Genomic DNA, 72,089 nt, shown 5'->3' with positions numbered 1-72,089 from the left:
ATCTTCACTGTATGATCAACTTTCTTTTCCACATTATATACTTTGTCTTTATTTTCTGAGGTTCTTCCTTCCAAGTGATCTAGTGTTGGTTATACTTTCTATTGAGTTTTTTATTTGATTTATTGTATCCTTCATTTCAAGGATTTCTGACTGTTTTTTTTTTCAGAGTCTCTAAGTCTTTCTTGAAGTAATCTTTTGCTACCTGTATTTGCTCTTTTATCTCATTGTTGGAGTGACCAATTTTTTGCCTGTATTTGCTCATTTAGGTCATTCTTTACTTCATAGATCATTTTAATTATGAACCTTCTGAACTCCTTCTCTGACATTTCATCAGATTCGCTGTCGGTGGGTATTGTTATTGTAGTGTCCTGGTTTGTTTGGGGCACTTTCCTCCCTTGTTTTTTTTTGTTTTTTTTTTTCATGTTGTCTATGTGTCTTCCTTTCTTGCACTGTGGATCTGAGATATTACAGTTTCTTCCCTATATTCTTGTAGTGCCCGTGCAGATTGTCTGTACCTCACCTTGATGTAGGGATTCCAGTCCCTGCTGGTGTCCTTCAATGAATGCTAGTGCATCCTGGATCTGGGCCCTGTGTAAGTTGGAGTGGGTGGATCTGGGCCTCTGGGCTTGACTTCTCGCGGTAGTCTGCTGGTTGGAAGGGGCGGTCCTGTGCCAGAAGATATGCTCTGGTGGTGTCTGCCCTGCTGGGGGAGGGGTGGACTGGGCCTACTGAGAGCCTGGGTCTCTAGTGGGCTGGTGTGGGCAGTTAGGATGGGATCTTGTCTCCTGAGCTGAAATGAAATTTTGAAAGAATAAAACTTTGGGAGATTAAGAAGGTCCAGAGAAAATATGATATGTTAAACAACAATATTATCCAGTGTTTTAATAAGAAAAAATCAGACTCTTCTCTCATTAGAAAAGATTTATTCTAAGGATGTGCCAAAAATTGTGTGTTCTCCTGATCTCCAAGAGGAAAGCAATTGACTACATCTGATTGGATGTAGAAATCAAGAATAATATAATGACGAGAATTCATTATTTTAGAAAACAACAACAAAAAAACCTCTGAGCATATTCACTGAGCTCTTGTTCTGCAGAAGTGAACTGAACTGTCCAGATGGAGGGCTGGACTGAACACCAGACAAAAGATGCTGATGCTTTGTGATGACAGTAAATGGGTGGTACCAAAGGTGATGATGTAGAAAGACCCCCTCTTTCCCAGTGTGCTGGCCCTGCCCTTCCTCCAACTGCACTAGCCTCATGTTTGACAGTGGGTGAATACTTTATCCCAAGAAGCAGGGCCAAACATTTGATGTGAATAATCCCATGGCCATTACCTCACTTTAATATCCATGATTGACTTGTTTGTATTTTCTATTTCTTGCCCTATGTGAAAATGTTCATTAAAAACAGTTGGAGGGCTGGGTTTGTGGCTCAGAGGTACAGCGCTTGCCTAGCAAGTGTAAGGCACTGGGTTCGATTCAATTCTCAGCACCACATATAAGTAAGTGACTAAAATAAAGGTTCATCAGTATCTAATAAAATAAAATAAAAAAACAAAAACAAACAAACAATTGGAACTTTGAATGGGTTATTAGGTTCCAAGGGAAGGGAATTGAGAATTCCTTGCCTGGGCATATTCACAGGTAAAAATTGTAAAAGTACATTTCTTTCAGTTTAAAAAAAAATAGGACCTTTTAGAGAAAATTAAACTTAGAGAATGATTGTCTTATTTGTGCTTTGGAGTTGTGGACCATCTCTTAAATTTTTCACAGATGTCACATTGACAGAATCTGTCAGGCATTAGATGAGGCTGTGGTTTTTATTCAGTTTCAATTCATTACATTTTTGTGTGTGTGGCTAATGTTGCAGATTATTCTTGTCTTTTGTATTGACTACAATCTTCTAATTTGTGGTGAAATAATTTACTATAATGCATTTGGGCTATATTATATCTGCTTAGAGAAAGCTGTGGTAAGAACTTAATGATTGATATCATAAGAAGGATGGCAAACAAATTCAGAAACAAGCTTTCTGAATACATGCACATCTGTGCTCCTGAAAAACCTTCATCCATTTATTCAACATGCTTTATTTAGCTCATATTTTCTTTTCTGTGGATGTAACAGGGAATACAGAGCAAGTCCATTTTTCAAGAGACAGTAAAGTAGAAAGAGTAGAGACTACCTATTTTTCACTTCTCTATAAAAATTTTAACTCAAAAATAAAAAAAATGTTTAAATAGTATTTACGTTATCATACAATTTATACAATACATAGATATAAGAACAGTAATATAAGACTTCATACCAAAAAAATCATGAGTTGTTATTAGTAAAAATATTTAAATAATAGGAGAGAATTGTAATATGTTCATGGATTGGAAAATATATATTGTAAGACTTAAGTTCTTCTCAAGTTTACCTATAGAATCATTGCATGCTATATCAAGATCTCTGCATTTACCCAAATTCCCAGTCATACCACTCTTGATATATGTTCCAGAAACACCTGTGAGTGGTCTTCAGGGAAAGAGTATCAAGATATTTATAACAACAATATTTGGGGTAGTACATATTTGGAGTAACTTAGGTGCCTACTACAAAGGGAATTAATATGTGAAAATAGGTAGATGAATTCTTTATAAAAAGTATGAATCATTTGGGAATAATGAATCTGAAGTATACTCTACAACAAGGATCGATCTTAAATTCAAATGTTGGGAGAAAAATTATCATAATGAAAACTACAGATGAATTCACAGCATGATGAAATTTATGTATTTCTAAGGAGTATACAGAAAACCACCATACATTTCTGAAAATTATATGCATAACCTAGGGTATATGGACATATACTAGAGTGTGTATCATTTGAGAAATGAGAATAGGAATGGGTTCATTATGAAGTTGAAAATAAATTGAAATAAAACAAGAAAAGAGCTTTGCACATAATGAGGGTAATCATGTGCCATTAAAAGAAAAATAAATTCTCTTTATGGTACACCATTCTCTTAAACTCTGATCATCGGATAAGTATATGTAAATAAATATAAGTTTTGAATAGATGTAGGACATCATAGATGAAGTCCACTGCTCCTGAGAACTTGAAATACATCAGAGGGAAAAAAAAATGTTTGTTGGCTTTGGAAAATAGTTCTTTAATGATCTCAGCGTGAATTTCAATTGAGCAGCACAAATATTGCTGTTCAATTCTGTATATCTGTCCTCTGGCCCCCGAATTACATCTGCTCCATATGAAGAGGATATTCACCCCATCCCAACATCCCCAAATATCTGAATCCATTATGTTATGAACAATAAGTTCAAATCTCATCTAGATTTCAATCATCAGCTCAACATTCTCAACCCTCATATTCTGAACTCATCTCAATTAGGTTTGGGGGAGATTCTAAGTAGGATGCATCCTGGGGCAAAATCATTCTCCATTTCCAGACTTCCAAATAATCAGTTTTCAAAATGTCACAGTGGAAAAAACAGGATAGTCATTCCCATTTTAAAAGAAAAAAAAAATGGAAAGGATACGGAGTGGTTAAGCAAGTTCAAAATCTAACAGGGAAAATTCTGTAAGGTTTCAAGTCATAATAGTCTTCTGTGGCTCAAGGCTCTGCCTTCTGGGCCCATGACTGCTCCGTCCTCTGGGTTTTTGCCCATCTCTGTATCGATACCTCTGTGCTCTGCCCCATACCACCAACCTTGGCCTCAGCCTTCCTTCCACATCTGCCTTGACAGCCCATATGGCTTCTACTTATAGTAATTCCATCATTGGGGACTTTTCTTTTTTTTAAGAACAGCATATATACCATGAATCTCTCTTGTTCCATTTTCTACTTGAGAAATCCCAGGAAGCTGAAAGCCTGCCTCAATTTCAACCAGTCTTAGCCCCTTCACTTGAAGCTATTAGAGATACTGTTTTTAAATTTTTTTTAATTGGTGCATTATAATTATACACAATAGCAGGATTCATTGTAATATATCTGTATATGCACACAACACAAATTTCATTCCCCAGTACCTTCCTTTTGTCTCTCCTCCTCTCACCCCCAGATACTCTGTTCTACTAGTCTCTATTCTATTTTCATGAAGCCTTTTATTTATTTTTTTTATTTTTTTGATACTCGCAGTATTTTCTGCTGACACAGCATTCTCAAAACCCTTCTGAATCCCCTCTGTGTATCGGAGATCCATGCCTTTAAGCAAAAAGGCTCATCACAGAACTTTTCTGGATCATCCTTCTCTATTCTGGACTTCCACTGAGATGGGTGAGTGGACAAGCGAGTTCCATCCAAATCCTTCAGCAAATGCCTTCCATCTGTACTCTTGGCCATGTCTCTAGAACATACTTTCCAAGTGAATAGTTTAAATTTAGCACCCTTTGCGATCTGGACAGTAGAAGATCTGCCTATGTCACCCAGTGTGCTCTCTCCTTCTTCCCTGCACCTTTACAATCTCTCAACATCATCTTCTTCATTTCCTCCCTTTTCTCTCCCATGTTGCTATATAAATAGCAAGAAGGAAGCAGGTTGTGTTTTCATATTCCACATTTGGCTTGACTCTCCCTGTTAAATTTTAAGTTTATTGATTATAAGTTCTGTTTTACACACTATAGCAGAGAACAACTGACCCAAGTTTTCTTCTACTATGTAGAAAAGACCACCTTTCCTCTAGTTTCCAATATGTGTTCCTTGTTTTCTTATAAGACCTCCCCGGCAATATCTTTAAAATCAACATTTGTACCAATAAGCTGTTAACAATCTAGGCTTTCTCTACTACGTGCCTCAAAATCTTTCAGCTTTCATACATCATCCAGTTCCAAAGTGACTTCCATATTTTTTGATATTTATTACATCAACATGCCTCCTCCTTGTTAGAAGATCTGTATTAGTTTCCACAGGCTGCTGTAACAAGCTGCCATATAATTAATGAATTAAAAAAATACTTCTGGAGAAGAAGTTGAAATCAAGGTGTTGGCAGGGCCATGTTGCCTCTGAATATTTTAGGGAAGACTCTCTACCTTACCTTCTTCAGCTTCTGGTCACTCCAAGAGTGGTGTGACTTGGGACTGCATAAAAGCTGCTTTTGCTTCCCTAGTCATGCTGACTTCTACCTGGTGCATTCCATTTTTTTTCTCTGTAAAGAACATGCCATTGGATTAAAGGTCCACCCCATCCTAGGATGTTCATCTTAAAATCCTTCATTTACAGGAAAAGTTTCTCCATTCACAGATTTGAAGACATGGATATGGTATGTGTTTATCAGTAGGACACACTTAATTGGGAGTCAGGGAGTCATAGTGAGGGCAAAGATAAACCCTTCTTCATGTTATGGCATATTTTGAAGCATATCTGCACCTGATAATTATTGCAAAAATCAGAAACATATCTTTACAATTAATGGAAGTTTTTCCTGGAAGTTTGTTCAATAACCATGTTAAGCCAATTTAAAAAAATAAAAACAATATCAGTAAAACATCATGGTTTCACAGCATGAAAATATGAACCCAGATTGTTAGCAAGGACAATTGCTAACAATTGTTCTTGTTAGCAAAATTCTAATTACATGAAAAAGAAATGGGCATATATATGATGTGAAATATATGAATATAATTCAAAAATTGGCTCTAACTATTGGAAATTGCAGAGAAATATTGCTTTTTTATAAGCCTGTATTGGCATTAGCTCAATTCACCACCATGGTCAATTACATAGCCAAATACATTCTTGATGGGACTTGTGTAATGGGCCATCATTCTTTCAAGAACAAAATTGTTTCCTATTCCTCTGATTTGATAATCGGTAATAAACATGTAATATATCAATTTACAAAGTCAATTACATAATCAAGAAGAGTGCCAACAGCAATAACCAAAGTACTCTGTACTGTATTTACTTTCATATTCTCCACCTTCCCTAAGGCACCAGGGCTGGCATTTTTCCTACTTTCTCAATTTTCCTTGCATAATTTTCCACTTGGTGGACCGCCATTGTCAACAGCAACACTCTTCAACTTCTGGAGGCCTGATAAGAGCAGTTGAGGAGATGAGAACTGAGTTTAATTAAGTCCTGGTTGCTGAACGTAAATGTGAAAGTGCTTAATTATTCAACATTGGTGGTGATGAAAGTCACAGAAGAGGCTCCAGAAGAAACGTGTATCTTGTGATCTTTGAGATGCAAGCCTGAAAAATATCAATTTCCTCCTTACCTCCTTTAAATTAAAACAATGTTTTAGAGGAATGTTGATGAAAGTATGCATAACTAATAAAATACCTTGCTGAATAATTCCAGCTGCAGAAAAGATCCATTTAGAAGTAGATAATGTGGTATAATTATGTGTAAGATATGCTCCATGAAAATATCTACCAGCTTTGTGTCCATGTATATTTAAGGAAAATTTTTAAGTAAAAGCAAAATATTGTTTTGAATTTGGCAATAAAAAGACGATTCCAATTTAAAATTCAATTTTGTTTTTTTCAAAACTCTTTTTAGTTTTTCTAAATTTATTTTTTATTCTAATTTGTTATATATGGTAGCAGAATTCACTACAATTCATTTACACATATAGAGCATAGTTTTTCATATCTCTGGTTGTATATAAAGTATACTCACACCATTCGTGTCTTCATACATGTACTTTAGTTTTCAGGGTATCACTTAAATATAGACTACAAAATGTTTGGTGTTATTTCAATAAAAATAATGTAATTTTAATCACTATTGTGATTCCTAAAGTGTTTTTCTAGTAAACATGAGTTAACATCTATTTATAATATCAGCTACCAAGTTATTTGTTCAGTGTAAGCACAGATACATTGGGCCTGCATTATAGTTCTTAAATATGCATGCCAATATAGAAGAGAGAGAATTCTTTGGGTAAATTTCATGGTTTGCACAACGTCACATATGAACTCTTTGTTTCTTTAAATGATGATTTAGTTTTTCCTGACAATATTCCTGGCAACATTTGGATAAGGTGGCATTTTAAGTTTTTCTGTAGAATAGCTAACCAGAAAAAGATTAAATTTTATACAGATGGGTCTATCCCCAGATGTGAATATAGGAAAAACTTAGTTTTGTCTCAGGGTATTTATTCACCATATAAATCTACTAGCACATTCTTATCTGTTATGTAAATAAGATGTGGAATTCCAATAGTGTATCAGTGTTCCATAGCAGATGGTACACTGAGATTTACCACACCATTACATTTAATGGGTTTGAATTCATTTGGATTTCTTGATGTTCTCTCTGTCCTTCTCATAGCAGCAATGTTGCCAATGTTCCTGATTATATATGATTTGAGAGAGTGCTTAAAGAAGAAAAACTCCTTTATCCTAGAAATATGAGTATTTTATGTCAAAGTTTAAAGTGTGTATGTATTGCATTTTGGAGAATTTATAAGCCCTGAAAGAAAAGGCTAGTTAATGAATATTCAACAAAGTACTTGCAGTCATTACACTCAAAGATATTTTATAAAATGGAAATACTCAATTTATTGTAGTGCTAGTCGGGAGTATTCATTTGAAAAACAAAAAGAAAGTTTTCACTTAGATAATCATGGATGAAGTTATATAAAAAACTGAATATGAGAATACGTAGACTCAGGAAGGCATGCATCTTAGTCATAGCAAGCAAAGATACTCGTGACTATTTGTCAACAAACATTTATGTAATATTGGGCTCATTGATTGCTCTAGATTAATAAAAAAAATACTCCCTTGTTTTATGGAGGAAGGATCAGACCTCAGTGATAACTGGAAATGACAACATGAACCATGTGGCTATTTTCATTTGTGAAGCCCCTTTACTTCGGAGCACAGAGAGTGCTGGTGCAGTTTTGATCGGATAGTCACAGGAATCACTGTGGATGAACACAGAATACAAAAAGAATAAGAAATCTAATGTTATAAATAGATCCTATATTTCTAAATCAATTTTGTTCAAGGAGTAGCTGTAGCAGCAAAATCACCTACAAAATCGTGTTAAAATGGAGAAGCATCCCAGATACTCTAAATCAAAAATCTATGATGAAACTTGCTCATTAAGACATTAAAAACAAGTAAACAACAAAACCTTAAATCTCTGGTGATTATCATGCACATACAGATGGGTATGGTTATATATATATACTGTATATGTGTTTGCATGTGTGTGTTCACACATGTATATTTGTATATTTGCATGTATGTGTGTATACATATACTCACAGTCCTGGCAAGTCAACCCTCACACTCAGTATCTAAAGCCGACTGTCTGGGGTTTAAATTAGGCTCCTCACCTGCTAGTTCTGGACCACAGGCTCATCATGACTTGCCCTCTCCCTGCCTAGGTTGCTTCTGCTCTCAATGGGGTTAGCATAACCACATCCCAGGATTGTTAGCCGAACTGAGTGAGGCAATATGTGTAACACACTCAGTACCTGACACATGAAATTCACTAATGAAATGAAACTTTCTAAAAAATTTAAAGATGGAAATGTTTATTAGAATTTTGAGACACCAGGTTAATTTCCAAGACTTCCATTAGAAAGAAAGAAACAGCAACTCCCTAGGAAATAGCCAAGCACTGATTGTCACATAAAATATTATTTCCTGTTTGGAAACCAAAGTGCATTCAGATCTTTTTTGGTTTCTTCCTTGTTTCCACTTTCTGATCATTATTTTTAATACTGTCAGAATCAGTTTCAGGAGCAACTCTGAATTAAACATCCTCTCAGGTTTTCCCAGTCACACCCTATGTGCTTTCTGGTGACACTCATTCTCATGAATAGTAAGGATGTATTTTTTTCCACTGGTGTAAAATGAGGCTTAAATACAGAATCTTGGTACATATATGTGCATGCTATTTCCAGCAAATCACTTCAGTGATACAGCACAGCAGTCACCTAAAAGTGACACTACAGGCACAGTACTCTGGCACAGTTCATTTGTGGGATGTGGGGCTCATTTGGCAGCAGTGCTGAAGTCACATTCATTTATAGGCACTTCAGAGGCAGCCTTACGCCCTTCCCTAATTACATCACCACTGCCGGCCTTGCCATGTGTTTATCCATTTTCAGGTCTTAGAAGCCTTTTCCATTATTATCTGCAACTCCCTTAGATCTGCAGTCACGGATCACGATTTAGAAGAAGAAAAACGGAATGCCAAAGACAGGTAGAACATGATTATGTTTCATTGGTCTCATACTTAGCTTTTCACCTAGTGATGATGAATTCCAGAATGAGCCAGAGTGTTTCATCCATCACGATGCCACCACCTCGCACCGGCACTAGTACCAAGACCCTGGGTTTCACATGCCTCCCGTCAGAATCAGCCGTCTAGGGCTTCTGTCGAGAGCACTATTTCTGGGCACCTCGTAATTGTACTTCCCGCATTATTCACACAAGCTTCCAGTAAGTCTAATTACTTCTCCAAATTGGCCTGAAAAGCATTTAGACAGTGGGGCTTTCCATTGGCCCTGAAGTCATTTGATCTCTTTATGACTTCCCTGAGCTAGCAGCAGCCATTTCAGATTGGCTCTGACTGTGAGACAGGCAATGGTGCATCTGTTTTCTGGTTTGTGTTTTAATGGGAAAAACACTTTCGAAGAAGGCAAACTTCATATCCTTACTTATGTAAGAGTTATGTGTAACCCTTTGAAATATGCAAATGAGTGTACCTCTCGGGTGGGAAAAAAAAAGTTTATCTGAACCTAATTTGGAAACTAGGAAAATGTTCCCAGATCAATTTTAATATCATGAGGATTTTTTTTTTTTTTTTGGCATAGGTATGTCTGTGTGAGTGTGCAAAATAATAAGAATGCTGCTAATTTGGTTCGGGCTGACTTATAATATCCTGAATATAAAATCTAACGTTAATTTTGAAAGTTACAAATCATATGATTTAAGTAGTAATAAATAAAACTGAAATTTGTGCTGCATGATATGATTTTTGCCTTTTTTAAAACTTTCCAACATCCTTTTTTTAAAATTAGCAAATCAGTATTTTAATATCCTTAGATATTGAAATGTTTATGGATTATAGCTACTTGGAAAAACCTCTAAAATTACTTTATACTATATTTTAATTTCAGGAAAAATTTAAAAACATTCTTAAGAAGTTGAAAGTATAGTAGTTAATAAATCCTAAACATTTACAAATATCTGAATGTAAAAATGTAAATGTTACCAGTTTCACCATTTTAGAAAAATTTCAATTTATGAAATTTGTGCAAAATATTTAAATGGGGGTTAACAGTATCCACTGTTTAACCATATTCTAATTGGGATTTTTATAATAATTCCAAAACTTCCTTTGATACTTTGAAATTATTCCTGAACCAATTATAAAGAATCCATCAATTTGATTGTTGAATGTAATTATTTTCCTTGTCTATTTATGAGATTTACTGATAGTATAAAAATGGTAATTTAGATTTTATATTATTTGAGTAAGTATTACATGAGATCTGGGATTGAATCTTCATTTATTTATATAACATTTGAAGTCTGATAGATACATTAAGTATCAATGATTCAGTGAATAAATGTCTGTGTGTTTTTATGAAAGTGCTAAAGAGTTCAGCATTTTTAATATTACAAAGTTTATGTGTTATGGTATAGATATGAGGAGTCCCCCAAAAGCTCATGTGTGAGACAATACAATAAAGGTCAGAGGTGAAATGATGGGTTATGGGAGCCTTAACCCAATTGGTGAATTAATCCCTTGACAGGGAATAACTGGGTGGTGACTGCAGGCAAGTGGGGTGTGGCTGGAGGAGGTGGGTCGCTGGAGGGCATTCCTTTGGGGTATATATTATGTACATTGTGAGTACAGACTCTCTCTTTCTACTTCCTGGTGTGATTTCTTGAGCTGCTTTCCTCTGCCGTGCTCTTCTACCATGATCTGCTTTACCCCCTGCCCTGAGGAATGGAGCCCACCATCTAGGGACTGAGACCTCAGAAACTGTGAGCCCCCAGATAAATGTTTCCTCCTCCAAAATTGCTCTGGTTAGGTATTTCAGTCACAGAAAAAAAAAAACAAAAACAAACTAACACATTATGATAAACATCAAAATATCTCATATAATACCAATTATAACTCAGTGTCAGCATAAAAGATTTCTGAAATCTTTTATGAAATTTATCATTTTCTCTATATTTATGATTGAAGAAGCAAAATCTTTCATTTAATACAGAGCAGGGGAGGGTTATGCACACAAACGTTCTATTCCTTACATTTCTCCATATTTGCATTCAAATGCAAAATTGTGTCAATAATGTTTTATTTATTTAACAGGTAGTCATTTAGCTCATACCATATTCTAGGCAATTTAATAAGATACTATTACTACAATAATAAACATCTATATAGGTCTTATTCCTATCCTCACAGAAGTTATAAAGGAGTCAGGAAAGAAAGTAAGAAATTCCAAAAATCTAAATAGAACCTGCGTGGTGTGCTGTGAAGAGAAGTTACAGTAATCTATAATAGAGTTCAATGGCTTTAAAAATTTTTCCTCAAGAAATTATATTCTTGGGGCTGGGGCTGGGGCTCAGTGGTAAAGCACTTGCCTTGTATGTGTGAGGCACTGGGTTCGATCCTGAGCACCACATAAAAATAAATAAATAAAGACATTGTGTTCACCTACAACCAAAAACATTATTTTAAAAAAATAGAAAATTATATTCTCGCTCTGTTCTGAAATATGAGCCATACAGCATCAGTAACAGTGAAGGAAATCATTTGAAGCTTCAAAGCCCTGAGGTCAAAAGTGTGGGGGAAGCAGTTAATGGAGATCATTGCAGAGAGAAAAGGGAGAAAGTGTGAGATGAGACTGATGTTAGGTGAGGTGACATCATAGAGCAGTAGGTTTTTTAAAAGCACTCCAGTTGCTCCGTGCAGAATGAACGAGTGGCAGACAAAAGCATACTCAGGAATGATAGCTGGTATACTACTACTGCAATCCTCCAGGCAGAAAGGGATTATGATATGGAAGTAGCAGCCCAGGGAAGGCAGTGGAAATAGAGAAGTGCACAGAACTAGAAGCTTGGGAGAAAGAATGCAATTTGGTAGAGTGAAGTGTGAGAAAAATCCATTTCAAGGATGATCTATGCATTTCTGAATGTTTATTTAATTGTATAGTGCTGACCACTCCTTAAAATACAGAGATCAAGAGTAGGCCCCCTACAGGGAGGGCTAAATTATTTCAGTCATGAGCAAAGTAAATTTAAGACTTTAAAAAAATAATCCACTGGGAAAGGCAGCGAAGCACAACAGACACTAGTATGGCAATATGTAAATCAATGGATGTGTAACTGATGTGATTCTGCAATCTGTGTATGGGGTGAAGGTGGGAGTTCATAACCCACTTGAATCAAAGTGTGGAATATGATATGTCAAGAAATTTGTAATAGTTTGAACAACCCACAATAAAAAATTTAAAAAAAAGAAAATTAAAAAAAAATAATAATCCACATAGAGATGTCAAGGAAAAAAATGAAAATTAGAGGTAAAACCCAGGATTGTATTTTAATACCACCAATCAAGAGACAGTATAGAAATCAAGGAACTGAATGGTATTCCATATGAGCATCTTGAAAGGGTTTGTTAGAGTACACTGTTTTATGTATGGGGAAAAAAAAGAGATGAAGAAAATCAAACATTTATTATGATAATTCCCGCAGAATATTCAGTAGAATTACCGAATTACTGATCCAAAAAGAGAACTCAAATTACCAACTGTGATGTTGATATACATTTTTTATATAAAATAAAAATTATTTTGATAATTACTTTTTATAAATAATTTATACAGAATAAAGAGGAAGACACAGTGATCTGTGGTATTTATAGGAATTCTCAAATTTTAGTTATGGTTCTCTGAACAAGGTGGTTCCTTTCTGCATTACTTTACATGTATAACTGGAATAACACTGTATAACCACTTCCCAGTTCAATCACTTCCATAAGCCAATCTCTTGGTCTCATGTAATATCTCTCGTTGAGTTTTAGACTTATGGTTCAAAGAGTTCGGATGATTTTACATAGAGCAAGTAAAAGAGAGTCATCCTTTCATACTAAAAAAATCTCAGGAACAGGAAGCACAAGAGACACAGGTGTGGAAGAGATTGTAGATAGATTACAACTTCCCTTTATGGGTTTTTTTCCTAGAGAAGAAGAAAAGGTATATTCTCAAGTTGAGAAAACAAAAAGGGAAAGAGACTTTTGCTCAATACGTTTTAAGATTCGGGGACATTTCCTTCACTGTTAGCTTCTCCTTTTCTTTAATTCTTGTTTTGCAATACCAGCCCCTGCACACATTTGGAGAGCAATCCACAGCATGTTGATTTGGCCTCTTGATACACTAAAGGAAGCCAAGGGCCAACAGGAAACTGGGCTCCTTGAGCCTCATTCCTGTGCTGTATGAATGAAACCCAGAGGTCTCGGAAAGGTCTTTGGAGGCAGGCTGTCCGTCAGGGAACTGGCAAGCCCTGGGGCACTGGGGAGCCTGAGGAGTCAACCTTTGGGTAGAGTCTAGATGGGGAGATGTGACAGAGGCCGTCACCTGCTCTTGCTGAGACAAGGCTGAACTACCTGTGCACACCCACCAAGCTCTGACAAAGCCTGCAAGGGCCAGAACATGCCTTCACTCTGGAGCTAAAAATAGCAGCCAAGTGAGTGGAAGTCAGAAAATGCCAGTAATCAACAAGGGCAAGATCTTTCTTCACTAGTACAAAATCCTTCTCATACATCTGTTGCCATCTTGCATAAGAAAAAGGAGAGAAAAACAAAATGAGAAAATTGGACATTTTATTTCTAAGGAAAATTTTATGACTGTCATTGATTTAAGATTTTGTGATATTCTGAATATGACTTTTCCCTCTCCTGAGGTTCAGAAGGCTCAAAGGGAAGTCAGTAAAATTAAAGGTGTAATAAAGTTACTTTTTCTTTATATGTGAGCATGTTGCCTTCATAAAAAAAAAGTTCATGCAACCTCTATTTTCTTGCAGAAAAGTATATTCCCTTTATTTCCAATAGCAGAGTTGGTACTAGGGATTGAAGTCAGGGGCTTGTGGCCAGTAAGCCACATCCCTAGCCCTATTTTGTATTTTGTATTCCTTTTTTTTTTTTAAAAGAGCGTCTTGCTGAGTTGCTTAGTGCTTTGCTTTTGCTGAAGCTGGCTTTGAACTTGCAATCCTCCTGTCTCAGCCTCCTGAGGTGCTGGGATTACAGGCATGCTCCACTGCACCTGGCCACTTGATTATATATTCTCAGTTCTGTAGTTTGGATCCTAAAGTCCCCAGAAAGTCCATGGGGTAAAGGCTTAGTCCCCAGTGTGAACTCTTGGAGGTGGGGGAACTTTTAAGAAGTGGGATCTACTGGGAGGACTTTAGGTCACTGGGGGTGTGTCTTGAAGGGAATAAGGAGACCCCAGCTCTTTCCTCTATTTCTCTTTTGCTTTTGGGCTATGAAGTGAGCAGTTTTACCCCACCAAGAGCTCCTGACATGAAGCTCTGCCTTGCCAAAAGCAATCAGGCCCACCAGTCATAGATTCTATGTCTGTGAGACAAAATAACCCTTTATTTTTAATAAGTTGATCATCTCAGGTATTTGTTATTTATATAATAAATTTTTATTAAGTGAATTTGAAATTGAACAGTATCATGTATTATAAAGTAACATGTATTATATTAAGATGGAATAACACTAAAATATTGTAACATTAAAAGAATAGTGCATTAGAATATTCATGGAACTAGTTATTTGTATTGACTTAAATTTTCTTATCTGGATTAAAATTGAAAAAAAAGTTAAAAAAATCTACAACTAGGGTGGGAAAAGTTGTACCTATTGAAGAAAATATGATACAGATTTTTAATCTCTTTTAATTTGAGATAAAATCAAGTTTACATTCTTATCAATGTATAGAATTATGAGATTTTTTTATACTTGTAACATCAGTGACTTGTGAAAATTAGTATATACAATTTAAAGTAAATTCCACAGATGAATGTACAGAACTAGATACTATTATACAAAATGTATTTTTTTTCTGAGCATTATAGGCTGAATTTAGTCCATTTAATAAATATGATTTCAGAATAAAACCTTATTTAATAGCTGCTAAGAATACAAAGGTAAAGAACCAAATGTAGCCCCTTTTAATAAAATAGTTAATGGTATCACCATATGCTAAGCTCTTATTAGAGTCTACTCTGGATCTGAATAAAGGAAATGTTCAAAAATAAAATGCTTTGAGGGTGATTAGCTGCAGTAGTGTCCTAGAGACAGGACATCTTGTTCCTTTGGCTTAGCAGGTGTGTGCATGCCTTAGGCAAGTGTAAGACAATTTAGCTGTGGTTGTGTTTGATTAGCTTGATCAAATATACATTTTACACTATAAAGAATGTTTTTTTCTTTTATATTAGCTGAATACCTGTTTCTAAAAACTCCTGAGCCTTCCTTTATTTTATGTCATCTGCTCATGTCTACTATGGTTTAAATGAGAAAACCAGGTGGCTTCCCAAAGTCATGAATATATTACAAAAAAAATGTATTCTCTGGGTCACTGATGATAAATAAAATCGTATTTCGTACCATTGTAGTCACGCATTGCCCATTTCATTGCGAGTTGAAAATTATTGCTTATGTTCACCGTTTGGCTGGAAAACACCATTTCAAGGGGTATTGGTTTGTATTTGTTTTTAAATTAGGGAAAGAATAAGTTCTTTTGAAATAATAGTAACTCCTAGGAAAACTTAGAGCCAGGGATTTCTTGAATGGCTTTGTATATGATAATATATTTAATATTCACAGAATATGAGATCATGGGATAATTATTATTATCTGTGTTTTATAGCTAAAGAAATGTGGCTGTGCAGAGGCTGAGCTGCTGGACCCATGCATAGAACTATGGAAGAGAGAGTCTGAGTCAGATCTTCTGTGCTCTGAACTGCTAGGCCACATGTTTCTGGTGTGTGTGCTGTTGTATTTCAGTTCCCACAGGCACTGGGACTCTGTCCTGGACGTCCTCAGCCATGTCAGCCCCATTCAGCTCTCCCACTTGCACCTCCTCAGTGTCTATCTCACCTAGAGTGATGCTTCATTTTTTTCTCTTATTTATGCAGTCGTCACATTTTGCTGTGATTTTTGCATGACATCTTCAATGTCTTCCTTTTCCAGTTCCTTACATATAGACATTAGAATACCCTTGCTGACATCCTTTTATGATAACAACACTCATCAAAGTAGGACTAGAAGAGAACTTCACCACACTTGTAAATGGCATCAAAACACCAACATCTGGCATGGTACATAGTGGTGACACAGGACCAGAGTGTTCTGCCCTGCCACTTCTTTCTCTGTTTGATTAGAAGTTTAGCCTGCACTATTAAACAAGAAAGTGAAATAAAAGAGCCAGGTGTGGTGGCGCACACCTGTAATCCCACCAACTCGGAAGGCTGAGACAGGAGGATCACTAGTTTAAAGCCAGCCCCAGCAATTTATCGAGACCCTAAGCAACTTGAGACCCTGTCTCAAAATAAAAATAAAAAGGGTTGGGGATATGTAGTTTAGTGGTTAAGTACCCCGGAACTCAGTTCCTAGTACCAATCAATCAATATTGGTTGAAAAAAAAAGAAAATAAAATAAAAGCCATCTATATTAAAAAGAAAAATGATGTCAAATTAAAAATATATTTGCAGATGACGTGAACTTGTGTAGATAAAATCTTGAGGAAAACACTAAAGAATAGCTCTTTCATGTGTCACAGCTATAACACATGAGCCCAGCAAGGTTTCAAGACACAAGGTCAATGAATAAAAATCCATTGCATTTTTATACATTTGTAATGAAAAACTTAAGAATAGGGTTAAGAAGACAATTTCCTTAACAATACCATCAAGAAGAGTAAAATGCATAAGGAAATTTTCACACAAAAAGTGCAAAAATTATAGTCTTAAAGCTGCAATGCATTGTTTTTTAATACTAGAAACTGAACCCAGGGATGCTTAATCCCTGAGCCACATCCTCATCTCTTTTTAAATTATTTTTCTTTTTTTTTATTGGTTGCTCAAGACAATACAATGATCTTAACATATCATACATTCAAATGGGGTATGAATTCTCTTTTTAAATTTTGAAACAGGATTTCATCCAGGTGTTTAGAGCCTTGCTTAGCTGCCAAGGTTGACCTCAAACTTGTAATCCTCCTGCCTCAGACTTCCAAACCTCTGGGATTACAAGCATGCAAAGCCATGCTCAGCTTTAGCCGGGTTTATGACTCTTTCATCAGGATTCTTAGTTACAAATAGAAGCATCTATTTTGATTAGTTTAAGCTAAAAAGGAATTTTCAAAAGTGCTTTATCTTATGGAATTTCCATAAGTGCCAGAGAGCCATTTTTAGCTCTCCTGTCAGATAAAAAGCCCAAACAAACTGCAGATATTTATATAGAGAAAACACCACCAGTCCCCTCCACATGCTCAGCACTTACCAGACACAAGACTGGATCACCAAACTTGTTATTGTCACTACCTGCAGAACTGGGCACAAGTGTTTGCTAGATTCTGCAGAATTAATATGTGCATCTTCCTATCAACCTCCGTGGATACCTCTTCCTTCAGAATCTGTTTCACATGAAAGCCAAATACGTTTAGCAAAGCATGAAACAACTACAAGCAGTCATCAGTGGTCACAGAGTCACATTTTAGCACGACTTCAAAGGTGTCATAGACCTCCTATTTATTTTTCTGAATAAATATTGATCTCATGAAGAGTGAAGTACTCAAGGATGCGGGCCGATAATGACCCACCAGCTAGGTACACTGTCATTAGCCATGATGAAAATGCCTCTGGATTTCCATGTCACTGCATATTGCCTGCCTTGCAAGGTATTACTCCACAGAAAAGAGAATTCAACCTCCATGTCTTGATCGGCCCAATCTCTATCAAGCAGACGGGAAGCCTGCTGAGCCAGCCTTGGGTTTCAATGCTGGCTTGGCAAGGGGGTGGACTCATTGGGATAACAATTCAAGTTAAAGATGAGTGCAGTGTACTTTAAGCAATAGCACCTGTCAGTCATAGAATGAGGATAAAAATAGTGTGACAAGAATGACCTTCAGAAGAAGATCCAGAGCACTTGATTTTAATGTCACTAGTCTTACAGAAAGTCCCCAGTTAGTTTTCTTTCCATGATTGTGTGATGTAAATTCATACAGTTACTCCCTGCAGGAAAACAAGTCAGATGGCTATGCCAGGCTTTTACTCAAAAAAAAAAAAAAAGGCAAAACCTGGAAAACCCCAAGAACATGGGTTAACAAACCCCCAAGAACATGGATTAACAAACCCTGAGTGTGGAGGAAGTGGAATTGTGGGAAAATCATTTATCCTCTCTTGAGCCTCATTTTCCTCAACATTAAAAGAAAGAAACTGTGAAATATGCCATATGGTTGTTGTGAGGACTAAACTGAATGAATACATTCAGAGGACATAAGACTGGCCCATCGTAGGCAATAAATTATGGATAGCTAGAATTATTAACTGTAAGCGTGAGATATTTTTCAAATTAGTTTATATTTCTAATGACCTTAATTTGTTCTGTGTACTAGTTTTCTATGCATTCTCCACAGAGGTAGCATAGGCATTATTCCAGTCATTTAACAGGTATGAAAACTCAGAAAAAAATAAATCATTTGATTTAACTAAGAGGAGTAAAAAAGGAGCTTCCGTTCTATGTTACATTTATACTCTTTCTTCTAATGGAGGGTAGTGGTGGCCTGCATGAAGGACAAGAGTTGTATGGTAAATGACATGAAGTAAACTTACAGGGGAAAGAAGGTAATTTTTAAACCCAGAGTCTTTCAGATGCATGATTCTTCTTTATAAAATCTTAGAGTATTAAAAGTATCCATTTTGGCTACCTATGGCATTCCTTTATCAAATGAGATAAAGCATTTCAAAGTCTTTTTTGAATTGTTCATGATGTCAATCTATAACAGATGTCATTTGTCCCTTATAACCATGCTTATCTTTTTTTTTTTTTTAATGCAATAGAATTTCTGGCTAATCACGTGGCCACACAGAGACAGGTTTCATATCCCAGTTTTGCCTGAAATCAGGTAAACCTTGTGATAGAGGTCTGCCCGTGCACCCGATAAGAAAAGGCCTGTGTCTTCAGAGGAGGGAGTCAGCCTCCTGTTTTCTCTATCACCCGTCAGTAGAGCAGAATCAGCCTTTGGACCATCAGAAGAAAGATGCCCTTGAGGATGGCTGAGCAATAGCATAGGCAGGCTGCCTAGGTCTCTAGGAGGGTTGAAGCCAAATAAACTTAGATCTCTATATGAAAGGAAAACAAACTTGTATCCCATTCAGATCATTTTAGCAGCTAAAATGATCCCTTAATGAAGCACGATGCAGCTTGCTTTTTCTCCCTACTACTCCTCTGTGCACAGCTGTATTATAGAATCCGAGAATATTGTCCGGGGTGGATAACTAGCCAGGTCGCAGGCTTTTCACCTCCACCCCACGTTGGTCAAGTGGAGAAGCTGAGACCATGGCCTAGCAGATGTCAGCATTTAAAAATAAATGTCCTAGTTTACAATTTAACATGACATAAATTTCACCTGAAATGTGCTTAGGTTTCTGTTTTTGCTTGCCTCTCCATTAAGTAACTAAGGAAATATCAATATAAACATATATTATTGATAATATGAATGTTTTATCTCTATTACTTATTTTATTTACAATTTTCTTCTAAGAATTTAATTTTAAAATTATTTAAGGACGTGGGTATCCATGAAAACTTATTTGACTCTAGTTTTAGGAGAGCATGTGTCCTATGTTCTAATTATTGTTTTGATAAATGCACATGCACATGTTTATCCATATTTGTAGAGATATGTGTGTATCTATTCAAAAATATATGGAAGCACAAATATTAACTCTTAGTTACATCCTCTGGGACAAGAATTAAAAAGGAGATGGAAGATATCTGACTTTTTAAAAAATTTACTCATGCATTAGTTAATTCTTCAAAAAATATTTTCAAAATTTTATGACTTAAATACAAAGAAAATACATTTGAATTATTTGAAAAATCCTCTAATATATAGAAATTTAATAAGAATGACCCAAAAGGGACAGTGCTATATTCAAGACATCAAGAGCAAGAATAGTGCAGGTAATTCCTGGTCTACTGATGAACCCTCAGGCCAAAGGTGGGCAAGGGGGTCGTCTCGGTGCACAAGTCCCAAAGCAAGAAAGGGTGGAGGAGATGACAGGAGAAGGAGAAGGAGAAGACAGAGGAAGAATGGAAGAAAGACTTGGAAAGAAGACAAGGAGGAGGAGATAGAGAAGGAGAAAAAACAAGGAGATGTTAGGGCAGAACAATAAAGGCTAATCTGAATTTTACTAATCTCAAATATAACGAATATTTACAAATAAAAAAAAAGTAAGTCTAACCTCACTAGCCAGTATCTGAATTTTTCAATTAGTGAACAAAATGACGAACTGTGTTCTGGATATGATTAAAAGTTGTATCTGTCATGTGAGAAATTCTAAAAGTATAGAACTTTATTTATATAACATAGAGCATTAGAGCTTTAGTTTATTCAGTAATTTAATGTACCAAAGCAATCTTTCACTGTTTGGGGAGAATTAAAGTAATCATGAAAAAAAAATTAGTAAATGCTCAAGTATGAAAAGCATGGCTAAAACAAAGGCCTAGCAAATAAACCAATGAATCTCATAGTTTGTTGTTGAGAGCCACAGCCGAAGGGGCCCCAGCAAACTTCCAGCTGAAGATGGATCACTGTTTGTAGTAACTTTTCTTCCAGCCTCTGGCAACCATATTTTACCTCATTTCTGATTTGCCTATTCCGGACATTTCATATATATCATACAATATGGTCTTTTTCTGTCTTGCTTCCTTCACTTATCTTCAAGTTTTCAAGGTTTATCCAGTGTTGTAGCATGAATCAGTACTTCATTCTCTTTTATGGTTGAATAATATTCCACTGCTGCCGGCACTCTGCCCGCGCCACTCGGGGAACTGCTACCCCGAGCACCTCTCACGGCCGCGCCCCGTAACCCCGCCTCTCAGGCCGCCGCCGCCTCCCCGAGCCCCAGTCCCCCGACCCCCAGCAGACCCGCCCCACCTCGCCCCTGAGGGCTGCCGGGCTCCCCTCAGGTTTCCACAGGGAGAACAGCAGCCGATTTGGATTCCAGAGAGATTAACCAAGGTCCTGACCCAGTGATTGTCTGGAGTCGGGGGTCTGTTTATGTGTTTCCACAGGGAGAACAGCAGCCGATTTGGATTCCAGAAAGATTAACTAAAGCGATTTCTACAGACCAAAAAGAAGATGATTTGGCTCAAATCCATAACAACTGATATCCAAAACTCCAGTTTGGCTATTCTTACATCTGCAACAGAACCAGGATGCTTTTTTCAATATCTATTTTATTATTGCCCTTTGCCATATCATGAAGTTCTATTTTGTTTTTTGAGCTCATACAGACCTAGGTTAATGTTTTGCTGATCAGTTCTATTTTTTGACTATAGAGTTTTTAAACATTGCAATGGAGATTTCACCTGTAAAAAGTTATAAGGCCTTTACTATAATGTTATGTGTTGTATGTATTATATTATGTGTGCACACTTGTGTTTTGTGTTATATGTTTGAATGTACGTATGTCCATATATCATATATGATGAGCGCTCATGATAAAATGGATCCAAATATTTTTTTTTCACGTGATTTATATGGTTTAATTTAAATTGGGTAAACAACTGTTGAGGATTGTTTTAATATGTAAACAAAAAAGAAGGTTAACAGATCTGTTTGTTTACTTTTACCTTTCCTTTTCATTATATTTAATAATTCTCTTAAAGATAATGTAAATTGTTAAGAAAATTGTTTTCTTTTAGTGCCTTCTGTAGTGTTACATAATTTTTTCTTTAGCCATTATTGCCAGAATTCCTATCTTCATCCCAGTGCTGGTGAAGTCAAAGATAAAACCAATCTACAGCTTCTACAATAGCCATCACTGAACTGCTTGCAGAACTTGCCTGGACACATTGTGAGCTCACCTGTATGCATTGTGAACTATCTGTTGGTGCAGCGACTTGTGGTAGTGTTGGGGTATTTTTGCTGATGATGTCACCGGTGGTACAATTTTTCAAAGGAGCCCTCAATTGGCTTAATGTCATGGCATTTTGCATCCTCCTCTACTAGTGATGGTCTAAAATTTGGGGGCCAACAGAGGTGAGGCAAAGAACCTCACCCCCCCACAGGTGCAAAGGCCTATCCACAAGTATGGCTGTATGCTGGACCGGTAGTCAGTGACGGGTATGATCCAATTGCAGTGGTACCAACCTAAGACAGGAGGCTGACGCCTAGAGGTCAGTTCATCCGATGACGGGTAAGGACCATATGTTGAATTGGACTGCCTAACAGGCACGGTCCCTAAGCCACATGCTTGTTGTTTAAACAGAGAGGGGGAGATGTTGAGAGCCACAGCCGAAGGGGCCCCAGCAAACTTCCAGCTGCCAGCAAACTTCCAGCTGCCGGCTGACGATTGGCTCACAGCAGCCCCAGCAACATCTAGCTGATTGGCTCCTCTGCGGTGATGCTCATTGGACTGTTTCCCTGCCCTTTCAGACCACGGAGCTGCTCATTGGGGGACTTTTTTGGCTCCGCCCACGTGACCCAGCCAATCGGCCTCAAGAGCAGGAGGATTGTGGGAGGTGGAGAGAAGCTTGTGTGGGAGAGAGAGGCTTGGGAAAAGCCGGTGGTGGCAGTTGAGGCTCTGAGGGTTTTTCCTGAGAGACTATTTTGTTTGTCGTGTGTGGTTCTAAAAATAAAGTTAGTTTCTTTTGACAAGTGGCTCCTGATTGTGCCCAGCCAGACTGCGGCAGTTTGTATATTGATTCAGGGTAAAAAATACCACTTCTCTTCTGGTTGAGTTGACCATTGAGAGTTATGAGGAAATTAATACATAATGGGTTAGTCATAAAATGAATGTATTTATATATTTGCAAGCTTATAAAGAGCAAAACTTTTCCCCCTTTTTAATCACTATGGAGGGACTGGGGTTGTGGCTCAGAGGTAGAGCACTTGCCTAGCCTGTGTGAGGCCCTGGGTTCAATCCTCATCAGCACATAAACATAAAATAAGTAATCACTATGGATCAGGAGGAAAACAAAATTTAAATGATCAGTGATATTTATAACAAAACTTTAATATCCAGATATTCTGCTTTCAAAGAAGGTTCTGGAAAGTCTGAGGAACTAGAAAACATATAGGAATAAAACACAGAGGTGCAATGCTGATGTTAATCCAGAATAGTCTCTGCTTTGTTACGAGTTATTTTTTCCCATTTATATTTAAGTTCCTTTGAATCAGGTAGGGAAGAAAGGTCAGTTTCTAGTAGGAAACAGCACAGAAACTTCAGCACTGAGAAAGCTGAATTACTGCTGAGTGGTTAAAATCATTAACCTCCAAGGCAACCCAGGATATGTAAAGTCTATTGTTTCAACACTCAAGCTACAAATCTAGAGAAATGAATAGTTTCCATCATACAATAAAATGACTTTTAGTGTATAATTCAGCTGTAGGAGGAAAACCAAGGTTACATTCTGAATAAGGGACAATTGAATGAAAATTGCCATGCAAAGCTAGGTAAAGATTCTTTGTCTTTCTTCTTGTACATTTATCTTTATATATAGATCCAGTTGAGTAATATAATTGATATTTTAATAACATGTTTTCTATTTTTGTCTTAGAAGAAGAAATATTTTAAAAAGCGAGAATGAAGAAGTATCCATTGCTCAGTTATTTTTCTGTCAGCTTTATCTGAAATGAGAAATGCTCTGATGTGACCCATTACCAACATCTGGTGCCAATTATCTCATATTACAGCCTTAATATCCCTGGATACAATAACCAATCTTTGTACCATTGTAGTGTAAATACAGTTTTTATTAAAGATTCTATAAATGTGTGTGCATGGAAATTTGTCTTATATAGATGTGGAGTGGAATATTTGGTTAACTTAATTATCGAGAGCATATTCAGAAGCTTCTGCAATGCAGATAACACGTGGTATACAAAAGAAAGGACTGAAGAACATAAATATTGCAAAATAAGTAGTAATGATAAAATGGATTAAATAGTTGGATAATGAATGTTTGAAATATTGTCATGTTTAAGGCTTTTTATTTTCTCAATATATATCATTTAGGTTTTTTTGTGGAAAATGATATGTTTAGGCAAGATATGTTTGACAGTTCTTACATGTCATCATCCTATATTAACTATGGAATTAATAGTATTATCAAAAGTGGGAATAATCTACTAAAGGAAATATGAACTTTATCATGACTCATAGTAGAACACATATTCATTCATTTATTTATGCACTTTGATATATCATACATAGATGGGATGTAATTTCTCATTTTTCTGAGTATACATGTTGCAGAATCACATTGCTCATGAAGTCACATATATACATACAGTAATAATGTCTGTTTCATTCTACTGTCTTTTCTATCCCCATATCCCCTCCTCTTCCCTCCAATTACTTCCTTCTACCTAATCTAAGGTAACACTATTTTCCCTAGTGCCCCCTGCCTTATTGTGAATTAGCATCCATATATTAGAGAAAACATTCAACCTTTGGTTTTATGGAATTGGTTTATTTTGCTTAGCATGATATTCTCCAACTCCAACCACTTACTGGCAAATGTCATAATTTTACTCTTCTTTCAAGCTGAGTAATATTCAATTGAGTATAGGTGCCACATTTGCTTAATCCATTCATCTATTGAAGGACACCTACCTTGGTTCCATAGTCTAGCTATTGTGAATTGAGCTGCTGTAAAGGTTGATGTGGCTGTGTCACTATAATATGCTGATTTTAAATCCTTTGGGTATAAACCACGGAGTGGAATAGAAAACCCTGTGATTGAGGGGAATAACCAAGATACTGTGTTAGAAACAAATTCTGAAAGGGGTCGGGATCATTTTCAAAATCTCACTAAGAAGCTCAGGGAGTTGCTCATTGGGAAGGGGATTTATTAGATGTGAACTACAGGATAAGAAAAAGACTATGAGTCCAGAAAAAGAAAACAACAACAAAAAAATATAAGACCTGAATCTGGGCATGAGCTTCCTTGACACAAGGAAGACAGCACAGACAGCCTCACCTGGGACTGGTGGAGGCTGATTTGAAAAAAAGGCGGGCAGGACAAGCACACCTTGAAGTGTCCTGGATTAATTCTATGTCTCAGAAGTTACTGCCAAAAGCCTGGGGGTGGACCTGCAGTCCTGCAGCCTAGAACTGGAAGGTGCCACAATCCTTTCTACAAGGGCAAGAGTCCCCTTCATGTCCCCTCCCCACAGTCCCATTTGCCATTTTGGGATTTGTGAGTGGCAATCTGTACCACAAAGCAATTTTCTGAAGAAGAAGAAAAAAAAATTGAGTCAGAGCCCGAGATGCTATTCATGAGCCAGTTAAAATCTCCACCATGATCCCTGTGCCTGTTTGGAAGGGTCAGGGCTTTGTGGAAGATTCGATTTGTTAGAGACCATCAAGAACCCTCAATTACTTTGTACATTAGAGTTGTCCTAAGTGTAAATCTGCCGTACTACAATACTCGGATTCAATCATTATTCCATCTATTTCAGTTCACTGACTGCCCATGTGTAATTAGTACACATTTAAAAATACATGTTTATTAAGCTATGGGCACTGCTATTAATGAAATCCTCTGAAATGAAAAGTGTTCTGAACCTGAGTAAGAAACCGTGGATTCTGTGGCAGAGGCTGTCACTACCACCAACTGGCACTGTAACCTGGGGCAAGTCATTTAATTTCTCTGGGCATTAATTTTCTCTGAAAAAAAAAATGAGGAGACCAGACTAAATCATTGCTAAGGTCAATTTTGATTTCTGATGTCTGTCATGTGAGTGCTAAAATGAGGCCTGCTGAGATGATGGTGGCTAGATTTGCATTAATCAAGAAACAAGGATAATAAGTAGAGAACCATTTAGTGGGTCCAGGCCATTTGCCTGGTACAAAGTAAGCCATTTTGTATAGGTTATTTCTAACCATCCAAATTAACTCATGGAAAAACAGGTTCAGAGAGGCCGCGATTTGCTCGGTGCTACACAGCTGATAAGTGACAGAGGCAAGCTTACAGGTCACGTTTTCCCTGATGCATCTGAATCAGATACTGTGGTGCTTATCATTCCTCTGTTTATATTATTCTATTTGAAGAGTATGCCTTACAGGAATTGTTTAAACCCTAGATAGCCTTCAAGTTCCTGAAGCTATTTTGAGGAACTGCCCCTCAACTCCTAAAGAAATCGCTTCAACCATCTACGTAGCATTTATTTTCAAATCTCATGTTTTTCTAATCTTCCGTAAATATCTCCTGTGCACCCACAGAAGACATAAATGCTCTGAAGGAGTGCTTGGAGAATGTGTGGTGCCACCGGGATTGGAACTCAGGAGAACAGGCAAGAGTTAAAGTCGCAGGAAGTCTCACTCCCTTTTCCTGATAGCACAGCACCACCTCACCCCAGACCTGGCCCTGAACAGCACAGAGGGGCCAGCTGCTGGGATGATCTGAAGTTCAGCAGCATCAGCTCTCAGCTGTGATGCCTACTGAAGTCTGGCTTTCCAGTGAGACCCTGTGTAGTACCTGGAGAATCAGCCTAGTGGAGATAGAACTGAAGTCCATAAAGGCAGATCAGAGGTAGGGAGAGTGGGAACACCTTCTCTGGGAGCATGAACTTTCACTGAAATAACAGGTCACTGAAGAGATGAAACAAGGAGAACTGAGCAGGTATCTGCTGATGCAATGGTTCCCTGGAGCTCAACCCTATAGGTGGAGTGTTATAGATGGAAAGTTTTCTAAAGCAACTTCTGTGGGTTCTCTCAGGCCTTGATGTGTGTGTGTGTGTGTGTTAGTCTGCTAGGACTCCGGTAACAGAGTGCCAGAGACTGGGCAGCTTGAGTAACAGAAATGTATTTTCTCATGGTTCTGGAGTCAAGAAGCCCAAGGCCAAGGTGTGGGCAGTTTGCCTTCCCCTGAGGCCTCCCTCTTTGGCTTGCCAATGGCGTCCGTCTTGCTCTATGTCCACATACACTCCTTTTTCTGTGCTCATGCATACCTCCTGTCCCTGTGCATGTCCAAATTTTCTTTTCTTGTAAGGACACCAGTCAGATTGAATTAGTACCCAATATAATGGCCTCATTTAAACTTAAAGTTAAAGGTCCTGTCTCCAAGTACATTCCAAGACAACGGTGTTAGGGCTTCATATATAAATTGGGGAGGTGTCATGATTAACCCTGTATCACTGTAGATCTGGAGAACGGCAAGCTCTCAAGCAGGCATGTGTGTCCATAATGGCTGGCAGATAGCTATCCACATAAACAGGAAAGCACTTACTTCTTCACACTTCAAAATTTAACTCAGACATCTAGGCAAACAATGAACTTTTGCTGAATCAACATCATTGATTGAATGATTAAATTTATTTACTGTCTTGGACAGTCACCATCAAAATCTGTAAGCAACAAAACTTAAAGTTTAGTTACTGAGGTGGCTGAAATGAAAATCAATAAATCACCACCATCTTTTTATTTAAAAATTAATACTTAATTAAACAATTGAACTCAAACAATTTTATAAGTTGAAGGGTTGATGCTTATGTATAAAAAACCACTCCTTTTTTAGTATGTATATAGAACTGAACATTTTTCTTACTTTTTCTTTTATAATAGCATTTTCAGGCCTGATTTGTAAATTTAACTATGAATTGAATATTTATTACCCTTAATCCTATAAGATAATCAGCTTTGGACCTCTGATTTCAGGTTTTCATGAAATAAATATGTTGCACTCGGTTTACCTGCTCCAAAGTTCTCTGCATCCTGCATACACACCCTAATTATTTGTTTAAACCATTACACAAATGATAGAAAGTGGTCAGTTTTTATCTATTTGTTGCATTTTTATCACTATACATCTCTTCATTAGCCAAAAAGTTTGGGCCTTTTGCCTTGGCTTTCCTGCTCTATGATTCCCTGATCTCTTTTGCACATAGCAATGAAAAGAAAACAAAAACTAATCTTGTAGATGTTCTCACGATCCACCACCACTTTTGTCTCAAGTCTGTCCAATTGGATATTATTTTCCAGTTGACTCTTAAAAAATAAAATGATGCATCATCACTTATCAATTACTAGCAGGAAAAACTGATTGGTTTTTACTTGGAATTCAAAGTGAAGGTTTTACGTTTGGCAACAAGCAGCAGCTGAGCTCATGGTAGAAGCAAAGTTCTGCAAGGCACAATTTTGGACAAGCATATATTTCTATTTGTTAAATTTATTTTTATGTTTTATTACTGAAAAGATTCGAAGCAGATTATAAATTATGAGATTAAACAGGATTCTTGTTTATCAAAAAGGCTGTGTCAGATTTAAAAGATACAAAAGACATAAATTCATGGATAGAAAGAACCATTACAACCTTTCATGTTATAAATAAAGAAACTACAGCCTGTGTAGTGATGGAAAAGTTGAAAGCAGAAACAGAAATATGTTTCATCTTTATTTTTAAAATTTTATTTTAATTGAATGTAATTATTTTTAATTTATTTACTAGATTTTTGTATTTTTTTGCAGTGCTCTACCACTAAGCTACATCCCCAGCCCTTTATAGATTTTATTCTGAGACAGGCTACCATTATGTTGCCTAGGTTAAGCTTGAACTTGAATCCTCCTATCTCAGCCTCATGAGTCACTGGGATTGCAGGCTTGTGCCATCATGCACAGCCAGAGAAACGATCTTGTATGGACTTTCATTTTTTAGGTTCGAACAATATTTTGGAGATATGTTTCAGGCAGGATGGTTGGGGAACTGGTGCCTTTGTCTGCAGGTAACATGCATAAACGAAACGTAAGTAGCTCCACAGGGGAGAGTGCTGAGGACCCGTGGTAGGTTCTGAAGCAAGGGAAGAATGAGTTTTGTGTACTGGAAGATGGGAGTCAGTTCAGAAATGGTACCAAGTTTAATATGACTATTATAGTTTGGATCTTGAATGCCACTTAAAGGTTCATATGTTGAAGGCTTGATCCCAAAGATCATGATGCTTTGGGAGGTGGTATAACCTTTAGTATGTGGAGTCTACTAGAAAGAAATTAGGTCACTGGGGTTGGGCTCCTGAAGGGGCTGGTCCCTTCCTGTTTCTCTCTTTCTTTCAAGCTGCCACCATACAAACAGGTTCCCTATGCCACATGCTCCTGACATGATTTACTGGGCCATCACAGGTCCAAAGCAACAGGCTTAGTGACCAAATCCTCTGAAACTGTGAGTCAAAATAAAAACTTTCTTCTTTGTAAGTTAATTCATCTTGGGTGTTTGTTACAGTAAGGGAAAACTGCCTAACAGAATAACTTAACTGCATAGTTTTTGACATGCCAGTTGACATATTTAACTAATGATGGGATAGTAGGGCTAAAGACACCTGTGAAATAATGATTGCCTTTGAATCAGTTGTGAATTAACTTGAATCTGAATACAGACTAATATGACCACAATGAAGAGAAGTGAAGCCGCAAAATGTGATGAAGAAAAAGGACTTGTATTGCACAGTCCCATATTAACTTCTAAGAATTGTCTCAAGTATCAAAATCAGTCATATAAAAATTTCAAAGGAGGCGAGAATCATTAAAAAAGACATTAGGAAAAAGTTGTCATTGAAGAGGATAAAGAGTGTCAAAGATTAAAACACTCCAAGCTTGGTATTCATAATTGTGTGTGTGTGTGTGTGTGTGTGTGTGTGTTTGCGCGCGCGCGCACGCGCGTGCACCCGTGGAAAATAAATGAACCAAGCCAACTCTATGTTCAAGAATTATTGCACAAAAATGATTTAAAAATAATAAAAAGTGGCAGTCCTCTTATAAAAGAAAATGGAATATGTATTTAAATTGCTCATGCAGAATGATGTTAAATGCCTCTGACCTTTAGTACTTCCTGAATACAGCAGGACTCTCAGTCCAGATCTGAACTCTCTTCTACATGACTTCACATATTTGCAGGGAGGAGGGCCAGGAGCAGTGGGGAATCTGTCTGCTTTCTCACATACTTTGTACCAAAGTTGCCGCAGTCTGGCTGGGCACAAATCACAGAGCTGCCACAAAGCACTTGTATGTTCAAACAGGAAACTTTATTGCCTGAACTCCACCAGCACTCCAGGAACACTCCCCGGGGGAAATCCCTGTGAGAACTCCAAAGTAGCGAGTGTCTCCAAAGGACAGCAGGGGTCTATATACAATTGAATCAATCCAGCATCATCTTAATGGCTCGCCTCTCAACCATTACTTCTGGCAAAATGCCAGGGGCCATTCCAACTGGCTGTGGCTCTCAACACAAAGTTATTTGCCACCATAGAAAAAACTCCTTTTTCCCTTCCCAGTGGTGTGGATGGCGAGGAGAAAGGGTATTACCCCACGGTGATCATTTTTGTCATGGTGCTAAGCAGTCTACCCCAGAGGACCTGGAGATGGTGGGAAGCCTCAAATTCCAGTCATTTGAAATGGGAAGACAACTGTGGTGCTTTGCCACCTTTTCTCTTTTCCTAATCTCTACCCTGTGTTTTTCAGTTCCAACAGTATGAACAGCAAAGCAAACTGAAACATCGTGAGTAACAAGGACACTTCTCATCCACGTATGTCCTCACATGTGAGTCATTAATCACATGTCACTTCTGAAAAGGGAGTTGAATCTGGGAGACTTCCTGAAAAGGAACTTACTGAATTGGGGTCAGAGAAATTACATGGTTTTTATCGCATGTTTTCAGTGACTGCCCCAAAGTGGTGAGATTTGGCAGTTCACCTGTATGAAAAACATTCTGAGACTGTTACCTCACTTCTATTGGTAGCAGACACTGTTTTGTGGAAAGCAGTGGCAGAATCCCAAGAATTACTTGATAATGCTCAGTATTTGGTGAAATTATGTTCCCTAAAAAGTCTATGTTAGAATTCTAACTTCTGATACCTGTGAAAATAATCTGTTTTAGTCAGCTTTTTTTTTTTTTTTTTTTGCTCCTGACCAAAAGACCTGACAAGAACAATGTAGAGGAAGAAATGTTTTGGGGTCTCAGTCCATAGACTGACTCCATTGCTCTGGGCCCAAGGTGAGGCAGAACATCATGGCAGAAAGCCCTGGAGGAGGAAAGCAGCTTGGGACATGGTAATTAGAAGAGAGAGATCTTGACTCACTTCACCTGAATCGTACTGTGGTGACCTTCCTCCTTCAGTCGTATACTACCTGTCTACATACCAACCAGTGAATCCATAGCAGTGGATAAATGCACCAATTAGGTTAAGGCTCTCATAACCTGATCATCTCACCTATGAACTTTATTGCACTATCTGACGCATGAGCTTTGGGAGAAAGCTATATCTAAACCATAATATAACCTTATTTGGCGATAGGTCTTTGAAGACAATCGAGGTAGGGTCACATTAGATTAGGGTGGACTTTAAATCCAGAGACTGATAGCTTCAAAAAGAAGAGAGACTTTGAAAATGCAGACACACTCACAGGGAAGACAGCCAGGAGGAGACGGAGTGAGGTACTGGAGCGATATAGCTATAAGCTGAGGAATGCAGAGGGTGTCTGGCCACCAGCAGGAGTGCAGAAAGGGAGAGGAAGAATTCTTCTCAGGAACTTTCAGAAGACTCATGACCCTGCTCCATTTGAGATTTCTATAGCTTCCCCAATGTGAAACAATCATGTTGCTTTAAGTCATCTAATTGGTGGTAATTTTTGCAGTGATGCTAAGAAACTCATACACACTTTGAACTACAATTTTTCTCTGATTATAAATTTTCTGTTCATTGTTATATATGTTTATTTTAATTTCCACATGGTGAAACATTCAATTTTCAGTTTTTTTTTTTTTTTTGGGGGGGGGGAGTACCAGGGATTGTACCCAGGGGCGCTTGACCACTAAGCTACATTCCCAGGCCTGTTTTGTATTTTATTTAGAGACAGGGTCTCACTGAGTTGCTACACACCTCGCCATTGCTGAGGCTGGCATTGAACTCACTATCCAGAAGCTGGAATTATAGGAGTGTACCACTGCACCCGACTCAGGATTTTTTAGTTAGAGGATATTGAGATATTTTTAGAACTACTTATAATCTTAGGGACTTCTGAACACAATGTGTGAACTCAAAGAGGAAGAAACGTTTTATCTTCCTAATGAAATCAGTGTCAATTGGGTGAAGACAGAGATCGTCCTTCCCACCTGCAGTCTGGCCTTAGCTTTTTCTGAAAGCACCCATGTACTAAACCATGAGCCCTGTTATCTTCTCGTGAATCCTAGAGGGAGGTGTTGATAATGACTGATGATGGTGATGGTGATCCAGTGATGGTAACCACTATAAACAGGTATATTCATAGCTTAAATATTTTTAATCATAATTTGCTAACATTTACCTATGCATTTCATTAATACATAAATGAAATATTGACTGCAGAATTGTCACAGGTCCTAAAAAGTTGTGCACAGAAAAATATGCCCATTTCCCCTAGCACACTGGACCTGAGAGATGATCAATGCCTTGCTTGTGTGTATGTTTTGGTGCTGGGGATTGAACCCAGGGCTTTGCGTAGGCTAGGCAAAATTTAATGTTTTCATTAAATTTTCTAAATTTTCATGCAATTTGTTACTGGCAATATATAACATATACAGGATCAGTTGCCAAAAAGAAAGAAAGAGAAGAAGGGAGGAATGATGAAAGGAAGGGAGTTTTGCTGGGCTAGAAACTGAAGCATATGCTGGAACCTCATGTTTTGTGACTGAGTAACTGGATCAACAATCAAGCCTCTGAAGAGGTAGTGGGAAAGGAAGAAAAAAAGTGGTGGAGGGAGGTCATGAGTACCCCGTGACACACCTCATGGATGCCTCCCCCATGAAAGTATTGCCCCTGCCTACTCAGGTCAGCCCATGAGGACCTGCTGTTCTAAACAAATGATGTGTCCCGGGCAGAATGACTCTAATCCAGGGTTCAACTTCTCTTTTTTAGGTTATCTGAATAATTTAATAATATCTATTTTTTTTCTATCCCCAGGTTCTCCAGCTTTGTTTAATTTAGTAACATTTTCGTGTCATCAATTCAATCCCACCCATAGGAAGTAACCAATAGGAGGTACAGATCTCAAATTCTTTGTCACTTTTCTCTTGTGCTATTTCTTTTGTGGATCATGACAATGATGCTAACAAAGTCGTGATACCTGATGGCCCCGCTTTCTGTATTACCAACTCGGCCACTGAGCTTAACCTTTGTTCCTAGGTGGCTAGAGACTATTGTTCCCATTGCACCAGGCAGACCTTTGATCTCTCTATTCTAAATTTATCCTTGGATTGGCTTGCTCTGTGCTTTGAAAGCTTATATCTGGGATAATTCCTCACAAGTTTATAACTAACCCAATTTAGACACTGACCACATACCATAAGCATGATAGAAGTCCAATCAGGGCATCCATAAACCTTCTGCATAGTGTCAGGATACCAGAGAATGGGTGAGTTGCTTTGTCTGCCAGGGCCTCAGTTTTCTCATCTGTCCAATGGTCATCTCTCCATGATAAGGTATCTGGGAGGTTCAAACAGTGTAAGTACTAACATTGCTTAGAACAGTGTGTGTGGCAAAAAGGAAATTACATATCAACTGTATAAATCATATAAACCTTCCAAAAAGAGAACAATCTTATTTCAGTAAATGATGTTCAGTTTTTCACATACATAATCTCACCCAAATGTGGCAAGAAATATCGAAGGGAAAATGGCAGGGGTGATTGAACTCATTTTATAGATGAAAGAGAGAGGTTTGAAAAGTTTAAATAACAGGCACCAAACCTGGGAAGGGTCAGGGCTAAGATTTGAATCTAGGTTTTTCTCAAAAATTTTTTTGGAAGCTTCTTTTGTGTGCTTCAGAGAAGCCAATAGGTACTAAGGCATTATCTTACTCCACCAGCTCATGGCTGGCTCAGTCTCTCCACTGTAAAACAAGGTACAGGTGATTGTGTGTGTGTCTGAGCAAGAGGTGGTGGGGGTGTTTAAGAGCTCAACTAAATTAGAGGCAAGGGAAATAAGTGCCACAGAAAATCTAGTAGTTCATGAAGCTTGGAATGACACACTCCTGTTGTTCATTTCTTGTTGCTATTGTCTTATTTTATTTTTCCAATATCATAAATTCATAGAGTGATTGGCGGCCAGTGTTCAAGAGCATGGGAACAATGGTGCTCAGGGCAGCAGTTCCAAGTCTTTCTGGAGAGAGCAGTCTTGTGTTGTTTTTGCTTTAGGAGTTAGAAAATGTCCAATGTCACCATTCGATCGAATGAAATGAAACCATGAAATAAAGCAGGGTGTACACCTCATATTTTGATGGCATTGGAATGACCCTTTCTGGTTTTATCATAAACTGATACATTGTTTCCATGTTTCCAGCTGCACAAAATGCAAGAACACAAAGGCAGTGCTCAGACCGATGGGGTGAGCCATGCGTTAGTCAATTCATCCAGGGCGTTCAATCCTTCCTCTCTTCCTGCACCATTGCCAGGAGCCATAGCCATCACACTTAAAAAATATCAGGAAAATGTACTGAACAAAATATTCCAAGCCTGTTTTAATGTGTGGATTTAGTGTCTTTTATATTTTACTTTTTTATTTTTATAGGAACTCACTGTCAGCAGAGAGCTATCAGGTCCCAGTGTTTTACCTATAGCACCGGTGAAAGCTCCGCCTGTCTCCTTCTGGCTTGTGAGAGCATCTTTCCTTTGGGGTGGTGGCTGGTGCCAGAACGAGAGGAAATATCATGCCCTCTGAGAGTCAAGAGCAGCTGGTGCAGTGGCCCTGGCGTTTATGGGATATTATAGGCATAAAGGCACATTGGAACTGGTTGGGGAAAGAACTTAATGCTTCTTTCTTTTATCTTTATAATCCACTTTCCTAGCAAGGATTATCTTGCCGTTTATACTAAATTTAGCAAATGTAGGCTTAAAAAAAATAAATAAATAAAATCCATGTTGCCACAAGGTGCTCTGAGAATGCAGTGTATGTACTGGGTAGATAAACTGCCTTTTATCCCAAGAAACAATAAAGACATTTTTTTTAAAAAAGCCTTGCTCCAGTTGTTTGGTTGTGTTTTATTTTTGAACAATGAAAGCTGCTTTTGTGAGAATTAACCAGAGGGAGTTGTGCATCTGGATAGCGGTGAGCACGTTTGTTTCTGTTTGGGAGAAAACCGGCATTACTGCCAAAAAATTATCCATCTGTACTATGATCCAAATTTGTCAAGCTGGGAGACTCATGAAGAGGAATTTGCTACCAGAAATTTGCATTCCGTGGCATTTTCACTATTTCTTTTCAATGACATCTTTTATTTTGGGCAGAATATCTATAATGTCTATTGAGTGATGAGCCACAGAGACTGGATACAATAAAAGTAGGGTCCTGCTGTCATAAGGGTGACGTTTTCCCCTAAAAAACTCTGGTGTCAGGCCAATTTTGCAAGTCACAGAAATTATTCCTCAGTGTTCTGTGTGCTGCTCTTCTATACTCTCATCCTTCCTATTCTTCTGTCCGATTATTTTTCCTCCTAATCATATAGAATGGATCACTTTGCTGCATAATCCTCACCCCCTCAATGAATGGCTATTATAGGGTGGCTATTATAGGGTGTTCCCATCTGCATTAATTAAATGATTAATTTGGCAAACAATTGAGGAGCATCTATGGCCCACAGACCTGGGAAGTCACTGAAACTGTAAAGATGAATCCATACCTACTTAATAGAGTAGGATATGTGCTTAATAGAGGAAAAAGGAGGCCTAAATCTTCATCACGCCAGATTAGGCCCCAACTTCCTTAACAAGACTCCTAAAGTGCAAGAAATAAAATCAAGAATCAATAAATGGGATGGATTCAAACTAAAAAGCTTCTTCTCAGCAAAAGAAACAATCAACAAGGTAAAGAGAGAGCCTACATTTGGGGAACAAATTTTTGCCACATGCACATCAGATAGAGCACTAATCTCCAGGATATATATATATATATATATATATATATATATATATATATATGACTTAACACCAAAAAAAAAAAACCCCAAACAAATAAAAACAAAACAAAACAGATACTTCTGAACAGATACTTCTCAGAAGAAGATATACATTCGGTCAAAAATATATAAAAAAATGTTCAACATCTCCAGTAAATTAGAGAAATACAAATCAAAACTACTCTAAGATTTCATTGTAGGCCAGTCAGAATGTCAGTTATTAAGCATACAAACAACAATAAGTGTTGGTGAGGATGTGTGGGTGGGGGAGGCACACTCATCCATTGCTGGTGGAACTGCAAATTTTTGCAACCAATCTGGAAAGCAGTATGGAGATTATTTAGAAAACTTGGAATGGAACCACCATTTGACCCAGCTGTCCCACTCCTCAGTCTATACCTGAAGAACTTAAAAGCAGCATACTACAGGGACACAGCCATATGTTTATAGAAGCTCAATTCACAATAGCTAAATTGTGGAATCAACCTAAATGAATGGATAAAGAAACTGTGGTATATATACACAATGGAATATTACTCAACATGAAAAGAGAAGAAAATTATGGCATTTGCAGGTAAATGGATGGAGTTGGAGAACATGATGCTAAGTGAAGTAAAGCAATCCCCAAAAACCAAAAGTTGAATGTTCTCTTTGTTAAGTGGATGCTGATCCATAATGGGTGGGGAGACACATGGGAAAGATGGAGGAACTTTGGGAAAAGGGGAAGGAGTGGAGGAGACATGGAGGCAGGAAAGATGGTGGAAGGAGATGGGCAACATTATCCTAGGTATATGCATGACTGCACATATGGTGCAACTCTACATTGTGAACAACCAGAGAAATGAAAAATTGTGCTGCAATTGTGTACAATGAATCAAAATGGATTCTGCTGTCATATATAGAGGTCAAGGAGGGCTTGGGTTGTCCAACACAGGTTCAAACTTTATGGGGGGCCCGAACACCGATATTTATTTATTTATTTATATTTGTTCTTTTTAGATAAACATGACGGTAGAGTGTATTTTGACAGATAATATATACATGGGGTAAAATTTATACTAATTAGGAGCCAATGCTTGTGGCTGTACCTGATGTGGAGTTTCACTGGTGGTGCATTCATATATGAACACAGGAAAGTTATGTCTGATTCATTCTATTATCTTTCCTATTTCCATCCCCCCTCCCTTCCATTCATTCCCTTTCATCTAATCCAATGAGTTTCTATTTTCCAAGCATCCCCTCCCCCATATTGTGTGTTAGCATCTACATATCAGAAATAATATTCAGCCTTTGTTTTTTGGGGACTGGCTTATTTCACTTACCATGATGTTCTCCAGTGGAACATGGATTTTAGTATCCTGATAAGGGTGTAAGAAGAGGTCCTCATGCCTAGGAAGGCATGAAGCCTCTGTATAAACTCAGGAACTATATGATGCCCTCCTCATTGTCCTACAAAATGGCACAGAAGCACCTGATCTACCTACAGCTCTGGCAGAAAGAGAGGTCTGTCCGAAGTTGGTCCCTAAACTTGCCCACTCGCAGCTTGGAGACTAAACTTTTAACTCAAAGTGTGTTGAGAGCATTTTTTGCTCCTCTCAGGGTCAAATTTAAAGACCATGTGTACACTTGCATTAAAAAACAGACTATTCTCCCAAAAAAAGATAACGGGCACTGGAAATTCATACCATGAAAGTTGCCAAAATTACCATAATAAATGAACATCGGTTAAGTCAATAGATGCAACAAAGAAAAGCAGTAGGGATTTGACCATGAAACTTGATAAACATGTGTTCCTGAAACATTTATAATATTTGGACTAATTTTATAATTTATTTCAAAAAAATTCTTTTAAGATTCTTAGTTCTCAATTCTACACATGTCTATCTCTGGGCTCACCTTGAACTTCAGAAAAATATTCAGTTCAATGAACTTGAAGGGTAAGATTTCATACTTGCTCTGTTCACATTCCCTCAATAAGTATCTATGGGGAGCTATGTTGTATCAAGCACTGCTCAGCACGCTAAAGACACAGCATAAAAAATATACTCTAGTGTGGCTACAGATATAAAGCTTAGAGAGGTAGAAAGACAAATATATAGAAACTTATAATCCAGTGTGATATATTAATGATGTAAATAACATGGCATACACTGTTTTGAGTTAACCTAACTTTTCATAATCTAGAAACATGTTGAGCTTACCTGCTCAAGTTTTTCAGTTTATTGTATTAGGGGAAAAAAATCCTAAGCCAACTGAATAAAACAAGAATTTGCCTTAATAGAAATTGCAGATCAAGTTATCCTTGAATTAGTCTCTCCTAAAACCCTTACTTCCAGAATACTTGTCCATGGCTATAGAATTCTTTCTTTTTTAATTTGTTGTTTTAGACATATATGAGAGCAAGGTGTATTTGTACATAATATTCATACATGGGGTGCAACGCATTATAATTTTGATCCCATTCTTGTGGTTGAACATGATGTGGAGTTACACTGGTTGTGTATTCATATATGAGAAGAGGAAAATTATATCTGATTCATTCTACTGTCTTTCCTATTCCAATCCCCCTCCATTTCCTTCATTCCTCTTTGTCTAATCTGATGAACTTCTATACTTCCCCTCCCCACCCTCTCTTATTATGGGTTAGCATCCACATATCAGAAAGAACATTTGGCCTTTGTTTTTTTGGGGATTGACTTATTTCACTTGTTTTTCAGTGTTTTCCAGTTCCATCCATTTATCTGCAAATGCCATCATTTCATTCTTCTTTATGGCTGAATAATATTCCATTGAGGAGCAGTGTGAAGAAGAGGCGAGAACGACCCCCGGACCGACCAAAGCCGTGCGCCGCTGCATCCCCGCGTCCAGTGCCTGCGTCCCGCTGCCATCGCCACCATGCCCAAGAGAAAGGCTGAAGGGGATGCTAAAGGAGATAAAGCCAAGGTGAAAGACGAACCACAGAGAAGATCTGCAAGGTTGTCTGCCAAACCTGCTCTTCCAAAGCTAGAGCCCAAGCCTAAAAAGGCCCCTGCAAAGAAGGGAGAGAAGGTACCCAAAGGGAAAAGCTGACACTGGCAAGGATGGGAATAACCCTGCAGAAAATGGAGATGCCAAAACAGACCAGGCACAGAGTGCTGGAGATGCCAAGTGAAGTGTGTGCATTTTTGATAACTGTGTACTTCTGGTGACTGTACAGTTTGAAATACTATTTTTTATCAAGTTTTATAAAAATGCAGAATTTTGTTTTACTTTTTTTTTTTTAAGCTATGTTGTTAGCACACAGAAAACTTCATTGTTGTTTTGCGGGGGAAGGAGCATATGTCACTAGTGGAACGTCTCTAAAGCTGGATTGCTGTGGGGGAAGACACCTTTCCCTTCTAGTTTTGAGAGACTTCCTCTTTGTTCCCAAGAGGAAGGGATTCCCTGATGTTGGCACACATAGCCACCTTGGCACAAATGCCTTGTGGTATGGAAAAACTCAAACTCATCTGTATGTCCTCCTGTCCCTCTCTGCCATCGGCATAGACTTAATTCCCCTAAACTCAGACCTATTGGGACCTGATTCCCAACGATTGGTTTTACCAGTGTGTGGGGTAATCTGGACTTTCCAGTGACGTCATTGAGAATAGTGTCCCTCAGAAGAGCAGAAGTTCCTTTTCTAGATTGTGGATCTTCAGATTAATAATTTTTGCCATTTTCCTTTCATTTCCTGAAAGTCAGGGTCGGCTTGTGAAAAGTTGTTAAACAACATGCTAAATGTGAAATGTCAACCCTCACTCTAAACTTTCCCTATTCAGAGCATCAAATGAAGACTTCATTGGGTTTTATAGTGGCTTTCTGATTTTGGTAGTCCATTCAAGAAGGGAGTTTGAAAGTTGTTGTATACTGTTAACGATTGTCTGCCCATGTCCTGCCTGAAATACCATGATTGTTTATGAAAAGTATCTTTAATAAAGCTGGATACAGTTTGAAAAAAAATATTCCATTGAGTATATAGACTATATTTTCTTTATCCATTCATTATTCTGTTAAAGCATATCTAGGTTGGTTCCACAGTTTGGCTATTATGAATTGAGGTGCTATAAACATCGATGTGGCTGCATCACTGTAGTGTGCTGATTTTAAGTCCTTTGGGTATAAAGAACTGAACAGGAACTTCACAGTAGAAGAAATAAGAATGGTCAAAAAATATATAAAAAAACATGTTTAACATCTCTAGCAATTACAGGAATACAAATCAAAACTACACTAAGACTCCATCTCACACCAGTCAGAATGGCAATTATCAAGAATACAAGTAATAATAGATGTTTTGAGCATGTGGGGAAGAAGGTTCACTCATACATTGCTGGTGGGACTACAAATTGGTGCAACCCTCTGGAAAGCGGTATGGAGATTCCATAGAAAACTTAGAATGAACCCACCATTTTACCCAGGTATCCCACTCGCCAGCTTATACCCAAATGACTACAGAATTCTTGGTAAACAAAATAGCATGACCCAAATTCTTATGCATCTAAGTTTTCAGTTTCATTAGCAATTATTGGAAAGGTAACTTTATATATACAGGAGCTGAGAAGATAAACCACTGTGCTAACCAAGTGAGAAAAAGTTAATAGAAAGCTCATTGCCATAGCGCCAGAGATAAACCAAAATAAAGAATAGGAAGCTTAGATTATAAAAGGATATGATTCCAAAGTAAGTATAATTCCAAAACCAAAATCAAGTGTTAAAAACTATTCTGGAACAGGAAAATGTATTCTCTAAAGTAAATTTAACAATAAGCAGGGATCTGTACTTCTTGGGATGGTGCCATATTACTCAGTCAAAAGGAGAACATTACTAAAGGAGGGAAATGGAAGCCAAAAAGACACTGGCTGTTCTTTTCTTCCTCAAACTGGAAGGATGTGAGACAATACTATGGCAACAGCAGCAAGGGCTCACGTAGATGAACCTGCATCAGATAGCTCCAAGGTCACGTTTCTAAAATGTGATCCTTGCCAATTTGCAGCTTGATGATGTTGCATCTGCATATTTCATATTGAAATAGATCTTGTCTGTGATAAAAGGTTTATCTTTTAAAAAGTATCTTGTGTTGTAAATTCTTGCTGACATCCAAACTATCAATGAACATTCATTGTGTTTGCTATCCTTTGTTGTACTAAAAATGCCACAAATAGATATCAAAGTCTTTTGTGAACATTACCCACACATTCATGAAATCTGAGATGAGATAATGGAAAGCATGAGTGACCCAATAAACAGCAATAAAAGATTCAAAATAAATGGACATTTTTTCCCCAGAGGAGGGTGGGGGGTATTAGGAAATATTTATAGTTTATTTGTGACCTATATATTACCATCTCATGTTTTATTTATTGTAAAATCAAAAGACTGAAAATTATCAAGTTTGTAATGGGAATTCTAATGGAATTTCACAGTCAAGATAAAGTAGCTCTCTCAAAAACTTTTTTTTATCAGTAGGATAAATAATCTGGGTCAAATTACCAGCTAATAAGAACCAAAATTCAAAAGTTGGTTTCCTCATTACATAGAAAGGAGAAATCAACCACTCCTATAACCTACTATAATATTATTGGAGAGTAAGCTGAGTTTTTAAATTGTCAACTGTAGGGAGAATTAAAACAAGCTATATACTTTTCAAATCAACAGAAAGTAAAAATTAAATAGGTAAAAGGAAGAACATAAGGATAGAAAAAAAATTAAAGACCAATGACTTGAAAAGCTGAACATAACCCAATAATCTCCACCATCTTCAATGTCATAGGGAAGCACGTTCAAATAATTCCTCATGGACAATTTTTTAAAAATTTATCTTAAATATGTGTTTGCAGTTGTGGGTGTTTTTGGAGTTCAGAGAGCAGAATAGTTTTCGGGGCCTTATAAATGTTATTATACAAAGGTTTAAGGAGGTAATTATCTCACAATATTGAAAAGTAGAGAAAAAAATGTGGAGCTGTAATGGGTTATTACATTCAAATTAAACTCAAATTATCTCATTATGATTTAACTTGTACAATGACTCAATGAGTTTGCTTATTTTGTAGCTGGATTGGTTAGCCATTGTATTATTTCTTGTAATCATAATTTTTTTTTTTCAATTTTATCAAGTCTGCCATTATAAAATCATATTGAGCATACTCCTCTGTGCAGACATTAGAATTGCCAGGGCCGACTTACTAAGTGCCAAGGAGTCTGATTTCATCTTTCAGTGAAAAATGACAATGAGGTGGATGCAAAAGCAAATGAGAGTCCAGATGACTGACTAGATTATAACATGCATGAAAGAGTCTGCTTCCAACCTGCAGGAAGGGAAACTAGAAGCTGCATTGAACTGATGCTGGGAACTGAGCTCTCTCCTTTTGTGACACCTTCCCTAGTACCTGTTACTCTTGTCCTGGGGTCCTTGCACATCCTGTTCCCTGTGTCTGTGAGGTGCTCTGCCCCCCTCCCCGCCCCTCCCAGCTTCCTGACCTTGCCACTTCTCCAGGTCTCAGGCAAGGTCAAAAACCAATTCCTTAGGCAAGTTGGCCTTGACCACACTGAGGTCTATTTTCCCCGTTAGGCTCTCACAACATGACTTCATCTCTCTGATGAAAATCTACTTTATTTCATTGGATTTAAGACACCGTGGGTGGTGAGACATACTGCATGTGTGACACCATTTAACTATAGCATAATGTTCCATAGGATTCTGAATTTTTACTCCTATTGAAAGTAAAGTTCTTTCAGAAGTATTTAAACACAGGATTTTACCATATTTCACTCTTGTGCACATATGAGAAGAAAATTTGAAATGAAATTAAGATATTCCTAAAATGTACACATTCAGAATCCAAGTTTTCTTAGCTCCTTTCAACTCGGAGAAGTCAATATCTGTCGATCCATACAGCATTGTCTTTCAAGCTATAAAAAGCATTGGTAATGAAGTGCTTCTTAAAAGTTTGCTTCAAGCTCTCAGTCACTTGCTTTCTTCAGAAAGTTAGCTTTTAGCTTATTCTTTGCTGGAAGGTGTACATCAGTATTTTACTGATGCTACTAGGTTTTGAATTAAGGTTTTCTGGTACAATTAGAACTATATCCTTCTTCCTTAAAGTCTCCAATGGACCAATAAGAATAAACCATAATGTTAAAAAATGAGTAGATAATAATTATCATGTGTTAGCTAAATGAAAATGTTTTCACTGATTATAAGAATTACCCAATATCTAAAGAATTATACTACATATTTCAGATTGATCAAACGATGTATATGAGTGCTAATGTGCCAAGACCTGATTTTAACATGTTATAGACATCAATTCATTAAATTGTCATAAAAATTATGAGAGATTTAAATATTATTCCCATTTCAACTGGGAGAAAATAGAAATATATATGACACTAAATAACTTGCTGAAATGTATATACCCACAAAGTGGCTGAACTACGTACATTTGCCTATCACCTAAAACTAAGACAAAGTGATTTCTGTTCACTGTTTTAAAACATTCTTTCCGCTCCCAGAATGGAACTCTAGCAGACTACCAAGCACACTGCTCCCATGTAACCCCAGCACATACCATATCTTGACACAATCTAAAGGCTCCAAAGACATTTAGTATCAAATGAATATGAATACTCTTCACAACACCTAGCCCCCTGTTTCTTCCCTGTTCTTTCCTACTGACTCCGGGTTTTCTACTTTGGCTTTAAGTCTAAAGAGAATAGATGATCTCATGCATATATTATCTGATGGACATTCAAGATGTTTTTACCTTGAAATTATCTTCCTTAATAATTAAAAAAGCCAACTATTAGTGATTCATATATTTACCTGATGTTTTTTTGCTTTTAAGATCCCACTTTTAAAATATACTATATGAGAAGTATGATACATTAAATAATGCTGTGTGAGTCTGGCTTATCTCCACTACTGATAAAGAGTAAGGACTGATTTAACATAGGATTCATGATGCCCTCGGTGGGAATCAGTATGAATTCAGGGAATCTACAGGAGTGAAAATCAAATTTCGCCAAACCTAGATCATATTAACTTTTTTTTAAAAGTACTATATAAGACAGATTCAGAAAAGTGAACCAATCCAACCTAATGAATTTTCAAAAATAAAACAAATCTTAAACAAAAACTGACCACTATCATCATCTTAGAATCCCATGCCATGAGCCCATCCCGAATGACCACTTTCTCACTTCCATCACTAATTAAATTTTGTCTGTTTTTGAACCTTCCTAATGGAATCCTAACATATATATATGGCTTCCTCCACTGAGTTTATGCTTGTGAGATTCTTTAAGATCTTCACATATAGTTGTAGTTCATTTTTTTTCTCATTGCTATATTGTATTCCACTGGAAAAAAACACCACAATTTATTTCACTGTTGAGGAGTGTTTGTATATTTTCCAATTTGGAGCTATTGCAAATAATCCTGTATGAACCTTACATATGCCTTTTGATTAAAAAAAAATGCTAATTTCTTCTGGAGAATTTTTTCCCTATGTTTTATGTAAAATGTTCAGCATTTGTAGACACTGTCAAATGTTCTTCTAAAGACGTTGTGCTATGCTCTTTTGATTTTTTTTTGGGGGGTGGGGTGCAGTAGTTCTCATCAATCATAACAGTCATCTTGCCTGTTCTAGAACTGCTTTTCTGACAGGTTCAATTCTTTATTCAAAATGATATTTCGAAAATCTATAGGTTCAAGGAAATACTAATAGCCAATTTTATAGTTTTATTTTGAAAATAGGCTTGTTTATTAATTTCCTCTTGATCACCATAACATTATTATAAAATGGATGGTAGAGACTTGATCCTTATTTCCTGTAGCTGGGTTATGAGGCCCAGACAGGTTAAGTGACTTGTCATTCTCGATGGTGCCTGGGATGCCAAATGCCATCCAGGAGTGTTGACAGTAAATCCTGCCATGTCACCTCATTTTAGGCATGGGACGTGTTTGCTTCTGTCCACCCACTTGTTAATTGTGGGGCAGCTGATGACAGAGTACTTAGGACTTCTTCTGGCACTCACAGCAGCCACTCCCTCATGAATCACGGAGGTGGCTTCTAGTTCTTGCTTTTACCATCTACCAATGGACTAGCTGGATGCAGGAACTGGGCTGGGACCAGAACATCAGTTCCTCTTTGTGAGCACACCCTGAGGTGACCCACGGATGAAAGCAGCCTTTATGTTTCTAGATGTTCTGGGTAAACGTCAAAGAAAGCAGGCAGGGAGACTGAGCCCGCTTCATGCAGCCTTCTTGGTGGGTACTGACCACTCCTTACCCCACAGACTGCCCTTTCCTACTTCATCTGACTTTATCAATTAATAACCATTTGATCATGTACAACCTATGAAGCTTTGATTAGCCAGATTTAGCCTCGGTGGCAAATCAGTCCATTTACAATGGGTTGAAAGAAGGAAAAGATACATAACAAAGAATATTTTACCCTAATATGGACAGAGCATAGATACATTATGTCTAATGCTGTTGCACAAATGGAAAATTTACAGTCACCGAGTGGTTTTTCTTTCTTTCTTTCTTTTGTAAAGACCAATGTCACGCCAAATTGCAACTTTGATGACATACCCATGTACGTACACCAGTGGGCCTATATGCATTCAGGGTACTGAAAGATGTGCTTTAATTGTGCACAGACGTCCTGGAACAATCTTTTGTTTCTTTATTTACCTCTCTTATGAAGTCTGGGCAGACTTAGCCATTAACATTTTCTGCTTTCTCGAGGAAAAGATAATTTACCCACTTAAAGATATTAGGCTCCTGTGTATTGTTTTTCTCCATTTGGTACCCTCCATTGCTCCTTGGAACACTGGAGCACACGCATCAGGGACAATGACGCTCACCTAACAGCTGAACCACAGCACTCGCTGTAATGCCGAGCAGCTCTTAGCTCCACCAGCTCCCAGCCCAGGCAGTGTGGAACTGGTCCCCAAGCAGAGGCCGGCTCCTTCCACAGCCACATCTGTTCCTGGCTCCCACAGGGGCATTAGCTGTGAAGCGTGACCCTGTCGAACACACACAGACCCCAACTTGGGCCTTCTTACCCCCCAAATCTCACACCCTCAAATTCCAGCATTGGAAATTCTGATACTCAGACATTAAAATCCTGTGGAACGAAACTAAAAATTATAATAATATCCTTTTTTTCTTCCATTGAAGGTATTTATTTACCTTTGACAGAAATAATAAAAAGAGGTTAGTGCAACTTTTCTGAGAAAAAGAAACAGCAGATTTTAATTTTTGCTGATAGGTAGTAAAGAAATTGAATATTTTTAAAAAATTAATTTATTTCTTTTAATTAGGTTTATATGACAGCAAAATGCATTTCGATTCCTTGTACACAATTGCAGCACGACTTTCCATTTCTGTGGTTGTACAGGATATAGGTCATACCATATGTGCAGTTTTACATGTACCTAGGGTAATGATGGAATCTTTAATAAAATGAAGATGATAAGAATGCAAAGATCATCTGCTCTGGAGAAGCTGTGACTCTACGTCAATTATTTTATTTTTTCCCTATGGCTTGCTTTTATCCTCATGGTCAAACATATCATGTTTTATTTTTACTGTGTATGTTTTAAAAATATTTGATGGTCAAGGATCAAAGGATGGTATGATCCCCCTGAAGTATGTAAAGATAATCAAGTAAGTCATAAATCACAACAAACTAAATCGTGAAGATAGGATAGAAAATGTTCTTTAGAAACAATGGAATCATCAGGTTTCTAGTGGTTGTTTGGACTCCCTCAGGGTGGATCCTATGGTACCCAGGGTAAGCACTCATGGATTTATATTCTGTCTGGGCTCCCTCACCACCATAATCTTACTCAGGCCTTTAAAAATTACAACAGTATTACATTAGCAGATTGCGGGGTGGATAATAGGGAACAGGTACATCTTTGGGTGTGAATAAAAAAAATCTGTTTTTGTTCTCTTATTCAATATTGTCAATGCTTTATGAGCTTAACATGACTCACATCTGCGTATAGTCTCCTTTTACTCTTAAGAATTGTCTTGACTGCCAAACTAGGCACCCTCTGTCAGTTACAGAAGCCAGCAAGAACAAAGTATGCAGTAAATATCTGCTGAATAAATGAATGATTGACAGCAGGAATTACAGGATTTTCCCCGCACTTAGATGAGACATTTACCTGAGGATTGTCTATTATTTTAGTGCCAAAATGTGGTAGATATATAATTTGTTGTGTTTTAAACTGTGAGTTTCTAACTGTTATGTAAGAACAAGCTAGGACCCTACAAAGACAGAGAGACGTACTCACTCTGGTAAGATTAACCCTAGTTTTACCCCGGGGCTTTCACTCAATTCCTCTCTCACTAATCAGGCAAGTGAGCTGAGAGCTGGCCTCTATTTCTCACCACACTGGGCAGGGTCCTCTCCTATCCTTTCTCTTTGAGCCCTTTCAATTTTCCTTTTCTTGGAGAAATTGCAGTACCCATCACCTTGTGCAGACCCACTAAAAACAGCCAACTTCAGCCAGAAAAAACATGGCTGCTGACTGTCTCTCCTCTTGCCTGTCAAGAATCAGTGATGTTTTTCCTTAGGCATTATGGATCTGCTTTCTGCCTGCGTGTCTCCTCCCCCCTCCGCATTTTAATAGTAGAAATTAGGTAGAAAGCTCAGTGTTTATATTAACTTCATCATTACCTCTCAGAGGAGCTTGGGATACGTCAACTAACGTATAAAGGGACCACAGACATCTTTGGGGACAAGATATAATATTAATTACTGGCATGTGCTTCCTGTTATTTTTGTAATACCCACATCCAGCGCTTGAAATGCACGTCCTCGAGAGCCTGGAGGGGCTGTGCTCAGCCTGCAAGCAGGAATTTGGCTGAACTTGCCACCCTCAAATTTGCAAAAGCCTTTCAGCAAAGACAGGGCATTCTGTGTGCAGAGTCCCCTGCACCGGGTTACCTGTGGACATGAGCTGGACAAGGTGATGTGCCAGTGAGGTGACCCAGGTCCCAATGTCCCTCCAAAGTTGGGTATAGACCCGGATCTGAGATCCAAGGGGGGGGGGGGCTTCAGGGTTTGCAGGGTGGCATCGATGATGATAACGCCCCCTCCCTCCAGATAGTGCTAGCCTGCAATGCAATTTCTTTCTTTTTGTGGTGCTGGTAGGCTTTATGCATGCAAGGCAAGCACTCTATCAACGGAACTATATCCCCAGCCCCTGCAATGCAATTTCCACAAGGTACCGACCGGTGAGATCTCAAAACCAAACCAAACCAAACCAAAAAATTCTGGCAAAACAGAGAAGAAGCTAGCAAAGCTGCAGAACAGCAGCCAGGTTTTTTCTCTCAAATCAGCCAGTGAAGCTTTAAAAAATGGCAGTACTTGCTGTTTCCTTTTTCTCGTTTGTTTTCTGTTCACATTTGCCCCAAATGTCGATGGCAGCAGGAAAGGTGTGGTCAGAGAGCACAAGCCAGGCTCTCTAGCTGCTTCTCAGTCTTCATGGCCCTGAAGAAATCTCTGCTCCTGTGTTCTGAAAATGGCAAGAGCCAGTGCATTGGATAGCCCAACAATATAGCAGTAAAACCAAGATTCAAGGGTTGTTAATCTCAAACATATTATGGGATTGCAGAGCAACTAAGGTACTAAGTGTCTCCGTTTTAATTACCAGGGTTGGCAGAGGGATCCAATTACATTGCTGTGTCCCCAACATAACCCTCTCCCTTTGTTCGTCGCTTGCTTATTCTAAGCGTGCTTTGATCACCTTTTTTTTTTTATCTGTTTTGTACCACGCAGGCCTCATGCTCTGATTTGAGGAGCATTTTTCGAGGTTACATTGCTATTGGAAAAGCTGCTCATCAGCCTCCTGCACACAGGAAATATTTCCTGTTAAGGATATCTCTCTATATATTTTTTATCATTCTCTAGTGGAACTGAAGCAATGAGGATAACTGGCTCCCCCTATGCGCCAGACCAATGTTTCAGTCTGATGGCGATAGGTGTGGGCTGCACGCACCACCTAACAGCTTCTGACATCCCTGGAGAATTTCAGGAGGAGGCGTCAATTTCCATTCCACGGGAATTCTTGGTGCCATGACAAATGAGCCCCAATACCTTCTGCTTCTAAACATATTCCACACTGCAGTATCTACATGCTACCGGGACCAAGTAGAAGTAAAACTCAATAAATGGTCACTTCAAATAATCATTGTCATTTACAGTCAGGCAGAGACGTTGTTGGCATGCATGGAATCAGTCACTAAGTTCTCCTCCCCTGCCCCCCATTATCTCTGGAATCCTGTCTTTATTCTGGTCCTGGCTGCTGTGGCTGCTTTACCCTCATTGTTCTTCCCTAAGTATTTCAGTAATTTCCTGAGGAATCTCTGCTTCCACTCTCTCCCATTTATCCCCAGAAAACACAGATATGGCCGTCTCGGTCTCCTCCTTAAAGATCTTACAAATTTCCTTGCTGCTTACAAACTGTCTTTCACCCTCAAATTGTCATTCCAAATGTCCCTGACCTCGTCCTGATCATGCCCGGCTGCCTATGGGCTTATTTTATAGTACTCTACAGTTCCATAAACTCCATTGCTGATGCTTCCTGAATATACCACATTTTTCTCTTACCTATTTTTCACTCCCTACTGTATGATTAGCAAGGACTTAAGTCTTGCCTCAATTTTCAGACACTGTTTTTATCTACTCTTTCAGGACGAAGCCCAATTAATACTATTGGCCCATTCACTATCAATACATTGAAGGGGGGCACAGGAGAAGAGAAGGAGAAAAACTGCAGTATTAGGAATCTTCTGGTCAGGGTCACATAGAAGGCGTGGCGAGTCCCGGATGTAACTGTGCAGAAGCCCTGTGGATCCTCCTCCAACTTAGTAACCCAAGGGGAGAAGAAGGGACACCGAGTTAGACTCACACTCCCTGGCCTTGGAGAGGGGCAAAGCTCCCTGCCAACCATGATGATGCCCTAAATGACCAAGCTCGCTGTCTATGGTGTAACCTGACCACAACAAGAGGACAGAGAAGAGGGAAATGGAGGGGAGACAGAGGAAGAAGCGAGAGGAGAAAAGAAGGTTTCTCCAACTTTTGTTGCTCTGACCCAAGAGGTGCCAGTTCTCCAAGACTGGGCACAGTTCACAGTTGGCAATGATTCATGGCATGTTGCTACAGCACCTCTGATTAATTGCTCTCCTTAGAGACTTTCTGTTTTTCTTCCTTCATGCATAAGCTTCATAAAAGCAAATTACTTTGATTCAGTTCTTAAAACGCAGTTACTTGGTTTGGTCTTTGTATATAAAAATCCCCTTCCTTTAGCTGTTCTTCAATTCTGTCATTGCTATCCACAGAGACACAGGTTGAAGTAGCAGCTTCTACCCACAAGACAATCTTCTCCAAGTGTGTGGCTGTGTTTCACAAGAGGTAAGATGTGGTTGGGAAGGCATTTTTTTTTTCATTCTGAATAGAGTGATGGCTTAATACTAGTGGATGAAAACAAGAAATTCATATGGGATCAACTAGCTGTGCCTCACAAATGGCAAAGAAAATTAACTAGCAGTTTTGAATAAGGACTGCACATTCTGTGTTAATGTGCTACAGAAAGGCTTATTGAAGAATGAGTAGAGTTTAAACAGAACAAAATTGATGAAGTCCAGATACAGAATGCATAGATAATTTCTTAGTGGAGGGTGTGGGCAATAGATTATCTAGAACGGGTCAAAAAATTTGGAATAGAATAAAATAAGACTGTAAAAAAAGGCTTATTATTTTTGTTTATGTTGCTGTGTGTAGTGCTTATTTTTACCTTTGCTGAATATGGTGCACACCTGTAATTCCAGCTACTAACGAGGCTGAGGCAGGAGGATTGCAAATTAGAGGCCAAACTGAGCAATTTAGTGAGACCCTGTTTCCAAATATAAATAAAAAAGGATAAAAATGTAGCTCAATTATAGAGTGTTTGCCTAACATGGGTATAGCTCTGGTTTTAGTTTCCAGTGATATACTAATACTGCTACTATTACTACTACTAATAATAGAAAAAGATTGAGCTTTAGTAATGAAAGGTTTAAAGAAGTGAATAAAACTGGGTGTTAGCTAATGAACAAATATTAGCCATTAAAAGGTAAGAGGAACCACCATTTGACCCAGCTAACCCACTCCTAGATTTATACCCAACGGACTTAAAATCAGAATATTACAGTGATGCAGCCACATCAATGTTTATAGCATTGCAATTCACAACAGCTAAACTATGGAACCAACCTAGGTGCCCTTCAATAGATGAATGGATAAAGAAAATGTGAGATTTTATATATATATATATATATATATATATATATTATACATATTATATATATAATGGAATATTAGTCATACATATAATGGAATATTACTCAGCCTTAAAGAAGAATGGAATCTTAGCTTTTGCTGGTAAATGGATGGAGCTGGAGAATATCATGCTAAGTGAAATAAGCCAATCACAAAAATTTAAAAACTAAAAGTTTTCTCTGATATGTGGAGGGTAATTCACATGAGGTGGGATAGAGAAGCATAGAGTTACTTTAGGTAGAGGGGAATGAAAGGAGGGGAGGGGGTCTGGGTATAGGAGGGATAGTAGAATAAATCAGACATCATTACCCTATGTAAATATATAGTTATATGACTGGTGGGATTCTACCTCATGTATAAACAGAAGAATGAGAAATTATACTCTGTTATATATTGATGTATCAAAGTATATTATACTGTCATGTATGACTAATTAGAAGAAGTTTAAAGAAAAAAAAAAGGTAAGAGAAAAAAGTTGTAGCTGGGTGCAGTGGTACACACCTGTAATCCTAGAGACTCAGGAGGCTGAGAGACAGGAGCATTGTAAGTTCAAAGACAGCCGCAGCAATATAGCAAGGCCCCAAGCAATTTAGCAGGACCCTGTCTCAAAATAAAAAGGAGATGTGGCTCAGTTGGTTAAGTGCCCCTGAGTTTAATCCCCAGTATCAAAAGAAAGAAAGTTTTAAAATGATAAAATCTCCATTTTATTTTATTGAGATATCCATCTATTGTGGTATAGCTACATCAAACTAATTGCCATATGATTTCTCTCTTATACTTATCATATTTTAAAATGTTTTAAGAATGCAGAATCTGCTCTCTTCTATATGCTCAGGCAATGACTTCCTGAGCAAAGTTTCTATAGCTCAGGAAATAATAGCAAATATTGACAAATGGGAAGGCATCAAATTTAGGAGCTTCTGCACAGAAAAGGAAACAATTAACAGAGTGAAGAGATAACCTACAGAATAGGAGAAAATCCTTTTCAGCTCCTCTTATGGACTGATATCTAGAATACATAAAGAACTCAAAAACCCTAGGACCAAAAATCCAAATACCCGACCAATAAATGGGCAATTGAAGTGAACAGATACTTCTTAAGAGAAAAAGTAAACTGGCTTATAAATATACAAAACTTCTCGACATCTTTATCCATTAGGGATATGTTAAGTCAAAACTCCACTGAGATTCAAGCTCACCCAAGTCAGATTCAAGTTCACCATTAGATGTATAAATAACAATAGGTGAGGATGCAGGGGAAAGATGCCCTTATACTCTGTTGGTGGGAGTGCAGTTTATTCATCCACTATGGGAATCAGGATGGAAATTCCTCAAAGAACTAAAAATAAAACTACCATGTGACCCAGTTTTCACATTTCTTAGTAGATATCCAAAAATTCAAAATCAGAATATTGTTGAGGCACCTGCATACCCATGTTTATTGCAGCACAATTACAATAGTCAAATTGTGGAATCAACCCAGGTGTCCAACAACAATTGAATGGATAAAGAAAATGTGATATATACACACAGTGGAGTATTACTGTGCCCTAAAGAAGAAAAAAGCCATGTCATTTGGAGGAAAATTAGTGAAACTGGAGATCATCATTTTATCCAAAATAAGTCAGAAACAGAAAGATAAGGATTGCATGTTTTGTTTCATATGTGATAACTAGGTGGGCGGGGAGAGAGAAATGTGAAAGGGATCTGGAGGAGGAGGAAGATAAGGGTTAGTGGTGTAAATTATCAAAATATGTCATATGCATGTGCAAATATTTCACAATGTAACTCATTCTGTACAATGAATATATACTAATAGCATCAATTTAAAAAAATTCTCTTAGACATTTTTAAGTATATGATACATTGTTAACTGAAGTCACCATGTTTTGCAGTAACTCTCTTGAACTTATTCTTTCAAACTGAAACTTTTATGTCCTTTGAGCATTTTAGGATGAGCATAAAAAATAATTGGAAAGGAAGCAACATAACATAGATATTACGCCAAAGACTGTGGTATTAGTAATAGTGAAATCTGACATATAAAGTACAAAAAAAAATCTTAGCTGAAATTTAGATAGTGAATCTTCAGGGTTAGCAGGTAGATTGTATTATTTTATGTATTTATTATGTGTTTGTTTTCTTGTTTATCAGGCTATCCACCAACACACTGTAATTTGCCCCCCACTAATTATAATCAGTTCATCTTTTACGTGAGATATGTCATTTTTTTCTTCTTAGAACATTGTGCCCTCAAGTCACATTTGTTATGCTTCTGATACCATCACAAACCCTTTGGAATATAGACTGCTATTGAATTGGATTCCCATTTGGATTTCTTCCAGAGCCATTGCTTTGCGAGCAGCACGAGAAATAACAAAATTGGCATGGGCTGGTTTAACTCCATGGCTAACTGTCGCTTCCTGTTCATGATAAGTGTGTAAAATCGTCGAAAATGCAATCTACAATGTCATTTTTCTATGCAGACAGATTACATTATATATAATTTAGCATTTATCTTCAGTTTACTCCAAAGCTTCACACATTTCAGTAAACATCTCTCTTACGGCTTATGGTAGATAATTGATAACAATCGAGGATTGAAAATAAAGACGCAGAAATGATAATACTTCGTTGCTAGCTAGCACACAATAGCCAACCTTGGATTTTCCTCTTTTATAGTGATTGCACTTTTCTGGCAAAGGCAATAATGTGATTTAGGGATTTGACATTCTTTTTATATTGCTATGATATCAAATAAGGGTAAGTATCTTGGAAACTAATATCACTTAAAGGAAAACAGGACCATTAAAAGCAGTATCAGAGCATTTTTTAGAGTAATCTGTCAGAATACTCTCATGCAACTCCTTCAGATTTCATTCACTTAAAGCAGCATTTGGGAATTATGCTTCTAAAGAAATATCAGAATTTGCCCCACCACACTCCGCTAGAAAACTCATTTCGATGAAGTTTGATGTACAAAAAAGTTTCAAAATGTGTTTACTCTATATAACCTAGATTTCAGCTGAGATGCCCCGTGCATCTGGATTTAGATTAAATTACCTGGCTTGCTTTCCTAGATGGAGTGCCACTCACCCTGGAATCCAGAGCACTTTTTAACGGCACGCAGACTTGGGGTTGCTAGAAGGTAGTATTTCACGAGGGCACTTGCACTGTGGTGATTTACTTCCTCTTTTCTGACTTGGAGCCTCCTCTTCTGGTGAACTTGTACAGTCAGGAGGTCACCTGGCTGCCCTGCAGCTGTCACCCTGCATTCTGTACTTGAATCACCAACATGGAGCAAAGTCTCTTTTCTCAATTCCCCTCCAAGCCTCTCTTGCTCAAGGATATCAAGTTCAAGACTTAACATGAGATTCTGAATGATAGAAGGAAATTGTTTTAAGGTGTTTCATCACGATAATCAAAAGAGAAATGGCAACCACCACTGTGTTTAAAAGTCTTTGCCCTTGTGATTTAGGGACTTCTTCCTTTCACTCCACTTGATTCACTATTCCCTTCACACCACCAGACTTACAACTGCCCAAGGAAACAAAGACCTTCATTTTATTGTGCAGAGTAACGTCATCCCCTGGTTTACCTTTTCAGTAACCAAATACATATGATTTATTCTTGAAAATAATGGCCCATGGACTCCATTTCTCAAGTTTTGCCTCATTCCACAAACCTTGGCCAGTGGAAGGAAGCTGCAAAGAGAAGTATTTGTCCACTGATTATAGCACTGCTCAGAAAGGAAAGAAGACTTACTATTTTAATTTGGGTTTTTAATACTGTTTTTCTGTTATATGTACATTAATTTGTATATCATCCTACATAATAAGAACAGTTAACTGGAGTGACATGCATTAGTCAGTGGACTCATGACAAAGCTGTCCCTTCTGCCCATCAAGTTTAAAGTCTTCAATTGACAGTGAAGTTGAAATTATTTGTTCAATAAGTTGCATTTCCATGAATCTTAATTGTCGTATATTAATTGGTGTAGTGACTTACAATGAATATAGCTGGTGAAAATTTCGCTGTCACAGAGGCCTGCGTTTGAATCATAGCAACAGAATAGAAGCACAAAAATGCAGAAGACAATTTCAAATAGTGCTAAGTGCCCAGACTCAATTAAAAATTATGGGGTAGAAGAAGTGGCATTTGGGTATGATTCACAGTGAGAAGTAACAGAAGTTCATTAAGCAGAAACAGGTGTGTTTAAGAATAGAGAGAGGACCAGTGCAGGTAAAATATGTGACCATGTTGGGGAAGGACTTGGGTGGAGAGAAGCAGGTCAAGAAGGAGAACCCAGATCAGGTAAGATCACAGGTTCACAAGGAATTTCTATTTTATGTTTCCTTTAACAGTGAGTTCTTGGAGAGTTCTGAGCAGGGGTGATATAATCTGATTTACTTTTTTTTTTCTTTTTTGGTACTAGGATTGATACTAGGGATTGAACCCAGGGACGCTTAGCCACCGAGCCACATCCCGAACCCTTTTTATTATATTTTGTTTGGAGACAGAGTCTTGCTGAGTTGCTCAGAGCCTCACTGAGTTGTTCAGGGCCTTGGTAAGTTGCTAGGCAAGTTTTGAACTCGAGATCCTCCTGCCTCTGTCTCCTGAGCCTCTCTGATTACAGGTGTGCCTAGCCTGATTTACATTTTTTGAAATCATTTTGTGTAAAAAAAAATGACCTGTAATGAGGGAAACTGGGAATATGGTACCAGTTGTGTCTATTAAACTATTTTGGTTTGTAATATAATGAACTAGGGAATAGTGATTAGAAACGTAGCCAATTAAGATTCTAAATTGTATGTCTGATTGTATATGTCATTAGCAATACTGATAACTCACATTTCTGATGTGATATAGTTTTCTAAAGAATATTCTTTTAATGTACTTCATAAGCATGTTTTTAAAACAAATACAGGTAATGGCATATATTTTTCATAATTGATAATTTTTTAAAGTTAATGGAACAGTTACAGTGAGAAGGCAGAAACTTCAAAATTTTAACCATGAATCATAAGACTAGCCTCTTTATGTAACTTTAGAAGAATTTAGCATTTATTAAATTTCACAAAGTCTTCTACTCTGCAACTGAGAAAGCTGGTGAGGTATTAGAGGAAAAACATTGAACTCAGTGTTAAGATTCTGGTTTCTAAACATAGAACTGCTGTTAAATGTGCAATATGAGGGATTAACGGATCACTTGGAATATTTTTAGCTCAAGTATCCTATAATCTATGTCTATGTACTTGAAATGATACAGACAGAACTAAAGAGCCTAATCAACTGTGTTATCTGTCTTGTTTAGAAGAACTGTTAGCAGTTTCTAAAATTCAACAGAAACTATATTTCAGAAGGTGGTATGGTATTGACCTTAAAAACTTTTTTGAGTCTTCTAACTTCTGGGAAGATGGGTAGATATTTCTCCACCTTATTATTTCTACTAAGTTCAACTAATAACCCTGGACATTCCATAAAAAAAAATAAACATAAGACAACTGAAAGAGTAGAGAAAGGAAGAACAGAGGAATAAATCTAATTGAACTTTCTTATGTGAATACATAAATATACCACCACAACGAATCTCATCATCATGTACCACAAGACACGTAACAAAAAGAAACAAGATATAAAGATAAATATCAGAAAGATCAGTAGAGTAGATGGAAGGGAACAGGAAGAGGAGGAGAGGAGGGAAAGGGGAAATACTAAGGACTAAATTTGAGCAAATTATACTCCTTGCTTTTTTAGTTAGGTCAAAAAGAATTCTAATGTTATATATAACTAAAAAGAAACAATCAAAAATGTTGATCACCACTATTTACTGGAAAAACTGAATATTATAGATTTTTTTTTAAAGGGGGAGAGAGAGAGAGAATTTTAATATTTTATTTTTTAGTTTTCGGTGGACACAACATCTTTGTATGTGGTGCTGAGGATCGAACACAGGCCACACGCATGCCAGGCGAGCTTGCTACCGCTTGAGCCACATCCCCAGCCCGAATATTATAGATCTTAACAGTAAACATAATATAAATATTTTTAAGTAAATCCTTTAATTTTGAACTTAATTAATCCTAAAAATTGGTTGAAAACTTTTTAAATAAAAATTGCTAGTAATGGGATAATGAAATCAAAACCCTTCCTTGGCAGAATTCTGACCATCCCAAATTGGGATTCCTGAAAAAGTAATTTGATTAAGTCATGGAACTAAATTTTGTGTCAGATTATCAGTCTTTCATCTTAGAATGAAAATGAAAGTTTTGTTTATTTACTAAAATCAGGTTGTTGGAACTCTTACTCCTTTGAATTGAAGTAATTCTTCAACTCGGCTTTTGCCATATGTGAGAGAAAACAACAAAAGGACAATTCTAAAAATCAAAGAATTATTGACTAAGTAATTGTTAAAATCATAAGACTTTCCTAACTCTGGTTTTCTTTGCTGTTCTTCATGGAGATTTTTTCTCTCATGTCCTGGTCTTCTGAATCTAAATTCAATTTCTTTCCTAAGTAATTTATGTTTCTATAGAACTGACTTCTCTGGGGTATAATATTTTGATTGTTTTCTATCACCTCTCTTAATTTTTTTATGAGAGAAGGTGAAAGAGAGGAGAACATGACAAGCAATTTGAAAATCTTAGAATAATGAAATTATTATGTAAACTTTAACCCACGATCACCCTACTTGGCCTCCATCTTCACCAAAGGAAAAATTTTTTTTAATCCACTATACAGAGAAGCAAGTAGGGTAAGATGCTAAAGCAATCTGCAAACAACAGCAAAGCACATTGCAAGCAGGTAAATAAAGCCGAATGAATGTTTGAATGGGTATTATTAGGTGTTAAAGTGGAGAATATAATCTGGGCTTCTTTCTTAATATTTGTACTTCCACTGAATTTATTGTTGATTACATTAAATATAAATAACTCATGATGCCCTTAAATTCTTTTTATGGGCAAGGATTCGCATTTGTTATTAAAATTCCAAATTTTTCGCTTTTATTCTTTTCCACCAAACTATGTGCTATTTAGTGACAGGACAAAGAGAAAAATCGTAACCCCATAGGGATCAGGAAACCATTCGCTTAAACTACTCTATTTATTCACTTAAATATCTGATACTTAATCCAGGCCTTGCCTTGAAATGTCATCTTTTCATTCTTCCAGTAATTATGTTTCAAACAAACATGAAATGTTTTCTATTTCTACACCTTGATGTATCCATTTACATGAGCTTCTGGGTTTAAAATCATATTAGTCTTATAAAACTTTTATTTTTGTTGGTTAAAGTATACATTTTACACTTAGGAACAGGTGTAAACTCTGACATCTGGAACATCCATCAGAAAAGCATGTCCCCGAGGCACTCACACAAGAGGATCTCAATACACATGCACACAATAGCATTTCAAACAGATAGGTGCCCTTCTATCAGGGCACCAAATAAGAAAAATAGAAAGCATGAGCACAGAGCACATGACATAAAATGAAATACATATGTAGGGACTGACCATCATTTGCAGGGGTTAGGGCCCAATTCCATGGTGAAACTCAAGTCCATTTGACAATGGAAGATTTAACATTTAACAGCTAAGCACATAAAAAGGAATTCATAACAGAAAAACCTACATCAATTGGAGTGACCTTTCTCAGAGATATCTTTTACAGATTTTTCCTCCAGGCTGTGTCTTTTCTTTCTTGTTCTACCCTAGACCTTTTTCAATAGAGACTCTTTTCTTTCTTTCTTCATAGACGGCCCTTATGTTACCCTCTCTGTCTTAGGAGCCAGTCACCATCGTGGAAGACTTTGAGGTGATATTTTTTGCCCTGGTGTGGAAGATTTTTGGCGTTCCAGGATCTTTTGTATTGCATGGGACCCCTTCTTTTGGAAAGTTCGCTCAAATTGCGATGCTAAGGAAAAATAATGTAAAAGACGGCCACCGTTGAATCTGTGAAAGTTCTCGAAACCTTGTTTTGTCATTTTTCTGTATTCGATCCCATTCGTAAAGGAAACTAAGAGACTCCTTTTTCTAGCTTTAACCCATGCACCCAAAGTCAAAACTTCAGAAGAGAGTCACAAATTTTATCTTGCAAGACCCAACAAGTGATGGGAACACCCTCATTATTCTAAAAAGTTTGATTAATATTCACTTATGAATGAATTAAATATTATAGAAATAGTAAATCCTTATTATGTTTTATTCTTGTTGAGATCTTTATTTGCAAGGCAATAAGAAAAGTTTTTGTTGGTGGTGGTATTGTATTTTAGTCATTATAGCTATACATAATGTTGGGGTCCTATATCTAAACCTTAAGTTGCATTTTAAAGAATAACCTTACAGAGGTTTTTAACCTTAAAGAATACAGTTTTTGGAAAATGGTAAAAGAAAATATAATATTTGGGAAGTTTAATGACCAGTTCCCTCCTTTATGTATGCACTCAGAGGGTGTCAACCTTCATGTTCAGAGTGAGAACCGAATCTCAGGGAACATAAAAGGAGGGGATTCTGGAATTCTTAAATTTCATGTCTTAGTAACTCAAACATTATAGGATTTCTAGGCAACTTTTTGAAAGCAATGTCATTTCTGAGCTCAGGTTTTAAGTTCTTACTGAGACAACAGCATCCTCAAAGTATATTTTGCACAGAAGGTGTAAATATGGCAAGTCATTGCCCACAGGTAATGGCTTTGAAATTATGTAAGAATGACCAGTCCACTCATATTCAAACATTTAGCTGTTCACACAGGCTTTGGAGTAAAGAGCTTGAAAAATATAAGGCCCATTATGGCAAAGATGTAGCTGAGAACTGCCTGCGTGGGAGCATAGTTGTAATGAGTCACAAAGCCCTCTGGGTTCTTCAGTCTCCCCAAAGTCCTTGCAAATGGTCAATGTGGTTATTTTCAGGAATAACACTGATTCATGTAAGAGACCTCAGTCCTTGACCTTGGTGTCATGCTGCCCAAACTGACATTTAGAGCTAATGCTTCCCTGGTCTCTCTAGTAGAAAGGTGAATAGATCCAAGTGCAAACTACAAAACAGCAGGCACAATTCTAGTGAAAAAAAATTATTTGGATCCAATTCACTTACTGCTGTTTATGATGATGAAGAAGATAGCCTGGTCTCAGATGGAAGGTTTTCAATGAAATACGGGCATGTGAATGGTGAAGGGGTTCTAGCCTGAGAGACCAAGTTGAGTTTAAACTAGGATTCAAATGTGTTTAAGAGTCTGGTGAGTCTAAATGTCTACTGGGATCTTCTTGCATTAAGGACTAGAGAATCTATTAGCAAAGAACAAAGCCTTTTGGAAAAAGAAAGTGAGCATGCGTGTACACACACACACACACACACACACACTTGCTTTGAGTTGCGAGAAAAAATGGAAAATTTGGGATATGGGTCAGCTGTTACCTCTTGCCTCTCTTCCCTTAAAGAAATGTAGCAAAGAACTGTTGGAAAGTGTGTAAATAAAAAAGAGCTAATTCCCTGCCAGGCGTGGTGGCCCATGCCTGTAGTCCCAGAAACTTGGGAAGGCCGAGGCCGGAGGATCTCAAGTTCAAAGCCAGCCTCAGCAAAAGAGAGAGGCTAAGCAGCTCAGTGAGACCCTGTCTCTAAATAAAATACAAAATAGGGCTGGGGATGTGGCTCAGTGGTCGAGTGTCCCTGACTTCAATCCCCCTCTCCCCAAAAAGCTAATCCCCTAAACTCTCTGTAAAATATGGAAAACACACACACACACACACACACACACACCATAGCCTGGTAGTCTATGCAGTCCTGTGTAGAACTTTCCAAAATTTAGATAATTGTTTACCTCTGTGGTCACAGTACTAAAGCAGTAAACCATGTACCAGGAAGGACAAGAAAAGAACTAAGTCAGGGCTATTAGAAGACACAGCAGCTGAAGGGACGATTTTCAGCTACCCACATTAGTCATTCTCATGTCCTCTTGAGAAACTTGAGGGAAGATGAAACTTCTGAAATTTTATGGTTAGAGGCAAATTCAGAGAAATACTACTTCATACAGCCATCAAGCCATTTTCTTTATTCCTAGACTATTTTAATTAAAGAAATATGGGTTTCAGATACAAGCTGTTTGGGAATTTTCTCCTCCTTTATATTATTTTTATAACCCTCTCATTTTGGAAAGCCTGGGGTAATAGCCTGAGGAAGTTTTTGATAGAAGGCACTATTTAGAACACATGGCTTGAACAATTCTGCACTGTCAGTAAGAACTGGCTGGAGATGAGACTTTAGGATTCTTTAAGGTTTTTCTCTCTAATCAATATATGGTAGCTAGTGATGATTGTTTTACCTGTTCGATGTTCTTTAATACAGGTGGCAACTCAGGAGACAGAAGCAGTAGAAGGACCATAGGGCAGCATGGGACGTCTTATGTTTCTGCATGATGTCATAAGACCAGGTGTGGACCCTTGGACTTTTGTCTGTACAAGCCATTAAAATCAGGGGTTAAGAGGTGTTGACCAAGGCCAAGGTTATTTATTTCTTTCCTTGACTTCTCAGTTGCCTATGTTGGTTATTTGAAAGGAAATAAAAATACCAGAATTTAGATTTTGTCTTCCTCAAAGAATATTCTTTTTTTCCCCCTCAAAGACACAGGATACCAAATATCTAATTTATGTAGCATTGTTTAAACATTAAATAGAAAAAAGTGGCCAAACATGACTGAACATCATGCTGATTGCATTAAGATCAGAAATAAATACTCAACACGGGCCCTCTTGAATTTTTCTGTTTCATGATGAAGAAATAACACACTGACATTCCCCGCTAGCTGTCTTCAAATGAATACCTTTAACCAAACTACCCATGATTCAGTTAAAAATCATCCCAATTACAAAAAAAGTATCTCCCTAGTAGAATGGCTTTCACTAATGTGTTGAATTATTTCACTGTTTAAATGAAAAACACCATGTTTTCAACAGAACTTTAAGCATCTATTACAGCTGCACTTTAGTGAATGTTGAATTATTGTTGAATGAGTTTCCTATCAATAAATTTATTTTGGCTAGGTGTGGTGGCTCATGCCTGTAATCCCATGGCTTGGAAGGATGAGGCAAGAGGATGTCAAATTTGAGGCCAGCTCCAGCAACTTAACAAGGCCCTAATCAATTTAGCAGAACCCTGTCTCAAAATTTTAAAAAATAATCAAAAGGATTGGGGGTGGGCTCAGTGGTCAAACAGTCCTGAGCTCAATCCCATGTTCCCTCTCCAAAATAATAATAATAATAATAATTTTCTCTAACATCAGAAGTATACTTTCTTTTAAATCTCTCAGTCTGCCATGCGACCAGTGCTGGCTTCATTAAAGAAGGTAAACGCTAGGGAGTTTTAAATTAAAGAGACAAGACTCTAATTACCTTTAAAACCAGCTCCAGGACGGCTTCTCATAGCCACCTAAAGCGGTTGCGAGGTTTACAGAAGAGGCTAGGGAGAGAAAGAACAAGCCAGGGAGTGGACTTTCATTGGGGAACAAAAAATTCCAGGGAATATTCCATCCAATGAAGGTTAAGGGGGGGCAGCATCCCAAAGTCAGGGGTGATGATTGGGTCTTCAGGGCAGTGGCCAGACACGCCTCTGCACGGACAAAGCCCTGGGACCTGGAGAAGGGTGGGGAAAGCTCTGACACAGCTGTGTATAAGTGCCTCTCACCCAGCCAGGGAGGTAACTCAAATCACGTGCGAGGATGGCCTCCCATATCTCAGTTCCCCACCCCACCACCAAAAAAGAGAGAAATTTCAAAAATCTTTTCTTTCCAGAAAAGAATGAAATGTTTGCAAATAATTATGTTTAGAAAAGAAAGAAAGTGACATTGATTTGTTAAATCAATGAAAAAAATAAGTCCCATTTTTAACGTGTGCTGTTAGAGCTAAATTTTCTTATACTCCTTTTAAATGAGTGAGAGGAGAGATAATTGAGGTTGGGAATATAATGTGCTGAGAAATGCTCACTTAAGAACACACCACCTCTGAGATTCTAGAAGTCTCTCATAGAGCTTAAAGATCTTGGGAAATATAGGATGGTATAATTCAATTTTATTCCCAGTGTGAAATAATTGTGATTAAATATAGTTTTATTATCTCTTAATAAAGCTCTAACTTCTCCTACAGCACTTGGATTTACGGCTAATCTGGAAAAACTATTCAGCTTAGAAAAGGGTGAATTCATTGTTTAAGAAAGCTCATTCTATTTACCAACAATACAAACATATTTTTTACCCTCTTCAGAAGATATGACCAGTAGCAAGAGTTTATTTACTTTTCAATTTTGATTAAATTCACACAAGTGCATTGGGTGAAAATTGATTTTCGTTTCCCTTTTGTTAAACTGATAATCTTCCATACCCCCTGCACAAGGATCAAATGTGTGACTTCTTGTATGTGCGAAAATCATCCCTGACAGCCCTCTGAAAGTATATTGAGCACAAAAACATACACACAAAAAATGGTTCTTTGTATTACTATCATGTCACTCTTTATGAAACAATTGACACTGATAACACAATTGAGAAAAATGAAATAAGTATGGGGCAATTCTGAACTACCATCTTCTGAGGGTTAGAAACAGTATTTTTAGTTCATCATTTTTCATACTTTGTTTTCAGACATATATGAACATGTGTGTGTTTATAAAGGGATTATATGTATGCATGTATATCTACAAAGAGTTAAAAATGTACCATATCTTCATCCCGTGTCAAGCTGGTACCATCTCAGCAGAGTCTTGTACAGGAATAAATAGAGAGAGAGGGTTCTTGCTAACACACCATGTAGGCTCAGCATATAGACTTCCTGTTTGGCAGGAATGAAAAGACAAGAGTGGAAGCAGGGTTGAGTCTCCCCTTATAAAAGAGGGTGAGGAGTGTGAGGATATGACGTCAGACAACCAGACACTCACTTCCAGAATCTCCTACCTCCAGAGAGTGGGGGCAAGTGCTGAGATCATTTATAATGGATATAGTGGAGTAGTTATGTGACCAGTGAATGTCAGAGATAGCAGATGGCCCCAAACTCGTGTTCTAAGCTAACATTTGTCAGGATTTTTTCTCTTCCTGCCTAAGCCTGTTTTTCAAGTCTTCCTTTGTAGTCCATAGTGTGCCTTCCAGGAACTTAGTTAACTAGAGTAGCTTCTATCACTCAGCCAAGATCCCATTCACATGGTACCTGACCCCCATGTGTTCTGGGAATTAACTCAGGATAGTTTAGGTCTGACATAGAAAAATAAAGGGCTTATGTAAGGTATGTTTCTAGAATTGGCAGCCTCTAAATGCATTACTTGTATAAACACATTTGATAGATATTTAGTTGGAAACTTGAAATTGCTTGTCTTTGATTATTTTTGATATTCACTTGTGATTTCATAGAGTTCACCTTAATAATAGAAATATTATTAATATTCCTATTATTAATAATATCATTAATAATAAGAATTATTAATGTTATTAATTAATATTATTAATTATTATCAATAACAGGAATATTTTACTGTGTTGAATAAATCATTGTAGGATACATTTTTGCCTTAGAAATTGAAGATTTTTTTTTCCATTCTGATATTCTTGTCTCGAAAAAGATACATGAATTCTGTGATTACCTTCAAAGTATAAGAATGTCACCTGGGATCCAGATAGAGCCTTTAATAATTAGAAAAGAAATAGACTTTGACTATGACATATTTGGAAGGAATCATGATGCCTGTAATTCACCTATGGAACACACTTCCAATGAGAGCACTAATTTCAGCTTGTGTCCTTAAGCAGGACTGCTCCCTCTAAAGAAACGCTGGAAATATCTGATTAAACAGGTAAATGTGACTCATTTTCCAAACAATTTAGAACAAAATATCAAGAAAGCAGTGATTATTACTTTTCACCATCAAGGGAGCTGATATTAATGTGCCTTTGATACATGCTATCTTAGTCCTCATATAAAGCTACTGGAAATATTGCTCTGCCCACTTAACACATGAAGTACTAAATCCTAGGAAGGTCAAATAATCTTCATGAGATGACAGAGTGCAGAGGCACAGCTAGGGTCCTAACCTAGCTCCCTCTAGCTCCAAAGTCCATGAGTATGAACATGGTTATTTGAATATAACTGGCTACTTGGATATTTTCCACAGAGGCGAAAGATTTTGATTTTCTTTTAATCCTTTGATGATAGTGTTTCTATCTCTACACTGTGGTTTATCCTAGGCTCTTTCATTTTCCTTCTTCACTATGCTCTGTCTTCTTTTGAAGAACAGACACTGCTGATCTGTCTGCTGAACCCATGATGGCCGTCTAGCTGTGACATGTGGCCAAATTTTTTCCTAGCTATCAGTCAAACTGCTTGCATATTGCCTCTGGTGTGGGGGCAGAGAGAGGATGTACATAACACAAAACTGTTTGTTTTCCAAGTAATGGCACTGTGTCCATGGCTTCGTGATTCCTAAGCCTCTGATTTCTTCCCTCCACACATGCCAACACAATACCCCAAACACTCCAATTAGGCTTTGATTAATTAAACCAAGACTTGTTACATTGAAATAAATAAGCCAGTTCACAGCCAGGTTATATTTGCTAGGTTCTAGCCAAGTCTACTGTGGCTTCTAGAGCTTATCAATTCGTATCTCAAAAAGATAAGGTCAGGTGAAAATATCCATGACAATGTAAGTAGTTTTCTGTTTCCATGGTCCTTACAGAAACTGTAGGAGATACTGCATTCTCAGTCCCTATCCCTATCCTTATATTTGAAACCCAAGTTTGCAGTCATTGAATAGTAGGTATTTGTCTTAAAAAATGTTTACATTTGTCTGATAGATGAATTGATCTTAAAAGAATTTTAACCAAAATATTGTCTGATGTAGGGACAGATAGTTTGTTATGACCTTTGTAATGTAGAAAATATCATTGCTTAGAAAGAATGTGATGAGCGACCCACTGGCAGAACAGGCCCAGCAACCCGCGGAGGGGCAGAGCTGCCCCACGCACCTGCAAGGTAGGCGGACCTGCGACCCACCAGCAGAACAGGCCCAGCTGCCTGCGGAGGGGCAGAGCCACCCCACCCCCCCCCGCGCCTGAAAGGTAGGGGGAACTGCGACCACCAACAGAACAGGCACAGTGGCCTATGGAGGGGCAGAGCCGCCAACCGTGCCTGCAAGGTAGGCGGACCTGTGACCCACCAACAGAACAGGCCCAGTGGCCTGCGGAAGGGTAGAGCCGCCCCCACGCGCCTGCAAGGTAGGCGGACCTGCGACCCACCAGCAGAACAGGCCCAGAAGCCTGCGGAGGGGCAGAGCTGCCAACCACGCCTGCAAGGTAGGGGAACCTGCGACCCACCGGGAGAACAGGCCCAGCGGGCCGCCAGCGGTAGACACATCGCCCTGGTTGGGGGAGGGACAGAGCCGCCACCAGCACCTGCAAGGTAGACAGACCTGCAACCAACAGACAGAACAGGCCCAGCGGCCTGCCAGCGTGGTAGGCACATTGCCCCAATTGGAGGAGGCGCAGAGCTGCCGCCCACGCCTGCGAGGGAGACTTTGCAACTATACAAGACCAATATAAATATATAGGGGGAAAATTCAATAGCACAACAGTTTCACCAAGCAGAAAGAAACGCGAACAGTATGAAGAGACAAGGAAAGAAAGGACCACAAGCAATGCAGGTCAACTCAACGTTAGAAGAGGTAATATCTGCAGCAGATGGAATGTCAGATAAACAATTCAGGATATACATGCTTCAGATGATCTGGAGTATCAAGGAAGACATTAGACAGCAAAATCAGACAATGAAACATCACTTCGACAATGAATTACACAAACAAATCCAGGCAGCAAAAGATCAACTATACAGGGAGATAGAGGTTATAAAAAACAAACAAACAGAAATCCTAGAAATGCAGGAAGCAATAAACCAACTTAAAAACTCAATTGAGAATACTACCAGCAGAGTAGAACACTCAGAAGATAGAACATCAGACAATGAAGACAAAGTATTTCAACTTGAAAAGAACATAGACATCTTAGCAAGACTGTTAAGAAACCATAAGCAGAACATCCAAGAAATATGGGATAACATAAAGAGACCAAACTTAAGAGTCATTGGGATACAGGAAGGGACAGAGTTTCAAACCAAAGGAATGAGCAAACTATTCAATGAAATAATATGAGAAAACTTCCCAGACTTGAAGAATGAGACAGAATCCCAAATCCTAGAAGCCTACAGGATGCCGAATGTGCAAAATCATAAGAAATCCACACCTAGACACATTATAATGAAGATGCCCAACATACAGAATAAGGAGAGAATTTTAAAAGCTACAAGAGAAAGGAAGCAAATTACATTTAGGGGTAAGCCAATCAGGATAACAGCTGATCTTTCAACACAGACTGAAAGCTAGAAGATCCTGGAATAACATATTTCAAACACTGAGAGAAAATGGGTTCCAACCAAGAATTGTGTATCCAGCAAAATTAAGCTTCAGGATGGAAGATGAAATTAAAACCTTCCATGATGAACAAAAGTTAAAAGAATTTGCAGCTAGAAAACCATCTCTCCAAAAAATCCTCGGCAAAACATTACAGGAAGAGGAAATGGAAAATAACAATGAAAACCAACAGTGGGAGGTAGTACAGTAAAGGGGGCGGAAATAATCAAAGAGGAAAACAAACCATGTTTAGTAACATAAATAAACAAATATGGCTGGAAGAACAACCCACATCTCAATAATAACCCTAAATGTTAATGGCTTAAACTCACCAATTAAGAGACACAGGCTAGTAGAATGGATCACAAAACAAGATCCAACAATATGCTGCCTACAGGAGACACATTTGATAGGAAAAGACATACATAGGCTGAAGGTGAAAGGTTGGGAAAAATCATATCACTCATATGGACTTCGGAAACAAGCAGGAGTGTCCATACTCATATCAAATAAAATAGATTTCAAGCCAAAGTTAATCAAAAGGGATAAAGAGGGACACTACATACTGCTCAAGGGAACCATACACCAACAAGACATAACAATCATAAATATATATGCCCCAAACAATGGTGCAGCTATGTTCATCAAACAAACTCTTCTCAAGTTCAAGAGTCTAATAGACCACCATACAATAATCATGGGAGACTTCAACACACCTCTCTCACCACTGGACAGATCTTCCAAACAAAAGTTGAATAAGGAAACTATAGAACTCAATAACACAATTAATAACCTAGACTTAATCGACATATATAGAATATACCACCCAACATCAAGCAGTTACACTTTTTTCTCAGCAGCACATGGATCCTTCTCAAAAATAGATCATATACTATGTCACAGGGCAACTCTTAGACAATATAAAGGAGTAGAGATAATACCATGCATCTTATCTGATCATAATGGAATGAAACTGAAAATCAATGATAAAAGAAGGAAGGAAAAATCATGCATCACTTGGAGAATGAACAATAGGTTACTGAATGATCAATGGGTTATAGAAGATATCAAGGAGGAAATTAAAAAATTCTTAGAGATAAATGAAAACACAGAGACAACACATCAGAATCTATGGGACACATTGAAAGCAGTTCTAAGAGGAAAATTCATTGCTTGGAGTTCATTCCTTAAAAAAAGAAAAAACCAACAAATAAATAATCTCATACTTCATCTCAAAATCCTAGAAAAAGAAGAGCAAAACAACAGCAAAAGAAGTAGAAGGCAAGAAATAATTAAAATCAGAACTGAAATTAATGAAATCGAAACAAAAGAAACAATTGAAAAAATTGATAAAACTAAAAGTTGGTTCTTTGAAAAAAATAAATAAAATCAACAGACCCTTAGCCATGCTAACAAAGAGAAGAAGAGAGAGAATTCAAATTACTAGCATATAGGATGAAAAAGGCAATATCACAACAGACACTTCAGAAATACAGAAGATAATCAGAAATTATTTTGAATCCTTATACTCCAATAAATTAGAAGATAGTGAAGGCATCGATAAATTTCTTAAGTCATTGATCTGCCCAGATTGAGTCAGGAGGATATAGACAACCTAAACAGACCAATATCAATTGAGGAGATAGAAGAAACCATCAAAAGACTACCAACTAAGAAAAGCCCAGGACCGGATGGGTATACAGCAGAGTTTTACAAAACCTTTAAAGAGGAACTAATACCAATACTTTTCAAGCTATTTCAGGAAATAGAAAAAGAGGGAGAACTTCCAAATTCATTCTATGAGGCCAACATCACCCTGATTCCTAAACCAGACAAAGACACTTCAAAGAAAGAAAACTACAGACCAATATCTCTAATGAACCTAGATGCAAAAATCCTCAATAAAATTCTGGCGAATCGGATACAAAAACATATCAAAAAAATTGTGCACCATGATCAAGTAGGATTCATCCCTGGGATGCAAGGCTGGTTCAATATACGGAAATCAATAAATGTTATTCACCACATCAATAGACTTAAAAATAAGAACCATATGATCATCTCGATAGATGCGGAAAAAGCATTCAACAAAGTACAGCATCCCTTTATGTTCAAAACTCTAGAAAAACTAGGGATAACAGGAACATACCTCAATATTGTAAAAGCAATCTATGCTAAGCCTCAGGCTAGCATCATTCTGAATGGAGAAAAACTGAAGGCATTCCCTCTAAAATCTGGAACAAGACAGGGATGCCCTCTCTCACCACTTCTGTTCAACATAGCTCTCGAAACACTGGCCAGAGCAATTAGACAGATGAAAGAAATTAAAGGCATAAAAATAGGAAAAGAACTTAAATTATCACTATTTTCAGGTGACATGATTCTATACCTAGCAGACCCAAAAGGGTCTACAAAGAAACTATTAGAGCTAATAAATGAATTCAGCAAAGTGGCAGGATATAAAATCAACATGCATAAATCAAAGGCATTCCTGTATATCAGCGACAAATCATCTGAAATGGAAATGAGGACAACCACTCCATTCACAATATCCTAAAAAAAAAATAAAATACTTGGGAATCAACCTAACAAAAGAGGTGAAAGACTTATACAATGAAAACTACAGAACCCTAAAGAGAGAAATAGAAGAAGATCTTAGAAGATGGAAAAATATACCCTGTTCATGGATAGGCAGAACTAACATCATCAAAATGGCGATATTACCAAAAGTTCTCTATAGGTTTAATGCAATGCCAATCAAAATCCCAACGGCATTTCTTGCAGAAATAGATGAAGCAATTATGAAATTCATATGGAAAAATAAAAGACCCAGAATAGCAAAAACAACTCTAAGCAGGAAGTGTGAATCAGGCGGTATAGCGATACCAGACCTCAAACTATACTACAGAGCAATAGTAACAAAAACAGCATGGTACTGGTACCAAAACAGGCGGGTGGACCAATGGTACAGAATAGAGGACACAGAAACCAATCCACAAAACTACAACTATCTTATATTTGATAAAGGGGCTAAAAGCATGCAATGGAGGAAGGATAGCATCTTCAACAAATGGTGCTGGGAAAACTGGAAATCCATATGCAACAAAATGAAACTGAATCCCTTTCTCTTGCCATGCACAAAAGTTAACTCAAAATGGATCAAGGAGCTTGATATCAAATCAGAGACCCTGCGCCTGATAGAAGAAAAAGTTGGCTATGATCTACATACTGTGGGGTCGGGCTCCAAATTCCTCAATAGGACACCCATAGCACAAAAGTTAATAACTAGAATCAACAAATGGGACTTACTCAAACTAAAATTTTTTTCTCAGCAAAAGAAACAATAAGAGAGGTAAATAGGGAGCCTACATCCTGGTAACAAATCTTTACTCCTCACACTACAGATAGAGCCCTAATGTCCAGAGTATACAAAGAACTCAAAAAATTAAAGAATAAGAAAATGAATAACCCAATCAACAAATGGGCCAAGGACCTGAACAGACACTTCTCAGAGGAGGACATACAATCAATCAATAAGTACATGAAAAAATGCTCACCATCTCTAACAGTCAGAGAAATGCAAATCAAAACCACCCTAAGATACCATCTCACTACAGTAAGATTGGCAGCCATTATGAAGTCAAACAACAACAAGTGCTGGCGAGGATGTGGGGGAAAGGGTACACTTGTACATTGCTGGTGGGACTGCAAATTGGTGCAGCCAATTTGGAAAGCAGTATGGAGATTTCTTGGAAAGCTGGGAGTGGAACCACCATTTGACCCAGCTATTCCCCTTCTTGGTCTATTCCCTAAAGACCTAAAAAGAGCATGCTACAGGGACACTGCTACATTGATGTTCATAGCAGCACAATTCACAATAGCAAGACTGTGGAACCAACCTAGAAGCCCTTCAATAGAAGAATGGATAAAAAGAAAATGTGGCATTTATACACAATGGAGTATTACTCTGCATTAAAAAATGACAAAATCATAGAATTTGCAGGGAAATGGATAGCATTAGAGCAGATTATACTAAGTGAAGCTAGCCAATCCCTAAAAAACAAATGCCAAATGTCTTCTTTGATATAAGGAAAGTAACTAAGAACAGAGTAGGGACGAAGAACAGGAGAAGAAGATTAACATTTAACAGGGATGAGAGGTGGG

The 72,089-nt window shown here is 37.7% G+C and overlaps 1 pseudogene; it reads left to right on the top strand.

Annotated features, from left to right (window-relative positions):
* Window positions 1-39,032: 39,032 nt before the first annotated feature.
* On the top strand, window positions 39,033-39,288 carry LOC124084517 (non-histone chromosomal protein HMG-17-like; annotated as a pseudogene).
* Window positions 39,289-72,089: the final 32,801 nt, after the last annotated feature.

The sequence above is a fragment of the Marmota monax genome, unplaced genomic scaffold, assembly GCF_021218885.2.
Source record: "Marmota monax isolate L192 unplaced genomic scaffold, Marmota_monax_Labrador192_F-V1.1 WCK01_AAM20220418_F8-fsc00022, whole genome shotgun sequence".
Lineage (NCBI taxonomy): Eukaryota > Metazoa > Chordata > Mammalia > Rodentia > Sciuridae > Marmota > Marmota monax.
Note: the sequence above shows the minus strand (reverse complement) of the source record. Positions and strands in the feature narration are given on the sequence as shown.